The sequence below is a fragment of the Xenopus laevis genome, chromosome 3L (assembly GCF_017654675.1).
Source record: "Xenopus laevis strain J_2021 chromosome 3L, Xenopus_laevis_v10.1, whole genome shotgun sequence".
Classification (NCBI taxonomy): Eukaryota; Metazoa; Chordata; class Amphibia; order Anura; family Pipidae; genus Xenopus; species Xenopus laevis.
The window spans coordinates 157,006,567-157,078,655 of NC_054375.1; the positions used below are offsets into that span (position 1 = coordinate 157,006,567).

Genomic DNA, 72,089 nt, shown 5'->3' on the forward strand with positions numbered 1-72,089 from the left:
GGAGTGGATGTGATTTACTTAGACTTTGCTAAAGAATTTGATACAGTGCCACACAAAAGGTTACTGGTTAAATTAAGGAATGCTGGCCTGGAACATAGTATTTGTATCTGGATAGAGAACTGGCTAAAAGATAGACTACAAAGAGTGGTGGTAAATGGAACATGTTCTAATTGGACCAGTGTTGTTAGTGGAGTACCGCAGGGCTCTGTACTAGGTCCCTTGCTTTTCAACTTGTTTATTAATGACCTGGAGGTGGGCATTGAAAGTACTGTTTCTATTTTTGCAGATGATACTAAATTGTGCAGAACTATAGGTTCCATGCAGGATGCTGCCACTTTGCACAGTGATTTGTCTAAACTGGGAAACTGGGCAGCAAACTGGAAAATGAGGTTCAATGTTGATAAATGCAGGTTATGCACTTTGGCAAAAATAATATAAATGCAAGTTATACACTAAATGGCAGTGTATTGGGAGTTTCCTTAAATGAGAAGGATCTAGGGGTCTTTGTAGATAACACGTTGTCTAATTCTGGGCAGTGTCATTCTGTGGCTACTAAAGCAAATAAAGTTCTGTCTTGCATAAAAAAGGGCATTAACTCAAGAGATGAAAACATAATTATGCCTCTTCATAGGTCCCTGGTAAGGCCTCATCTGGAGTATGGGGGCAGTTTTGAACTCCAGTCCTTAAGAGGGATATAAATGAGCTGGAGAGAGTGCAGAGACTAAGTGCAACTAAACTGGTTAGAGGGAGGGAAGAGTTAAATTATGAGGGGAGACTGACAAGGTTGGGGTTGTTTTCTCTGGAAAAAAGGCGCTTGCGAGGGGACATGATTACACTTTACAAGTACATTAGAGGACATTATAGACAAATAGCAGGGGACCCTTTTACCTGTAAAGTGGATCACCGTACCAGAGGCCACCTCTTTAGACTAGAAGAAAAGAACTTTCATTTGAAGCAACGTAGGGGGTTCTTCACAGTCAGGACAGTGAGGTTGGGGAATGCACTGCCGGGTGATGTGATGCTGATTCAGTTAATGCCTTTAAGAATGGCTTGGATGATTTTTTGGACAGACATAATATCAAAGGCTGTTGTGATACTAAGCTCTATAGTTAGTATAGGTTTGGGTATATAGAATTTAATTAAAAGTAGGGAGGGGTGTGTGTATGGATGCTGGGTTTTCATTTGGAGGGGTTGAACTTGATGGACTTTGTCTTTTTTCAACCCAATTTAACTATGTAACTAAATGGCAGTGTGTTGGGAGTTTCCTTAAATGAGAAGGATCTTGGGGTCTTTGTAGATAACACGTTGTCTAATTCTGGGCAGTGTCATTCTGTGGCTACTAAAGCAAATAAAGTTCTTGTATAAAAAAGGGCATTAACTCAAGGGATGAAACATAATTATGTCTCTTTATAGGTCCCTGGTGAGGCCTCATCCGGAGTATGGGGGCAGTTTTGGACTCCAGTCCTTAAGAGGGATATAAATGAGCTGGAGAGAGTGCAGAGACTAAGTGCAACTAAACTTGTTAGAGGGAAGGAAGACTTAAATTATGAGGGGAGACTGTCAAGGTTGGTTTTGTTTTCTCTGGGAAAAAAGGCACTTGCGAGGGGACATGATTAGACTTTACAAGTACATTAGAGGACATTATAGACAAATAGCAGGGGACCTTTTTACCAATAAAGAGAATCACCATACCAGAGCCCCCCCCCTTCAGACTAGAAGAAAATAACTTTCATTTGAAGCAACTTAGGTGGTTCTTTACAGTCAGGACAGTGAGGTTGGGGAATGCACTGCCGGGTGATGTTGTGATGCTGATTCAGTTAATGACTATAAGAGGGACTTGGATGATTTCTTGGACAGACATAATATCAAAGGCTATTGTGATACTAAACTCTATAGTTAGTATAGATATGGGTATATAGTATTTATGTGACAGTAGGGAGGGGTGTGTGTATGGGGCTGGGTTTTCGTTTGGAGGGGTTGAACTTGATGGACTATGTAACTATATAATAAACCACTGTTAATTGTATATATATAATGACTGGTAATTACCTTTACCATTAATTTTATATTAGCTGCCATTAACAACTTGATATTATACTGTTTAGCATAAACCATATGTATATAAACACATTCACACATCTTAATTATGTTTATTATACATCGTAAGATGCACACAGCAATTATCTAACCTTTAATATGATCTGGTACAGTATACGGCCCATGTGTAGCTCATCCTGCAGGATAAGTTGGCTTATAGATTGACAGATGCAAAAGACACAAGGTATAAATGAGTATCCTCCCCTTGCGATAACACAATTTATGAATTGCCGGTTTAAATTTTGATAGACAGTTCTGTGGTTATTTATAGCCAGTCACCTTCAGCATCTCTGTGCCTTTGCCAAAGCCTGCATGCAAGCGGGAGAAACACGCGTCAGACACACTTTTTTCAATAATGGTTAGGCAGGGTATCTGAAAAATACTAATAAGGGGCAAACGATTACCACCTTACAGGGAGGGATGGTTTGTGGGTGAAGGGGTTGACTTCGGTGGTTAAAGAAGGGGTATCTGATGTTGATTTTTACCTAGACATCGGAATGTGTTTCAGACACTAGGGAAGCACTACAGACTGTGAGGAAACCTTACCTGGTGTCCCAAGATGGCTTCTCCCAAGATGGCGGTGGCTTACATGTGGTAACTCGTGGTCGTGTGACATCACGCCGGCGTCAATCGAGGCGCCGGCGTTGGATTGGTCGCTGTCGCCGAAGCGTCAGAATAGACGCCAGCGTCAAAAACGCATGCGTGAGGACGCCAGCATCATGACGCCACTGCGTCTAATTTTGGCACCAAATGAGGCCTATAAAAGACGCTGAGACACTGCTCACATTGCCCTACAATAGGTTCTTCATTCTGAGTTCCTGGGTGCGCTTCTACTGTTATTGTCTTGACCTTTGTGTATTGATCCTTGCCTGTTCCTGATTACCGAACTCTTGCTGCCTGAACCGACCATATTGCCTGGACTTGACCATTCTCTTTCTTAATTCTTGCCTGTACTGTGATCTGTTTGACTGGTGCTTCCCCCTTGGTCTGCTATTCCTGTCTGAACCCTCGGGCCCCTTACACAGACAGACAGGCAATCCTACCGCTCTCACTGCTGCTCACTTACGGGTTCAATTTGTTACCTCTGGGAGCAGATGCTCTATGGGTGAAGGGGTTGAAGACCTACAAAACAGGGAGATGTATTCTCCACTTAATTATCTATAGCTACCAACTAGCTGCCGGAAGGCACTTCAAGGTGCAGGGTAACACTTTGGCTAGATAGACAATTTACCCACTGTTAACATTACCCGTTGTGTCACTTATGTGTTACCTCCGGGAGGGGACCTCATATGGGTGAATGGTTTGGTAATGGGACCTATTATGGAGATTGAAGGAATGTTCCACAGTTGTAATTGCTGCATTACAACGTAGGCGTGGTTCAATATATGGACTAGGCAGTTGTGCTACTCTTTTACATAAGATCGCATATGTGCAAACAACCCCCTGTCACCAGTTATTCTGATCCCCTGCTCTTTACCTTTGTTTCAATAAATCTTGCATGTATGGTTTTAGCAACAGATTAAGAGTTAGGTTTTAATGTTACACTTGAGTTTTTGGGATTAACAGATGCGAAGGTGCAGTTTCTAGGGTCTACTTTTTCCTTTTCCTCTATTTGTGATATATACTTTGGACCATGCACACCATTTTTTGTTTCTCAACTATGGTGCTCCCTAATCTATTTTCTTTATGAAGACTTTAATAGCCTTTCTTGATGTTCAGGTTTTTTTTCCAGAGGGTTCCTCTCAAAGACTCAAGTAATTTGAGTTTTTTCCAGCCAAAAATGGGATCTATTTGAGTTTTCAGGTTGTTAACCTGGCCCTTTACTGATTCGTTTTGGGAAAAACAATACTTTGAATTGTTGACATACTGGAATATTTGTTAATTTTTATTCTCTTCATCCTGCACTTCAGACATTTTCTGAACCAAACAAATATTGAAAATGTCTGCAGCATCTGACCCCAATGCTTTACTGCTAGTACGTGCATCAATGTTTTTTTGGCCCTTGAAAATTTTCTCCAAAGTGGCATACATTTAATTCACTGAAATAGTACCTGCCATCTCCTGGGCACATTCAATAGAATAGCATAAATTAGTTTACAGTTTATAAAGTAATGTAATGAAATATCAAAAATTGTAAAGAGAAAATCTATTCTCTAAATACTTACATTTCCCAAAGTGTCCCAACGATTTGCGAAGTGGTTGGTTATAAGGAAACTCGTTACTTACATGTGCAATAAATAGGGGTGAAGGCGGGAAATCATGTATCTTGGCAACAGCTGCTCAGACTAAGCATGTACTAATGGCATATCTTTTGCAAATTACACTTGTGACAAGGGCAAACAGGCAACAACAACAACACTGTTTTGTGATCATGACTACTTTAATAATTTAACAAACAATTTAATAATCACTAGTGAAGAATATTACATTGGGAACATCCCAAAACATTCAAAAAATCATTTTTAACACAACACTTGCAAATTTTATTACATTTCCCCCTATGCACCTAATAGGAGACCCCTTTCTTTCCTCAAAAAAGTTCTTGGCAAAATCTCCTTACTGAATACTAAAAACATTATACTTGGTGGACAATTCAATATGATTTGGTCACAAGACAAGGACATACATTATCATTTAGTTTAGTATGTCATAGAATGGTCAGTTCTAATCTTCCTTATTTATTTTTTATAGGTTTTTTAATTTTTTACATTTTTCTTCTGATTCTTTCCAGATTTCAAATAGGGGTCACTGACCCCATCTAAAAAGAAATTCTCTGTAAGGCTACAAATGTATTGTTATTGTTACTTTATGTAGGGGCACCTTTGGGTTAATCTGCCCTGCAGCTTTAAGGCCCCCACCTTTTTCTTAGAGTAAACTGCCAGGAGAGAATGACACTCCCCTGCTACACTGCTATATAGTGTGTGTAGGGAGTGGCCACTTCCTCTCTGGCCTGTGGATGGTGATCCAGCTGGATGTGCTCAGGGAAGCCTGGGTACAGCTAGGCCCAGAAAGGCCCATGTGCTTTGGAGAAGAAGTCGGGGACCAGGAAACCCCGTGAATGAGGAATAGATATACTAGGGCAGACTTGTCATAGTCTCTCTAGGAGAGAAAGGCAGAGAGGTGAGAGAGAAAGAGCAGCTGAAGCTCCAACAAGGATTTGCAGTAAGGGAGTAGCTTCCCAGAGGCTCTGTGTATGTCAGGGACCTCAGTGAAGAGGGACTGTAGGGTAGAAGCTGCTTTCCTGACAACTTCCAGGAGGGAATGTGTGTGAATTCCGCAAATGCCTAATGGAGACCTTTCCTCTGTGAGAAATGCCTAATGCCTGCAGCTCTGTGTGAGAAATGTGCTATTGCCTCAAGCTCCTGCGTGAGTACTAAACCTGTGGTCACTTGCCTCGTGCATAGTTAATAAACCATTTCTGTTTTACTGCAAGAACCTCCTGGCGCCCATCTTTTGTATGTTTTGTGTGCACAGTAGCCTGAGAGAATGTAGTTGCACTACACCATAGAGGGAACACTTCTACATGTCGAAGGCCCTGACCCTGTTGTGTAAGTCGCATGTAGCCAATGCTCTACCCTGCTAGTGGGTATATGGTCGCATATCGCCAAATAGGTGAAACATTTGGCGCCCAACGTGGGGCGTGATCTCTTAAATGCAGAGCTACTGTTGCTTTAAGTTTTGTGACAAGCTACCTGACCTGCACGCATTTTTCACCAATTTTTCTGATCGAAGTATTTGGCCGTGGGTCCGGGCTTGGAGGCTCACCCCAAAATTTCACGAAGGCCTGCAGATGTCAGTTGGATGGGAGGAGGATGGATGTCGAGGCTGGGACCACTCCCTGTTCATTTGTGACCCCCTAATGTGAGAGAAGAACCTGGATGATGGATTCTTCTGATTTCTAAAGTTAGGGGTTATTTATCAAAGTCTGAATATATCTCAATATTTTCTGCTACAAACTCCTATCAAATTTGCTCAGGTTTTTTACGCTTATTTATTATTACATTTTCCCCAAAATTTGCTTTGTGGGAAAAAGAAATCTGATTTTCACGATTTTTGCATCCGATTTTCACGAATGTCAAAATTTTTTTCTGAATTTTCACCCGAAAACTCTGAAAATTTTGGGGTATTGCACAAAAACCCAGCGCACATCAAAAAAAACAAAAACATTGGGACTTCTTCCATTGACTTATATGCAACCCTGACAGGTCTGAGATGCAGGATTTTCAGATTCAGACTTGTCCATCCTCAGGGTTTAATAAATTCAGAAAAATTTGTGATTTTTTAAAAGTCAGATTTTATTTTAAAAAAATTACATGATTTTTACATGTAGGGGCAAATTTACTTATGGTCGAATACCGAGGGTTAATTAACCCTCGATATTTGACTGTCGATTTGAATGTGCCCAGGAGATGGCAGGTACTATTTCAGTGAATTAAATGTATGCCACTTTCGAAGGATTTACCGCAATTCGTTCGATCGAACGATTAAATCCTTTGAATAGTTCGATTCGAAGGATTTTAATCCATCGATTGAACGATTTTTCTTCTACCAAAAAACGATAGCAAAGCCTATGGGGACCTTCCCCATAGGCTAACATTGACTTCGGTAGGTTTTAGGTGGCAAACTAGGGGGTCGAATTTTTTTTTTTAAAGAGACAGTACTTTGACTATCGAATGGTCGAATCTATTCCTTCTTAAAAGTTATTGATTTCTCCTTTTTTTGTTGTCTTTAGTCATCTGTGCTACATCCCCTTGTTTTAAATATACCTTAGTTCACTAATTTATGTCTCCCACATAGTTTAATTTTATGTTTCCTACCCAGATACTTTATGTTTCTCATTTAGACTAATATATACCAGCAGCCTATTCCCCATGTCCATCAGCATTTGCTTCCCCATGCTGTGAATTATTCCTCTTTCCCTTGTTTTCCCCTCCCCCCACATACTTCCCATTAATTAGTCACACTATATACAAAGACACTGGTAAGTTTTTCACTCTATCTTAATTTCATTGATTTCTTTTGTTGGTTTAGTCATCTGTGCTACATCCCCTGGCTTTAAATATACCTTAGGTCACGTCCTTTATTATGTTACTATTTTATGTCTCCTATTATGTCTCCCACCAAGATACTTGGTTTCCAATTTAGATAATATATACTAGCAGCCTATCCCCCATGTCCATCAGCACTTGTTTCCCCATGCTGTGAACTATTTCTCCTCCCCTTGTTTCCCCTTCCCCCCATATACTTGGCCCAAGGGCATCACTTAGTATCCACACTTTTCTCACTTGAAAATTACCACTTTCGTTGGTGTCTGCTTGGAGGAGGTGAGTTCATTACTACCTCCTCTGAATTACTCATTGGGTTTTTAAGTGCTTTTAGCTATTTTTATCCTTTTGGCGCCTCTGTTTTGTCTTACTACTATATCGAGTCCACCCCGAGTGGAGGGGTATCATCCCTTTTTTCTTCTTCTACAGAGAGCGACGTTTTATTCCTGAGTGGAGTCAGGATAATCTCCCCACCTGCCTATACAGTGGTTGCCTATCGGTAACCCTGGTTTGTGAGTATTAACTTGTTTACTCTACCATTACTCCCTGTAAAAACATATTACACTATTGGGGCTCTTGGTGTTCCTTTTTGTCTCCAGTTGAATGATTTTTAGTTCGAATCAAACGATTCGAAGTCGAAGGTCGAAGTAGCCCATTCAATGGTCGAAGTAGCCAAAAAAAACATTCAAAATTGAAGTTTTTTTTATTCTATTCCTTCACTCGAGCTAAGTAAATGGGCCCTGTAGAGTTTAGTAAATAACCCCCTTAATGTAAAGGTGAACAACCCCGTTAATGAGAACCCATCTCTTCTTAGATGTCTGGAGAATGGAGTATCCCACCACACAGCAATTTACTTTTTTCTCACATCATCATCAGAGCCATTCAAGAATAGGTTATTTTTCTTTTCTCTCCCAAGATGTATCAAAAACCGCATTTATCAGTGATTCACAACATAGCGTGTACTTATCATGCCCCAATAGAACTTAACTTGCAATTAGATGAGTGGATTTTTACTAAGATCACCTGGCATCTTAATAAACTTCTTCAATATACTAGAACTACAACAAGAATTACAAACCCTACTAAATACATTTTCAGATCAATGAAGGAACATTCAACAATTCAATAGAAACCCTTTGGGAAGCACATAAAGTGATCATTAGGGGTCACTTTATCTCTATAGCTGCAAGGCTCAAGAAAAAAAGAGCTTACCAGATTCAATTGACCAAACAACAGCTAATAAAAGCAGAAAAGAACTGCACATAAGACAGAGACCCCAAATTATGGTCAAAGCTGGACCATTAAGACTTAGGAATATGTTTGCTGATTACATAATATTAATGTAACATGTCCCCAAACTTCTCTACCCAACCTTTGCAAATTTACATTCAACTATAGAGTTTATTCTGATAACAAAATAAATAATAAATAAGAGGCTCTACCATTAATTGTTTCTCATTAACTGAAGCTTCTTAAAATCAACTTACCCTTCAAGTGGAGAGACCAGGCAATAAAATATTAAGGGGTACAATTAACCTCTACCTATCAAACATTATTCAAAAACATGCATCCTCCTCTCATCATTTTATTAAAAAAGGAACTCCAGACCTGGCAGACCTGGGGAAAATAGTAGCAGTAAAAATGAATCATTTCACCAAGCTGCTACATGTATTTGATGCCTATTGAGATTCCTAAGAGTATTATACAATCCTATCAGAGATAAATGCTTAACTTTATTTAGAATGGAAAGAGACATAGTGCCCCAAGCCATACAATGTATAGTCAAAGAACCCAAGGATGAATGGGAGAGCCTACATTTCTAAAATACTATATGGCAGCACAACTAAAACCAGCATTAGATTGGACTACTTATAAACAGAACTCTAAGTGAGCCCAAATAGAAAAAAGACAGCCCAGGACAAGTACACACATCAAGTTTGATTTGGAGCCCTAAACAGCAGTTTCAGAGATAACATCTTCTGAATCCAAAAAAGGTTTCTCCAGGTTTTTATATTTGCAAATAAGGTATTATAAAGATTCTTTCAAACAGCCTGAAGGGCCTGTCATTTATAATCCTTAAAGGAAATTTGTAGAAAGGAACATACCCAAAATAAATTGACATCTACTTTGTATAATTTGTTGTTGGACAGAAACCGGATACTCGTCCTTACCCATAAATGCTCAAGTGGGAGAGAGATCTGGGAACAAAAATATCCCTATATAACAGCTTGCCAAGGTATTTGGGACAACGCACCTAAATCTTCCATTTCTATATATATTATATATATAATTATAATTATAATTACTGGTGACATTTTGCTTTACTGGCTATATACTGAATAATAGAATTATTCAAAAACCTGATTTACATTTGGTAAAATATTGTTTATTGTATAATATCTTTAAGGGCATTTTTCATATCTTTACTTCTCAAGCTGTAAATCATTGGGTTAATAAAAGGAGTCACTACTGTGTATAAAAGAGAAAGAAGTTTGCTAATGGTCTGTGACTGTTTTTTTGTGGGAACCACATAAACACCAATGAGAGTCCCATAAAATATGGAGACCACGGCCAAGTGGGAGCTGCAGGTGGAGAAGGCTTTTTGTCTCCCAATATTGGACGTTATCTTTAGGATTTCATGGGCAATACAGATATAGGATCCAGTAATGACCACTAAGGGGATAAGTAACAAAGCGATGGATACTGTGATTGTCAATATCCGTGCTAATGAGGTGTCTGAGCAGGAAAGTTCTAGAAGGGGAAAGTAATCACAGAAGAAATGGTTGATGGTATTTTGGTTGCAGAACTCTTGTGTAGCTGCAGTAATCACAGTTACTGGTATAAAGCTAAGGGCAAGTAGCCATGACATGACAATTAATTTAACACAAAATGGGAGGTTCATTATGGAAGAATAATGCAGAGGATTGCAGATGGCCAGATATCTGTCATAGGACATCACAGTTAGAAGAAGACACTGTAAAGCTTCAGTGACAGCAAATAAATAAAGTTGTGCAATACAGCCAATAAGGGGTATTTTATATCCTTCATTTATTACAGTTCTGAGCATGATGGGAACAATAACCACAGACTGCAGGAGATCAGATAAGGAGAGTTGTTGGAGAAATAAGAACATGGGAGACTGAAGTTCTTGACTGATTGTTACCAATACTATGACAAGGACATTTTCAAAGATGGTCAATATGTGAATCAAAAGAATCACTGAAAAAACAAGGATTTTGAAATTGTTGAGATGCTGAAATCCCAAAAGGAAAATCTCTGTGACCATTGAGTCATTGTTTATTTGCATTGCCTAGGAGGGAAGAAGTATAAGGATTTCAATTCAGCAGTTGGAATTAACAGACTGGCTGGGGAAGAGGGAACAATATGCAGCAGAAATACAGAACATGTTAAGAGCTATTTCATGCAACAATTTCAGTAAAAATTTCAGTAACAATTATTCCTACTACCACTAACCCAACCAGACTATTTGTAAGTAGAGAATTTCTGGAATCAGCCAATTAAAACAGGGGAAATTGGTCAGTGACTCACAGCATGAGGGTGTTGCATCTGGAGAAATAATATTGTTAGGTTAAGAAACTCACAAATAAAATATATAAGCGACTGTTAGAGAAAATAATAAAGTAAAAAATTAACAAATTTATTTAACACCCAGTGCAGTTTGGTGATTTTATATAAAAGTATGGCTTCCACATTTTATTGCTATGTATGTTCTGAAAATGGAAGGAAAGTGCAGATTAGAACCAGAAATATGTTGGAATCACAAAAAAGAAGAAGCATCAGACCAACCTGCTCTACTGCATGTCCAGCCCTAGACATTTCTTCCTATGAAACATTTCCCAGAAACAGAGGATTTAGCAATAATGTACTGACCTGGCTACTGACTGGGAGGTGTTAAACTTGTCTCCTTTTATTTACTAGATGCGCCAACTTACACAGTCACTAAGTCTATGGAGAAATATGCTGAGGCCTATTGAGGCTGGAATAATAAGGTCCATAGAGTAAAACCAATGTCAAAGTCAAAATAAATGAAAAATAAACTTCCTATAACTTATTATAAATAAAATGCTTAAAATCATCTGAGCCTGATATAACATTAAATACTGAGTGGGTAACTCTCTAAAACTATTGTCTTTGTTGGAATTTTCAGATATTTTATACTTTTAATTTTATATTTACGAAATACGCATTTTTTTATTCAGCATCTCATTTTTGTATTTTTTGTGTAAATGCACGTTTAAGAAATTAATCTTTTTCACTTATGTAAATTCTGTACTCCACTCTGTTGTCTTTTTAAACTCTGAAAATTAGATGCATTTGTTGATGTATTTCTAAACAGTAGGGGTTGAAGGTGCTTCTGCGAAAAGGAACAACTTATGTATCAACTGTAACAGTTACTCAGGGACAGACATTAGTAACACTCAGGGAGCATACTCAGAAGGGTCTGCTGGGAAATGGAGCAGCTAATGTACCAATTGTAACAGTTGTTCTTGGACAGAAGTCAGTAAAAGTTAATCACTGGAGGTACCACAAGTAATTATGGTGCAGCCCCCCAGTTCTCTCTCTTGTTGGCTCTTATTCAGAGAAACACAATATGATTGATCTCCAATGAGAATATAAAATCCTTTATGGCAGAATATTTGCATAAAGTGTTCATTTTAAACCATTACCTTAATAGAATGAACAGTATCATCATGTGGTAGAAACATAGATCACAAGATATTGACTTTACTCAGAAAAGAAAACCTCTTCTTGCTCTCTTTTGTTACAGTGTTTCTCATTGTCTCAGTGTTGTCACAAAGAACAAAAATGGTAATAAAAGAGTAAAAGCCTAAAATCCGACAGAACTGACAGATTGGTAATAAAAAGTAAAAGCCCAAAATCCGACGGAACTGACAGATCAATGGACATTGAATGGTTTTATTTTCAAAGTCTATGGATAATTGATGTTATTTACTTGCTGAACCACACTGAGTAAAGTGCAATTTCAACATATTTTCCATGCACTTGCATTTACTTTGGGACAGGAGGCTGGAAGGACTGAGCGGGGTGGGTACATGTTAAGCAACATCAGGGGCAGTTCTCTGAGCCAAAACAGAAGGGCTGATAAAGTGGGAAAGCTTTACTTACAGTATAGAATAAGAATCTAAAAACTTGGGCAGAGGGACAAAAGCTAAAGAAATAGACATCACCAGATTAACTCAAAATTATTCTTACAATGTCATTATTGTTATGGCATGGCTGTGTTTCAGAGCCCTTTATTATGATCCAGACTTTTTATGCTATGTATACAGAGGTCAGTGTTACCATGGTTGAGGGAGATAACACTATGTGTCTGTAGGAGACAGACTTACTTTAAGTTTTTGTAGACACACTTACCAACGTGTGGTCCTACATCCAAAATGATTATATGCTATCCTTGTGGTGAGATTGTATCAAAAAGGTAAATTCAATGACTTTCCCTTCTCAGATGATCAGGTGTTCGATTGCCACCACTGTTATTACAGGAGGTCTTTTCAAGTGACAGTGTGACTGTAGATCCTGTAAATGCCACATATTTAGAAGCAGAAATTAGCACTTGCTGGTAAAACATCTTTTAATTTAGGACCATGGAGTAAAAGGGATCTGTGTTAATGATTCTATTCATACATGTGGTATAAGTGGACATTAATTTTCCATTCCTAGTGGCCAAAAATCCTTCAGTGCAGTGATTGGTTGTGAAATGTGCTTGGATGCGCTCACAACAGCAGGACCTTTAACATAAAACTCCAACACCTGCATAAAGAGAGACAGCTTGCTGAGAGGGGGATACTGAAGAGTAACTTGATTATTTCAGAAATGGTACAGGCAAGAAAGTTCCATCAGACAAGGAACACGGATGATCATCTCCCAATAAATCTGCATAGGCCTACATAATGATCTGATCATTGGTCTATGCACAGACACAGACACAGATGGGATGCACCCATGTACGGCCTGTTTTACTGCACCCCAACAAGTCTGTAAAGGACTGCAGTATTATCAGTACTGAGCATATGGACAGGCTAGAACAGTGATCCCCAACCAGTAGCTCGTGAACATGTTGCTCTATAACCCCTTGGATGTTGCTCCCAGTGGCTTCAAAGCAGGAGCTTATTTTTGAATTCCCGGCTTGGAGAAAACTTTTGTTGCATTAAAACCAGTTGTACTGCCAAACATAACCTCCTGTAGGCTGCCAGTCCACATAGGGAATACCAAATGGCCAATCACAGCCCTTCATTGGCATCCTCAAGAACTATTTTCATGCAGATGTTGCTCCCCAACCCTTCTTACATTTGAATGTTGCTCATGGGTGAAAAAGGTTGGGAATCACTGGGCTAGAAGATATACTATCCAGGAAACTCTTTGGAGTCATTATATCAGTCAGTGCCAGGGAATGTTACTGAAGGAGACACTTTGCTTATGTTACAATGCAGCAGAGTGAGATTGGAAGATTTTTCTTCAACAGTTTGGTTTTATAATCATATATTGCTTCATAAAAGTTTTATGATTCTAGTAGATTTTCATGTTGTATTGCTTCTGCTTTCTTACTGATTGGTGGGACAGTTATAGAACTTGGCACAGTTATATAAAAGGAGTGGGATGGGGCAGACAGAATCACTTGTTTTGTTATTGAAGAACTCAATTGAACTTCAACCTTGACTTACACTGACCCAAATTGTGATTCTCTACTGAAGTGACTGTGGGTCGTTCTCCTGATAGGTCAAGAAACCCATCAACAGAGGGCTCTGAGAGGCAAGTAAAGATCAGGTAAGACACTGCAACCTTTCAGGTAACACATTGGGTCTATTTACAAATGCTATTTCTTGATGTTACACTTTCTGGGAGTCACATTACAGCATTGGGGAGAAACTCTCTTTCTGTACAAGCAAAGCAAAAATTTCAGATAAAACAGGTATCAATCCACCAAGCCTTTTGATTCTCTAAAACAGCTACTGACCAAGAAAGGGGAGCTTGCTTTAATTTCTTATATTATCTTTCCTAACAAATCTGCAGTAGACAGCTAGAACGTTTTCAACCATTGTGTAAACCAAAGCTGATCATTGCTTATGTTATTGATGGGCTCCATCAATCCATTTATTCTGTTTTCGATGGCAGAGGTAGGACCAAGGTTTTTGTAAGATACTTCAAAAACCACTACACTCCACTACAGCCAGTTTTACATGATAGCAAGCTGCCAACACTGATCAGGAAACCTAAGTGAAAAGTATTTAATCTGAGAATCTGCTGTGTATTGTCTTGAATTTTAGGTCATAAAGCTGACATCTCTTCTTGGCAGAAATGTTCAACAGTAAGTGATACACTTATGCCTATCTTGTATTTGTCATTTTAAATAGACCCACTTCAGTCCTAAATTTTTGAACCATGGGTTGACAGACATGAGAGTGGAATAAGTAAAAAATGGGTGTGAGATTTTGTACAAAGAAACCATTGTCGAAACTTACTATACCAAAATATACCATCCTATCTTGAATTACTGGTGGACTGTATGTTTGTTAGTTTCATAGGAACCCAACTGTGATAAAAAATGCCAATCCTTCTACCCATGTCTAGTGCATTTCTTCTATATAAAATGCACTGGGAGACTTCTCTGGTGAGTGCTCTGCCACATCTTTCTTAGTTTTTCAGGTATTTCTTGTGTGGGCTTGAGCATGGAGCAATTGTAGCAAGTATAGCTATTTTAGTGAGTCATAAAGGGTAATTACATTTATCAGGTAAGAAGTGAAAGTGCCTTAAAGGGCATGAATGCATTCCTATTAGTGCTCATTTAGAGAGGCTTGAGGTGAAGAGATTAGCCAAAATGAAGTGACCTTTGGCAATTCTGTCACCTGCAGGGAAGGTAGTGCAGTGCAAAAAACTTGGCTTACTTTGCCCATTTTACACCTTACCCTGCAGATAGTCAATGATCCATCCCAAGCTTGTACAAGGAGCATCTGGGAAATGAGAAAGATGGTTGGGCTGTGCTTCTCAGTCAAGTCTCTTGAGCTGGTGCATTTTTTAATAGAAGTTCCCTAAGGGCAGAAGGTTAGCATTTTGCCTAACTTCTTAACACTTTGCCACTATTTCCATTTCCAGATAAATATATTTTACTGTGTGAAAAAATATGTTGGGTATTAAATGTTATATTCTTATAGGTGAACATGACCCTGCTATACCCATCCAGATGCAGCCTCAGTTTCTAAGTATATCAAGTACCCTTGATCAAAGCCATCATGCTAGACCACACCCTGTTGTGGCTGCAGGGCTCCAATCTCTTTTAGAGGTCAGTGGCAAACTTTTTTATAGTTTTTGTTAGTGTTGTCTACCCTTCCAACAGTGCTCAGTATGTCAGTATGTCACCTACCTATATTTCCATAGTTCTACTGATCCTGGTTTCAAACTCACCTTCTTATGTGACACTGCTTATGATACCATCCCAGGACCAACTCTGCTCCCCATCAGATGCTTCACATGTATCATTCAACCCTGCTCACTGCTTCATGTACACTCCCATGCAACATTACTTGCTGCTTCACCTTCTACATTTCTGCTTCCCACCCAACATATCTCTTTGTTTCCCTACTCCACCCATCCAACCCTACTCTTTGCTTACAATACTTGCATCACTACTTTCTTTTTGACCTATTCCTCTCTATTCACCTTACTTTTACCTGCACCTCCTTTTCCAGCAATGACCCTTATTTACCCTTTTGAGCATGGAGAAGTTGGAGTGTTAAAACCCCCACTACATCTGCATCTGTGAATACTAAGTATGATACATTTTTGAGGAACATTGCGGCTATTGATTAACAAGAGGGGTTCTTGTTAATCAATAGTTGCAATGTTCCTCAAAAAATGTATCATACTTAGTATTCACAGATGCAGATGTAGTGGGGATTTTAACACTCCATTATCAAGGGCAGAGAGCTAAGGCTACCCCCATTAATACAACACTGCCTGGGTTCAGCATCTCTGCATTCATAAGGACAGGTGGGGATATTCACATAGGCCTTTCCCATTCCTGCCCCCTTCCTTGTGTGCCATTCAGGCTGCAAACGGAACTGCACCTCACTGTACTATGCACATTGAACAAAGAACTTAACTTACACCTGTATCACTTAACTCTAAGGAATGAAAGGTTGAACACCTAGAAAGGCAATGTATGCGTTCTAAATTGAACTAGTCAGCCAGTTGGACTATTAGGCATTCAATGTAATTGTACAGACAAATCTGGAGAATATAATCACGTCTTTCTGTTTTAGGTGGATGAAGTAACATTTCAGGGAAAAGGTAGGAATCAAAATAAAAAATTGCAGTGGTTGATTGACATTTTACGTCCCCTTTGAAGGTCCAACCTATGGCCAAGGTTCCCCTTGAAGGTTCAGCCTTTGTTTAAGGCCCAGATAGCTCATGAATGGGTACAGATAAAACATAATATCAGTGTATCAATGTTTCAGCCACAGTTCTTATAATTTTTAGGAAAGCAAATATATATTCACCCCAATTCCCTTCCTAACAGACCATGAAGATGGGATTTCACATGTATTTAGAAGAGTAAATTGCCATTCTCTTCATTTCCTTATTTCTCACTCAAACTGCCCTATACGTATATGGTCCCAGCAATATTCCTACCCCCACCAGGGGACCTGACCCCACAGTTTAGGAACCATTGACTTACAGTATAGTTGGAGACATGGAAATAAGAGAACTCAAGGTTTGGCATGGGGCTTTGCATATGCCAATATAATCAGTCTGTTTGGATAGTTGACCCAAAGATATAAAAACCTGTTTTTAATAATTAGTACCTAACAAACATTCTTTCCAGTTTTCCAGACCCCTGGGGGAAAGATTCTGTATTATATACAAAAGGACTCAGAGTGCTGTGGAACCCCTCTGATACTCAGATTTATGGACTCTTATAAACAGGAACTGGTGCGTGCACATATATTGTATGATAGTGGGTGTTGCAACTCCTATAGAGAGGTGAGACTGTTCACAAACTGACCTAAACCTATTCTTGGTCCCACTGCTCCTTATTCTAACAGGGCCCCTTCCATTTACTTGGGTAAAAATTAGGCACATGGCTAAAATATAGTCCTACTTACTTCCCTCTACATCAAAATGTTACTGGGTCACTAAAGGCTTAGCCTAAAAAGCTCAGTTGATCAAATGTTTAGGGTGATGGCCCAAGTGCTCCTGTAATTAACAGCAGCAACAAAACTCATTACTGTGTGCAGGAAACAATGGGCTAGGTGGGGTTCTTAGCCCCACCTGAAAAGTTTGGACTTGTTAGTTAAACAAGTTCTGATAAAGCTGCAGAACAAAGTGATCACTAGAAAGTAGTGCTGGGGCAGCAAAGAGACCACTAATGAAGGAGCAACATATATATATTAACTGTATATCATTTTCCAGCTCCAGATCGAAGCTCCACCAATGCATCCCATTGGTTTCATTACAGACTGTTGTTCTGATGGTGGCCTGAAATTCTCCATCAAGGATAACAAGAGGGTACCCATATTTACATCCCAGATCAGCATTAATTCCTTTTTGAAGAAACCCATAGAGGTACAAAAATCTCTTAAAATGCTTATTTGCTATCTATCTATCTATCTATCTATCTATCTATCATCTATCCATCTATTGTTTCTTTCTTTCTTCCTCTACGTCCCTGTCTTTCTCTCTCTATCATCTATCATTCATAGATGGAAAAGCACCATGGCGACAAACCTCCTGACTTCTTGCAAAGGGATTATAACTCAATAGGAGGTCTAAGTGAGAATGTAAGGAAGGCTGTTCCCAGCTCACCTGAAAGGCAATGGCAGCAAGACTACAACCTCAACTTGAGTCTGCAATAGGGATGGGCGAATTTATTCGCCAGGAGCGAATTTGCGTGATTCACCGCCAGCGAATAAATTCGCCGGCGTCAAGAAATTTTTTCGGCGCGTGGAAAAAACGGACCCCGGCGTCAAAAATGGCCGCCGGCGTAAAAAAAAACGGGTGCCAGCGTCAAAAACGAGACACCGGCGTCGTTTCCCGAATTTTTTGCCGAATCGAAACGGCGCAAATTCGCCCATCACTAGTCTGCAACCATTTCTGAGAAGGATTAAGCTAGGCAAGAGGAAAACAATTATAACTGAATGTTTTGCTGTTTGTTAGACAATTACAAAATCAATTATGAAGGTATAGTGATCCTATAGTGACATTATAGTAATTTGGCCTGTGATACAAATATAAAGACGAATTATGTCAAGAGACTTACTAAAATATTAATTTTAATTGTGGATTTTCCTTATATATTAGATATGCAGTCTATATGGACCCCAACCAGTCAGCAGGATCACAAAGGGCTTTGCAATTCTTATACAGTTTCCCAAGGACCTGGAGGCTAAAATGAAAGCTGTGATCCTAGGGACCTACCTATACATGGTGAGTTTTCCTCCCCTACTGTATAATCTATTCTATAAATCAGTATATTGCTCCATACAAAAATTACCTGAAAATCCTTTACAAAATTACTTTTGTGACTCAATACAAATATTACTCCTCTTAGTTGCTATACACCTCCTTTTGCTCCTTAAATCCATACTCTTTTACTCCTCATATTGTTCTTTATAACCCCCCTATAACTCCTCCTACTGCTTCATATAACCCTCCCTATAACTCCTCCTTATTCTCCATGTGGCCCTCAATATGACAGCTATCGCTCCATAGAAATCTCTCTATGGGGCAAATTCACTAATCTCTGAAAATTCGCCAGCGACGGCTTTGCTCACATCGCAACACTTCGCCAGGCATAGATTCGCCAGGACAACGCTAATTCACTTAATCTGAAGTTGTGTCCAGGGCGCCGAATGCTGGCGAAGTTGAGCTAGTGTTACTGCGCCAAGAAAAGCGAAGTTGCGCTAGTGTTGGCTAATTTGCATATGGCAGGAAGTTAAAATACAATAGACGTATATGTGGCAGCAAATACATTACACTACACAAGCCCAGGGAAACCTTAATAAAATAAAATAAAGTTGTTATATTGCCCTACACATGAGCCCAGTGTATAGTTTATGTGCCATATGTTAGGAAATGTAGGGGGGAAGCCGGTTACCCCCAAAAAAAATTACGCTATTTTTCAGCCTATCACCCTGAAAAAAAAATCGCCAGCGTTTTTTGAGAAACTCCCATCTACTCTATTGCACTTTACCTGGTCTGAGGCGAAGGCAAGTCTGGCGCAAGAGGTAACGTTCAGTAAAATCCGCATCTTAGTGAATTTGCGTAGTTGCTTCCATTTACCAGACCGCAAATTCGGCAGACGTTAGGGAGCGAAGTATCACTAGAGTCTATCTACTTCACTAGTGAAGTTACGCCAGCGACCATTAGTGAATCGGCGAAGTACCAAAATGACATCATGACGAATTTTCACCCGCTTTAGTCACTTTGCCCATTGCTAAATTTGCCCCAATAACTTGTGTGAGAGTGTGTTCCTTCTGGGGGGCAGGGTGGTCTGAAGAACAGGAGATGGTGGAGCTGTGCTGAGTAATGTTTCTAGCTCAGTCCCAGGCCTCAAGTAGTTGTAAGGCCCTAACCCAAAGCCCTCTTTGAGTAATACCTTTAAACAGGTTCAGACTGGAGGGCCCGGGGCCCACCGGGGCTGCTGTTGCAGCAGCAGGGCCCCCTCTGCACAGTGTTAGGCCCCCTCTGTCAAAGCAGGAAAAAGAATCTCAGGGTGCAGATCTGGTTCGGTGAGGCCCACAAGAGCCTGGGTTTTTCCCTGTGTCCCAGTCCGACATTGCCTTTAAAGAAGGTTTGATAAGGAAAAGGCTTTTTTTTTTTAAAGTAAAGTGATTTCTGGTTTAATTGATAGTGATGGCATTCTCAGGACCAAGCATGAAGAAAATAAAAATATAATCATTTAATATTATAAAAAACTGTTTAATGGAAAGGAAATAGACCAGGAGAAGATAGAGCAGTATTTGCAGGTTGTATCTAAAGGCCCCAATACAGGGGCTGATAAAGCTGCCGACAGACAAAATTAGCAGTTTATTGGCCCTTGTGTGGGGCCATCTGACGGGCATCCCTGATCGATATCTGATCGAAAGTTTGCCAGATCTTGATCGAGCAGGTTAAGAAATCCAGTCGGAACGTGGCTGCATCTGTGCGTTTATGCGGTCCTGCGATCTGACCACCCGTATCGAATGCATTATGTTCCGATATCGCCCAACTTCAATTTGGGCATATCAGGGAGAGATCCGCTAAACGGATCTAACATCTATGGCCAGCTTAACCCTGTGCTAGATCAGGAGTGTGCACAAGAAATTTCCTGTAACGGAAGATGGAGGGTAAGAATAAAATCTATCGACAATAAAACTGACTGTCTAGTGAATGACTTCGATAGGGTTTTCTCTGAACTTGTGTTACCTGACCTTGTGGCCCTGTATAATGAAGAAGTAAAAAGCTGTTAAACTTATAGATTAATTGTGTAAGTGCCAGTTCTTCTGGCCAGGGAAGGGAATCTGAACGAGTTAAAGAATTGGATTCAGTGGGCCAATAAACTTGTTATTCCAAAGCTACAGGGCCGCTCCACCAATGAGGTGAGTTGAGCCACTCGCCTCAGGCTGCAGCGCCCCCTTGGATGCCAGGGGCGGCAAAAATGCTGCTCCTGGTAACTAAGAGCCTAATTTCTGGTTTTCAACCCCATGGACCGCCTCTGCCCTCATCGGCTTTGATCCGCTACCCAACCCGGACCTGCAACTGTCTTATCCGCAAACCGACCCGCAACCCACAAACCACCATCAAACACGAAGTGATGTTGCTTCAAACTGGAAGTGACATCATCAAAAGTTGATGGGGACAGAAACAAGTTTTGTAAAAGGAGTTAAATATAGACAATATCACATAAGACAAAAAATTTAGATGAGATCCGCAACCTGACCCGCAGACCCGTGACCCGCATCTATAACCACACCTGAAAATCCTACATTCTTTCAAAATGTTATTTTTTTTATATTGTAGTGGGTTTGCTCTGAGAACCTACTATCTGTTGGATGAACCAAGCCCCACCTGACCTATTTGATTCTGAGTTTAATCAAACCTTAGATGATGATGATACCCATTCATGAACTGCCGCCATGTATTTCAATTAAAAATATTATGCTTTGTCAAAATGCTACCTAGTTTTTAAAATACAGAATAACAACATCCATGGAGGCATTTTCATTCCTAGGTATTGGTGGGCCTTTGACAGAATGATTCAAAAATGAATTCTTTTTTCCTGTTTGCAGAAATTCCGGGTTAATGAGATTAACAATCAGCAATACTCTTCCAGTGCAGACAGGGGAGACTTTGGAAGTGCAGACTGGAGCTTTGGAAGTGGAGACTGGAGCTGTGGAGGTGGAGCTGATATTGATTTTGATACTGATTTTGGGGAAAGTGACTGGGGAGGATGTGATTGAGATTTAATTATATGGAGGGCAAGAAAATTCTGTTTTACTAAAGTAGGTTTAATTTCATTGTTTGATTAATAATTATGACTAATAACAAAGTGAATGAAGGCTCAGTTATGGACACATTTTTAATTAAAAGGCTTTTATCTTTAAATATATTGATGTTGAGTTGTTTTCACTTGTGCAGAAGCAGAACATGGAGGGGTCTCACAATTGCCAGTTTAATTATGAAATAGATGTGCAATAGATGTGGGTGCGCTATTCTCCCAAGGAAGGGGCTGATGGAGCTACTGAAATGTTTAGCAAGGGAGGGGCATGGTAGTATGATAGAAAGAGAATACCATCAATGAAGGATCTCCATATTGGTGATCCACGTGACTGACCAGGGCCACCGGAGTAGCCTACATGAAATAATAAAACCACTTGTGATTGCATTTCTGGCATCATAATGAAACATGGGAGGTGGGAGAAGTAAAGTAGCTTGGGAAGACAGAATACCACATGGGATGATTTAGGGTGAGGGGTAAAATAGAGAGGGGTAGATAAAGGCACATGGTGAGAAGAAATAGATGATAGACATGTATATTACTGTAGGTTTATAGAATGTAACAGAGCCCAAAACATCATGGATTGGCATGCGTCAGTTCTCAATGACCGGCAGTAAGAAGTCCCACTAGAAGCCTACTCATGAGCCACCTACAGCGTTTTTCCTTCTTTAATGAGTGGTATAGTGTGCTAATGGGGCAAATTCACTAAGCGCTGAAATGCCTAACGCTAGCGCCAATTCTCTAGCGTTGGTCATTTTCGTTACTTCGCAAATTCACTAACAAACGCTGGCGTAAATTCGCTAGTGTTACTTCGCACCATTACGCGAATTTGCGCAACGAACGTAACTACGCAAATTCACTAACACGCGCATTGTACTTATCGCTACCTTTTACGCCAGACTTCCTTCGCCACCACAGACCTGGCGAAGCGCAATAGAGTAGATAGGGATTGCTTCAAAAAAAGTTAAATTTTTTTGTAAGTCCCCAAAAACGCTGGAGTTTTTTCTACATTATGGGTGATAGACTGAAAAAGATCGAAAAATTTTTTGGGGCTCCCCTCCTTCCCCCCTACATTTCCTAACTCATGGCAACTTAACTATACAGTGGGCACATGTGTAGGGCAAAATAAAAATTTTATTTGATGTTTTGAAGGTTTCCCAGGCTTGTGTAGTGCAGATACGTATTCCTCCATTGAAATTTGAATTTGGCGCCGTATGCAAATTAACCATTGCTAGTGTAACTTCGCTTCGCTTAGCGAATCAACGCTAGCGCAACTTCGCAACCTTACGCTACCCCTGAGCACAATTTAGGATTTTAGTGAATTTGCGGAGCGCTAGCGAAACTACGCCTGGTGAAGTGTGGCGAAGTGCGGCGAAGTTACGCCTGGCGCAACTACGAATCTTAGTGAATTTGCCCCATAGTGTCTAATGGTCAAGATAAATAAAGTTAGCTGCATCTTCCCCATAGAGACAAAATAATTATATTAGCAGATTATATAGAGGTTAGTAACATAACAAAAATGCTCCCCTACAGATTATATATAGTAAAAGCCTTATTAAAACACAAGGTACTCACAATTGCTGCTTTAAGCACAATCCTCATTTTATAGTGTGGAAGCAAGTTATGTAGTGTATAACACCAAGTTACAGACAGTGCTGAGCTTGTTTAATCCTGTCACCACACATTCTCTAGGTGTAGTGTACAATATAGCCCCTACTTTTTATCCCAGTGAGGAATTCAAGGTATGAATCAGGGTATTTTTTGTGTGAGACAATATAATACTAACTTATCTTGACCATTAAAGAATGTAAAGTGCGAGGTGGGACAGTGAGAGTCTGAGATACAATAGAACTCCAGCTGGTGACCCACTCCACCATGATGCTCCACATCATCTATATAGTGTGAGCAAGTTACTAGGCATTCTACAATAACATTATATCAAGAGGGATATGCAATAAATTAACAAACAATTTGGAGAATAATAGTATTAGAATGTTTTGCTTACAGTCTAAGTTGAAAAACAACTGCCACATTAGACTGAATTGTAACAAATGGTATGTTGACCCTTATAATTCAGTGCGTATCAGAGATCAGATGTAAAAGGAGGGAATAGGAGATTCTGGAGAGAAGTTTAGGGAGATTTCAGTAACTCCATTAGTGATATATTTTCCCATGACGAATGATGGAGCTATCTGCACTAACAATGATCCCGCCCCCCGACTTGCTCCCATACCTAAAAAGTAAACCTGGGACGAGACGAGGGGGGCAGCATCAGCTAGGCCACCTCAGGTACAGTAGATTTGTTCCTAGTTTCCACTTGGAGGGCCTGATGCTTAGGGTTAGACATTTTCAAGTAGACTATCCACAGACTGATTACTGGCCTCTGATGGGCAAACACCCCTAGAAGTTCTATTTATGTGTATATGCTTGACAACTGCACTTTTTTATCTATGCATGTCCTTCAATGTCAATTCTACATTGCTGCAAATAAAGTTATATTTTTGTTTTAAGAACCACTGTCGCCCAATTGATTTAATCAACCTTAGAGTTACAGTTCTGCAACACCCTTGTGTTGAAGAGACCATTTCCAGAGATTTAGAGTTGCAGGTTTATTGACAAAAAAGGTTATTCATTATATGACTGTAAAAATCCCTATGATATTTCCTTCTCAAGGCACCTGTTATGGATGAGTTGGGTTCTAACTAACCCCCATCTCAATGAATTGCTTTGAGAGGCTGGTGCTAAAACACATTGAGGACTCTATTCCAGACAGTTTGGACCCCCTGCAGTTTGCATATTGCCACAATATACCCACTGAGGACACTATCTCACACAGAATTCACACACCCCATGCTTAGCTGGACAATAGAGACTGCTATACCAGACTGTTTTATATATTACTGCTCTACATCAACGCAGTCATTCCCACAAAGCTGATCCAGATGATATTGGGACTGGGACTCAGTTCTAATCTGTGCAATTGGATCCTGGACCTTCTCACAAACAGACCAAAGCATGTATTGATTGGAAAAATCACTTCCATCACCTTGATCCTCAACACTGGCACTCCAAAGGGAAGTGTCCTAAGCCTGCTGCTATACATCTTGTTCACACTTGACTGTGTGTCCCGACACAGCTCTAATACCATCATTAAATTTGCAGATGACACCACCATTGTAGCTCTAATCACAAACATTGATGAGAGGCCTACAGGGAGGTGGTGAGACTCCTGGCAGAGTGATGTCAGGAGAATAGTCTCTATCTCAATGTTAGCAAAACTAAAGATCTGGTTACAGATTTCAGGAAACATGATGCTTCCATCTACATTGGAGGCGATGCTGTGGAGAGGGTCAGCAGCTTCATGTTCCACAGTGCTAACCTCAAGCGGACAGAGCACACATCAGCTGTCATCTACAGTACAAGGCTCACCAACACCTTCACTTTCTCCAGTCTCTGAGAAAATCTCGATGTCCACCACAGTCCTCACCAGTTTCTACTGGTGCGCTGTGGAGTCCATCCTCACAGGCTGTATTACATCCTTTTATGGCATCTACTCTGCACAAGAAAAGAAAGAGCAAAGAGTGGTGAAAATGGCCTCGGCATACCACTTCTGGCAATTAAGGACATTACACCATGCAACGTCTCCGAAAAACGGAGCATATCTTTAAAGACTCTAGTCATCCTGCAACTGCCACTCTTCGCTTTCCTGCCCTCTGGGAAAAGATTCAGGTCAAACTGCACACACTGCTAGATATGGGACAGTTTTTACCCCAGTGCTGTCAGACTGTATAACACACACCAATGTAACAAAGAATATGTAGAGACTGTTTATAATGTGCAATATTAAATGCTCATGCAAGAAGTTGCTCGGATGAGTAGTGAAGCGTATTCAATGAAAGTCCAGTTGTTTTAGAATTATTTATACTAGATATTAATCATTCGGTTAAATAACTGCCATTTCAGCCCACACTTGGCCAACTAAATTTGTAAACCTGTCCATTAGATATCTGTATTTTTTAGAGGAGATATCCATCAGATAGACCACCTGAGAGGGCCCATACACAGCCAGATAAGCTGATTCTGTCTGAAGGGGCCTAATCAGCAGCTAAAATCTGTCCTTGTATGGTCACCTTAAGACTGTAAATGATGGGGTTCAGTGTTTCTAGAGAAAGTTTAGAGAAAGATGTTTTATTCATATTTAATTGCAAATCTTTGGATGGAACCAACATTCAACAGACTATAGATAATACAATTATTATGTTGTACTGTATTGACCATTCAAACTGCACCTCAGCTACTACAATATCACTGCCTAATTTAACTGATATTATCTTTTCATATAGATAATTTTAGCAACAGTTTCCCTGATCTCCTTGTTCCTAAAACTGTAAATGATGGGGTTAATTAATGGTGTAACCACTGTGTATAAGAGGGAAATTGCTTTATTCATGTTTAATGACCGGCCTTTGGATGGAATTGTATATTTAGCAATTAGTATCCCATAGTATGTACAGACAACAGTTAAGTGGGAACTACATGTGGAGAAGGCTTTCTTCCTCCCGCTGTTGGAGGAGATTCTGAGGATGGTTATGAAGATGCTGACATATGTTACAATGACAAATAAAAAAGGGGAGATGACTGCTGGTAAAGACATGACTATGGTTGTTATTTGTATAATTGTAGAGTCTTTACATGAAATATGAAGAAGAGGAGCAACATCACAATAAATGTAGTCAATGATATTGCAGCTACAAAACTCCAAGCCACTCATCTCAGCAATGATAATGAGACAATATAGTAGACTCAAACACCAAGACCATGTCACTAACTGGAAACAAAACCTGGTGTTCATGATGTTGATATAATGCAGAGGGTTACAGATGGCAAGGTACCGGTCGTAGGACATTGCCGTGAGTAGATTACATTCAGCTCCTGTAAATGACCCAGATGCAAATACTTGTACAATACAACCAACAATAGTCATTCTTTCTCCTGGTTTCAGCAAAGCGGACAGTAACTTGGGGACAACACTTGCAGACAATAAGATGTCACATAAGGAGAGGTGACTTAGGAAGAAGTACATGGGTGATCCGAGTTGTTGGCTGTGCAGAAACGACCCAGTTATCAGCAGGTTCCCACATAAGGTCATAATGTACAATGTAAGAAACATGATGAAAAAGAAAATTTTCAGGGTCCTAGGGCCATTGATTCCACGCAGAATAAAGTGTGTGACTGTGGTTTTGTTACTGCCAATCAGGCTGATCATATCGGTGTCACACATATTAAAGTACATTACATGTCCAGTGGTAATGTCATAATGAACTGGTATCTACTCAATTACCACTCTCTTCTAAGGTTTGACAGCCCATTGTTCATCTATCCAGTGTCTAAGCATTGCAGTACTCTGTCTTCCAGTTTATACTACTGCTCAATTTTAAAAATATACAGGCAAAGTCCCACAGAGGCCAATTATAGTAAATGGCTGAACAAAAAAATACAGTATTGATCAATCAAGTTAAAGAAAGTGAATGTGCAAATATAAGGTCTTTGTTTGCTTCCACTGGGACAGACCCCATGACAAATTGTCTCTGTTGTATTCCCATGGTGGCTTCTGGGTAAAAATTATTCATTGCTTTGAGTAGAAATTATGGGTTTGTCAACCTATACCTATATGCCCATTGTCACGGCCGGCACCCAATACCAGAACAAATGCCAAGGACCCTGGTCTCGGCACGGCTTCACCAGTAGTGTGACCACCTTTGGGCTTCGGGAGGAGCCCTCAGCTTAATTGGGTGCCACCTGGACTTAACGAGGGGTACAAGGCGAGAAGTTCTGGCTGGCAAAGGGGCACGACCGGATAGCAAGAGTCTTTGGGCAGAAGGTCAAGGACAAGGCGTCTGGTGGAAACGGAACAGACCGGATCAGGACAGGCAGATCACAGAATCGTCAGGCAGGCAAGGGGTCAAAACCAGATAATCAGACAGACTGGATAAGGCAGACGGATGGTCAGATAGGCTGGGTCGAGGCAGGTGGATATCAGAATCGTCAAACAGGCAAAGGGTCAAACCGGGTGATCAAGCAAGGGGTTAAGCAGGAAGAGTTGTCGTAGGCAGGCAAGGATCAGGATACAGAATGCAGAGTAGTCAGGAACAGGCTGGGTCAAACACGGATAATCAGTCAGGGTAGCAAATTCAGAAACAGGTAGCAAAAGCTCAGGAAACCACAGCCTATAACGGGCACTGGCTACAGGTCTTATTGGGCCTTAAATATGGATCCAATTGGCGCCAAAACATGTGCAATTTCGCACCATTGCGCGCTGGTGCAATCACGCCAGCGTGCCTGCGCCTTTAAGAGACGCGCTGGCGCGCGCCCTAGTGATCAAAGATGGCGCCGGCAAGGACAGGAGCGGCGCAGCGGGCGTCCACACCAAGGACGCGGCGTGGACCCCGCTGCCCACTAGACCACCAGGGTAAGTTTCTTACACCCATATGACAGACATCAGATATATGAGAATTAGAGGGCACGAAAAGTACATAGTCAAGTCTTTCCTGCTGATGAAATGGGCATAAAATGCTAAAACCCACAGAATTATTTGATCACACTCCATTTAGGTAAATGGCCCAGGGAGTTTCTTCTCACACATTAGGATGTCAGAGATTAATATTTGTTTCTGGCCCAAAATGAGAGATGTCTGAAAAGGACGAATCCCAAGTTTTCAACATCAAGAATTGAAAGGCCTCCATGTTAGGTAATGTCCTATTGGAAATGTTTTCATCCTTTATGGACTGGCAGGTAAACTATACTGATGAATGCAGAACAGACTAATTAATGGGGTTTCACATCAAAAAGAGCAAGGCAGATTTACCAGAACATTATCGGGTATGCTAGGGAACCTTCCAGTAGAAGACTAGTGGAAATGGAGTAACAATGTGGAGGCTATGGGGGAAATAAATATGTTATGCCTGCTCTCTGATTCAGTGAAGTGATGACCACCATAGCAGAATAGGTATACACAAATGATATTTATGTTATAAAACGTTATCTACTACAACACCATTGTACAACTTGACTTACATCACCATCTTCCACCCTTATCTTCTCATATACTCTAGGTGTTTTCTTCATAAAACTGCCATGATTTCTTTGTTCCATGGTGTAACTACTGTGAATAAAGGGAGATTACTTTATTTATATTCAATGACTGGCCTTTGGATGGAATTGTATATTTTACACTTAGTATACCATAATATGTAAAGACAACAATTAGGTGGGAATTACAGGTGGAAAAGGCTTTCTTTCTCCCAATATTGAAGGATATTCTAAGAATGGCAATGGAGATGCTGACATAAGTAAGAAAGACAAACAAAAAAGAAAAGAGGATTACTGGTATAGGTACTATGGCTGTGATTTGCAGAACTGTGCAAGTTGTAAAGCGCCATAAAATTGTTTGTGTCTGGCATTGGCACATTCGGGAGTCATGGGACTATACAAATCAGTTGCAGTTTAGCTCATGGGATACAACACGTTTCCAACATATAACACAACATTATTAAAATTTGACTTTTTAAGATTTGTTGTCTTGTCCGGCAGAAGGCACAAAAGAAGGGCAGCTTCGGCTGGCAGGCAAACTGGTCTTGCTAAGTGTAACCATTTCTCTAGCCAGAACCTTCATTACAGGGGCGCTGTTTGCTGGTTGCTGCGGTGTCATCGTCTTTCCAAACAATTCAGATAGGGGGCCCCCGTGAGAGGGTAGCATGCAAGTTTCTGTAGTGTAGCGGTTATCACGTTCACCTCACATGCAAAAGGTCCCCGGTTGGAAACTGGGTAGAAACAAAGCTCTGCTTATTCCCCAAGCTGATTGTTTATCAGTAATCAACACAAAGTATACATAGGAAAGGTGCTGCACACATTACTTTGGAATCTGCATTTTGTACAAATATTTCATTATAGAAAGCTAAATGTTTGGGAAAAAGAGAAAAATATTCACCCATCTGAAGAATACTAATTGCATCCAGGCATTTTTATATACAAAATAAGATACGGGCTTATGTGAGTCAGTGTTGCTTTTTTACAAAGAGAGTTGGACAATGGCACAAACTTATTCAAGAGAGGCTTGCCGTTGGGCCGTCTGGATAGCTCAGTCAGTAAAGCACCAGACTTTTTATCTCAGGGCTTGGGTGCCCCTTTGGGTGCCTGTTTGGGAGCTGCCCATTTTAGAGAGGCATTTGTAGAAATGCACAAGTCATCCCCCGCAACCCGATGCGGGTAAAGTGTATTTCAAGAGCAGAAAATGGATCATAGTTTAATAGCCATTGAATGAGAGTATGTAATGTATTTTGACTGAAAAATATATTTGGGTTATCACTTTATGTTTTGTCCACTGCAAAAAGTATTCATATCTAGGGCCCATATAAATGCGACTGCTTCCAAGGGTAATTGCACACAGAGCAAAGTGTCATTGGCTGCATGGTGATATACCCCGGCAAGCACCAGCTGTTTCACATGCCTCTTTGTAACTCCAGAAATTTGTTAATAACCTTTCAGATAGAAAATGAATGTCAACTACAATTGTTACAAAAGTATTTTATTTATGGCAACAAACGTTACCCCAAATATTCACATGCCTGGCCCCTTTCTCTCCTTTCCTATAACTGGTTGCTAATCAATTCTTTAATGTCCTTGCCTGGGAGAAAACAATTTTAGACGGAGAAAGTAATTTCTGAGCCAAGAACAGATCTGCTAAAATTATCTGTCTAATATATGTTCAGCACACATGTGCTCAGGGTCCATTTTATCTGTCCCATTACCTGAGCAGGCAGGAAGGGTGAAGTGGAAACTAAACAGGTTCAGGTCTACATAGTGATAGGCTACTCACTTTCATAGGTCACTTCAGGAGTGATAGATATTCAGGGATATGTATCCGAGCAGCACAGATTCCACTGCGTAGTGTTGAGTGGGACTAGAATCCTGGGTACTAATTACTCAGAAGTAGGGACTAAGGGGGAAATCTAATACAATTTGCAAAGAGCAAAAATTTGCATGAAAGTGCTGAGCCAGAGAGATCTAAGGACTGAAACTTTTACAACTGGGTGGAATCAATTCTTAACAAATAGTAAAGTAGAAGTTTTCTACTGCTTTTTAAACTAAGGTCTGTTGGGCTTAATGAAGTCATTTGCACATGGATAGGAAACTGGCTACAGGATCGGGTACAGAGGGTGGTTGTTAATGGGACATTCGCTACTTGGAGTAAGGTTCTTAGTGGGGTCCCTCAGGGCTCGGTATTGAGTCCACTTTTATTTAACTTGTTCATTAATGACTTAGGGGAGGGTGTTGTAAGTAATGTATCAGTGTTTAAAGATGGCACAAAACTATCCAGCCCAATTAATTCCATCCAGGATGTGGCACTTGCAACAGGATCTTGACTAACTGGCAATCTGGGCAGCTAAGTGGCAAATGAGAATCAATATTGATAAACGTAAAGTCACGCATTTGGGATGTAAAAATATCCACTTACCTTAATAGGACTGCACTAGGCAAAATGATCATGAAAAAGGACCTAGGAGTCTTTGTAGATGATAAACTTGGCTGTAGCAAGCAATGCCAACCAGCAGCATCAAGGGCAAATATGGTCTTGAGCTGTATTAAAAGATATTATAGATTATACATTGATAGATTCACGGCAGGAGGGGTCATTGTTCCACTGTATAGAGCACTGGTAAGGCCCCATCTAGAATATGCCGTACAGTTTTGGTCTCCATCACTCAAACAGGACATTATTGTATTAGAGAGGGTACAGAGATGGGCAACTAAGCTGGTTTAAGGTATGGAAAATCTTAGCTATGAGGAAAGACTGGCCAAATTGCGGGTGTTCAGCTGGAGAAGAGGCACTTACGGGTTGATATGATATCTATGTATAAAAATATAAGGGGATCATATAATAATCTCTCTAATGCTTTATTTATCAGTAGGTCTTTCCAGATGACACAAGGTCACCCATTCCGAAAGGAGGTTCCGCCTAAATATTGGGAAGAGTCTTGTTACAGTGAGACCTGTGAAGATGTAGAATTCTCTTCCTGAATCAGTGGTACAGGCTGATACATTAGATAGCTTTAAGAAGGGGATGGATGGCTTTTAGCAAGTTAGGGAACACAGGGATATGGGAGATAACTCATAGTACAAGTTGATCCAGTGACTGGTCCCATTGCCATTTTGGAGCCAGGAAGGATTTTTTCCCCCTGTGAGGCAAATTGGAGAGGCTTCAGATGGTTTTTGCCTTCTTCATCAACTAGCTGTTAGGCAGGTTAAAATAGTTGAAATGTTAAACTTGAGGGAATTGTGTCTTTTTTCAACCTAACTTACTATGTTACTAGTTATAGTTATAGTTGTATTCATCATTATGTTCAGTAGACTATAGCTTATACAATGTTGTGCTGTATTGGCCATTGAAACGATACCTCAACTACTACCACTGCCCAATTTGACACTCATCTTAGCTGATTTTATCTTTTCATATAGATATTTTTAGAAACCATGTCCCTGGGATGGAGTTCAGTGTTTCAACATTAGAGAAAGATGTTTTATTCATATTTAATTGAAAACCTTGGATGTAACCAACATTCAACAGACTATAGATAATACAATTATTATATCATACTGTATTGGCCATTCAAACTGCACCTTAGCTACTACAATACCACTGCCTAATTTTACTGATATTATCTTTTCATATAGCTAATTTTAGCAACAGTTTCCCTGATCTCCTTGTTCCTAAAACTGTAAATGATGGGGTTGATTAATGGTGTAACCACTGTGTATAGGAGGGACATAGCTTTATTCATGTTTAGTGACCGGCCTTTGGATGGAATTGTATATTTAGCAATTAGTATCCCATAGTATGTACAGACAACAGTTAGGTGGGAACTACAGGTAGAGAAGGATTTCTTCCTTTCAATATTGGAGGATATTCTGAGGATGGTTATGAAGATGATAACATATGTTACAATGATGAAAAAAAAAGGAGAGACGACTGCTGGTATAGATGTCACTGTGGTTGTTATTTGCAGAATTGTAGAGTCTTTGCATGAAATCTCAAAAAGAGGAGCAACTTCACAATATATGTAATCAATGATATTGCATCTACAAAACTCCAAGAAACTCATCTCAGCTATGAAAATGAGAGTGTACAGCAGGCTCATAAACCAAAAACATGTAACTAATTGGAAACAAAATCTGTAGTTCATGATGTTGATGTAGTGGAGAGGGTTGCAGACGGCCAGGCACCGGTCATAGGACATTAATGTGAGTATATTACATTCAGCTGCAGTGAAAAACCCAGACGCAGAAGCCTGTGCCATACAAGCAACAAGAGACATTTTTTCTCCATCATTTAGTAGAGCGCACAGTAATATGGGGACAACACTTCTAGACAATAAGATGTCACATAAAGAGAGATTGCTCAGGAAGAAATACATGGGAGATCTCAGACGTTGACTTTGCAGAAACAATCCAATTATTAATAAGTTTCCACATAAAGTCATAATGTACAGCATGAGAAAAATAGTGAACAAGAACATCTGAAGGTTGGGGGGCCACTGATTCCTTGAAGAATTATGTGTGTAATTGCGGTTACATTGTTGTCACTAGGGCTGATCATGCTGGGGTTACACATTATACACTGAATTACAAGAGGGAAGGTTCAGTGACAATGTCAGAAATGTCTTTACGTACTAGCACCTTATTCGATAATTTGTTCATTGATTTTATATATATAAATTAGAGGTTCTGATAGCAGCATGATTATTTAAGCAACATTGCTGTTACCAGAAACCAATATAAGTATCTGTAGAATTCTATGCCAGTCTACAACACCAAGCCTTATATTTTAGGAAGACTGTACTTATAATACAGACAGTGATACAAAACTAACAGAATCTGCAGATGCAATAAATGGGCAACAGAGGAGCGACTGGAGGGCAGATAAATGCTAACAAATATCTTTGTCCTTTAGTGTTTGTAATGTGATCAGTTGGAGCTCTGATTGTTTAGAACTTCTCAGTGATAGGAATAAAGGCCCCCACACTGGCAGATATAAACTGCCAACAGGTTAAGTCGGGCCCTCCAACGGGCTTTCCCGGATCGATAGGTTGGTCAGTGCCTCCACCTAGTGGGTGCAGAGGAACTACACCTCGAGGGAAATCCATTAGGAAAGTTAAACCACATAAGTTGCAGCAACAAATATAAATTTATATAAATTGAAGAAATGAAGAATGCAATTACAACAATTCATCCCTGCCTTGAGGACCCGTGTGGTCAATCCCAACCTTGCATAGTGTTTACCAGGACACAGTCCCATACTCCACTCTGGGTGGACAAAGACAGTCCCACAGTTCAATCCCTTTCCCCAAGAGCTCTTAACGTCCCCAGGTAACGTTACCTGCCCCCAGTTGCTCCCATGTGGCAGGCACACAGACAAGACCTGTGTAGCTGACCCTCCAATGCTTATCAGAAGAATGAGCACACCGCTGCCCCTCTCAAATTCTGTTAGCAATACCAGGCAACCCTCTTACTGTCTCTGCTGCCTCTGGGCTCCAGAACTCTCCTCTAGATCAAGCTCCACATGATGTTTGGGGTCCCTGTATCCCGAGTTCGCCAAAAGCCTCACCACCCTTGGGGCCTTTCCTTTACTGGGCCAAAGTCCCGGCTCTCAGCAGCATCCACTCTCTCCTGAAGTTGAAGGCAAAAGAGGGAGAGCACATCATGCCTATCCTTTATAAAGTCTTACATAAAAGTGATACCTCCTGGCCCAATCTGGAACTGCCAGAGGAACACTTCAACTTGGAAATGGAAACACTCGCCCGCCCATCTCTAAATTAGGTCCAAATCTTAGTTGACAAAACCAGGGGATTACCATCATGAAGGGATTTCCAGAACATAGGGAAAGTTAACGCTATGCACCCCTACACCAGTTTGATAAGACAAATAATCTCAAATAATTTTAGACCTTATTTCGCAACGTTAATAAGTGCCCTGTTATTGTCAGATATTCCTGTCTTAAACTTGTCTAAAAGCTTGTTCCTGACCATTCCTGATTGCTGCCTGCATCCACCTACAGCTACATTATGTCTTACAACTCTGCTTAACACATCTCATACCACACATCAGTACCTATATTTTCCTAGTGTAGGGTCTTGACAGCCATAGGACCTATAGGATTTTGTCAGTTTCAGTGAGAATCATACATCCCTAGTGAATTATTAACTATATAAAATCAAGTCATTATCAATATAGGTCCTATTACCATACATGGTGCCAACATTTTGGTGTCATGGTATTACCTCAATCTATAAAGCATACAAAAAGGTACTGTCTAAAAGGAAATAATTATTTTAAAATAGTGAAATATATTTTTGACGCCGGCAAATTTTCTCTGCAGTTTGCCGTTAAGAAGTTGAACTGTGGAAGTGTCAGAGCCTTACGTCTAAGATCTAGAAGTTAGGACGAAGGAGAAAGTACAGAGGTTTAATTCCAATACACGACACAAAAGGGGATGCAGAATAGTCAAGGCAGGCAGTGGTCCACATGGTCAAGTAACACAGCAGGGGTCAAAATCCAGATAGACAATAATTATAAAACACCCAGGAAGTCACAGAAGAAAACCTATCATCAGGCAGTGAACCCGTGACCTTAGCATCTTTTATTTTTAAATTTTCATGGCGTTTGCGCATTGATGAAGTCACATGCATGTCGTGGTGTGATGATGTCACCATGCAGTGCTGGGTCCAGCATCTTTGAAGTGAAGTGGAGCACTCCGCAATGGAGAGCTCCTGACTGTCAGAACACAAACTATCATATAAGCAATGCCAGGGGTTAAAGGCAAAATGAAAAAACAAAATACTGTATGTAACTATAAGGAAGCATTCTTTTATTCTAAAAAAAAAACCCCTACATTTTATGGTATGTCTATTTGGCTTTATATGAGTACAGAAGTTAATCAATAAACACAAAATCTGCAAAACATAAGTTTTACTTTCCACATTTTACAAAACTTTTCCCCATTTTTTTAAATCAAATAACATACATTTCAGGTTTATTGAGTTTTGTGATCATTTCTTAAGTTGCAGGTAAAACTTAGCCCCTTAGCCCTGGATCTCTTACCTACATGCACATAAGAGTCTGTAATGTATCACTTATTTGCAAGATATTTGCCTCCAAGCTCCCCATCCCCCTCTTTTCTTCCCATCCTTTCCTTATCATCCTTATTACTGCAATATCTACTTTAACTTTTGTGTGCTTATTTTGAGAAAAGTGAGCTTGCAATTTCTGTAGTTTACAAACCTATGTAATAGTTTGATACGACACTTAAATGCATATCTATTGTAAACCTGTGTATTCTTTATGAATAAAGTTTTCTTGAAATACAAAAAAAAACTTAGCCCCTTTGTAAAATGTATAAAGAAGCAATAGAATTCTTAATGAATCAGATAAAATTGAGCATAGGACTGGCCAGATATGGGATGACTTTGATGTAGTTGTTCAGCTTAAATATATTGCAATATATGGACAAACAATCCCTGTTTTGTTTAAAGGGTAAGGCATTTTTTAGTAGCAGTAGCACAAAATGTCTCTGTCTTAAATATATTGATAATGGGTTGAGTGCAGAGGACTCTTGTATTTGACTATATGTATTTTGTGGTCACAGCCTCATTGCACCCCCGCCTAATGGTTTTAAAAATTAGTGGTGAGCACAACTTTCCCTTGTTTGTTATTGTTATTTCTTATGTTCCTGGATAAAACAATTCTTCATCCTTCAATCTAATACATAGGATAGCACTTTTTGACACAGGGCTTACAATTTAAAGTTGGTTCCTGTGGCATAGGGAGATATTTTAGTGACTGCAGGTATATTATCAGCAACATAAAACCATGAGGATAAAGACCCTGCTTTTGCATCTTGAGCTTCTCCCTGGGCCATATTGTAATAATGTTGTTCTTCCTAGGCTTAAACCATACAATTTTGTACATGGGATGAAGAACCTCAAATAGATGATTTCACCAGAGTTATCCAAATGCTTTACTGAGAAAAATCCAGACAAGGGCCAAGTGTCAAGTAAGTCATCATCTTCCTAAATTTTTTTTAATGATAACTGCATCCCCAGTGGGATAATTGCCAGCAATTAGATGTTTCTGTGGCTGGAAATTTTTAATATATATGAGCTAAACAAAATCTTCAAATGGGAACCATGACAATATAATTAGAAATTGTATGGCAAATTAAGAGTGCTGTATGCTAAATATTAACTTTTTTAATATTTTGCAAAGAATTCATTTTTTCCTACATAAAATAATTTATAAAGTCACTCCCAATTTTTTATACTGCAATCATCAACTGTGACCTACTGTATACATTTTTCTCACATTGGTATTTACAGATCATAAACATTTTATCCCATTGTAACATAATGTACTTGTCTGTGGTCTTTTTAGACTCTTTTGTTAAGTTTGTCAACGTTGTTGTGAACATTTGGGGGCCGATTCACTAACTTCGAGTGAAGGATTCGAAGGTAAAAAACTTTGAATTTTGAATTTTTTTTGGGCTACTTTGACCATCGAATGGGCTTCTTCGACCTTCGACTACGACTTCGAATCGAAGGATTCGTAGTAAAAATCGTTCGACTATTCGACCATTCGATAGTCGAAGTACTGTCTCTTTAAAAAAAACTTCAACCCCCTAGTTCGCCATCTAAAAGCTACCGAAGTCAATGTTAGCCTATGGGGAAGGTCCCCATAGGCTTGCCTAACTTTTTTTGATCGAAGGATATTCCTTCGATCGTTGGATTAAAATCCTTCCAATCGTTCGATTCGAAGGATTTTATCGTTCGATCGAAGGAATTATCCTTCGATCGTTCGATCGAACTATCTGCGCTAAATCCTTCGACTTCGATATTCGAAGTTAAAGGATTTTAATTCCTAGTCGAATATCGAGGGTTAATTAACCCTTGATATTCGACCCTTAGTGAATCAGCCCCTTGGAGTAATTTAGTTTTCATTTCCTTTGTTTATTCAGTTGCCCTAACTAATGCTTACTTTGTGTTTGCTTGAAGGGTAGCCTTCTAATAATTACTCAACCTCAATAATTAGGTTCTATTTTACAATCCCTAGTTGCTGTCTACACAAATGGGACAATCAGGGCACATGGCTGCATATATATGTTAATTAAGCTAAGAGTATAAGCCTGTTCGACTCTTCATCTCCTCTGTTAGTCACTGATATCAGGTATGTGCTCAGAAAGGCCAAGGGAACAAAGAACAGAGGCAAAAATAAGCAGGCTGGGAGCAAAAGTACCTATGATCTGTATGCCCTTGGCCTAAAGGGTGTAGCAAGTTAGCAAGTTAACAGCTATCAAGAAACAAAAGCACATTTAGAGACAAACAAGTGATGAAAGAAGAGTAGTCACCGACTGGAAGATGAAAAAGTATGAAGGACAGGAAAAATAGACATTAGGCAACTGAGGGGAACAAACATGACAAGGTAGCATAAGGAAGGATTGCAAAAATCTTAAAGCAGTGCAACACAACAAAAAAATAAAGTTATATTTTACTAACCTTTCTATTAAAGAAAAGTGGTCACATTTGCTAGTTATTTTCAAAGTCCGAAGTCCAGTTTTAGGATGCAAATCAGATTTGACATTGTGTCAAAACAAATGCTATTATGCATCTGTGTTTTCCAAAAAAGGGTGCAATTTGAAGCAAACATTTCAGAGTGGCATTGTATCTTCTTCTACCCCAATTTGTGTAACATCTACAACGCCAATAAGAACCAATTCTTTGTCTGTTGCAGCTAATGGCATAATACGCTATGGGAACCCTGGAAGTTCTGCAACATTCAGGATGGAGGTCATTTCTAAGCATCAATAGGAGCAATTTTGCACTATTCACGCTCAGTTTTAATTAATAAAAACCTTTATAGTACCTGCCCTCATCAATATATAGATTACACATACATTATATATACATTCATTATATTTTTTATACTGTAAATATGTAGGTACTGTGTCTCAACTCCTACCTATAAATACTCCATTTGTTATAACAGAGGTTACAAGCAGTGCTAAAAAATGCAGAAAACTCAACACTTTTGGCATTAATATGCTGTACTGGTCTTGTGGTAAATCACATTCAAATGCCACTATTAATGCTACACCAATTGGCATGCCAGGTTGAAATCAACTCCACTTTGTAAAGCTTGACCCTAATGGATTTATGGAAACAAACAAGATAAAAAATTTACTAAAACCAAAAGTTTTAAGAAAATTACAGCAACCATGTTATTCCTAGCATTACAAAATTATCAGAGTTTGACAGATAGTTGCCTGGTGTCCGTAGTTGAGTGTTAAAGGCAAAGTAATGATAATAACATTAACTAAGAGGGCCAAGTTCTGATTGAAGCATCCACCTAGGATGGTATATGCCCAGTACAAAATGTTAATCCCCAGAGATGGTCTTGGCACAACCTAAAAACAAATGAAACTATACAATTAATAGATACTACATTTTTTCATGCAGAATAAAGTTTTTACTTTGGATATGTAGCTTTCAGGAAAATTTTTACTGTGGCTTTCTAATTTCCTTATTCTGGAGACTATATATAATGGGATTAAACAATGGAGTAACCACAGTGTTGAACAGTGATAAGATTTTGTTCAAATTAAGTGAGTATCCCTTTGATGGAGCCAAATAAATACTGATGAGTGTTCCATAATATGTAGATACCACAGCCAGGTGAGAACTGCAAGTGGAGAAGGTCTTCTGTCTTCCCGTGGTACTGGAGAGTCGGAGAATAGCAATGGAAATGGCTATGTATGTTGCAACAACAAATAACATCTGTGAAATACCTATTACATAAGCCAGTACAGATACATAAATTTCAAGAGTTGATGTGTCAGAGCAAGAAATGTTAAGCAGAGGAGCCAGATCACAGAAGAAGTGGTCAATGATAGAACCACAGAACTCTACCTCAGACACAAGCACATTTGTTACTATAGCCAGCAGAAATCCAACAAGCCATGGCCAAAGAGCGAGATAACGAGGAAGATTGTGGTTCATAATAGACGTGTAGTACAATGGGTTACAAATAGCCAGGTATCGGTCGTAGGACATTACGGTGAGAAGGCAGCACTCTATAATAGCTGAGGCACCAAAAAAATACCATTGTGTGAAGCAGCAGTTGACAGATATTGGACTGCTCCTGTTAAGTATAACTTGTAGAGTGTTTGGTGTGATAGTTGTACTAATTAAAATGTCACAGAGAGAAAGATGACTTAAGAAGAAATACATTGGAGATTGAAATTGGCGACAGGTTGTTACTAAGGTGATGATCAGATTATTCCCAGCTATTGTGGCAACATAAACAAAAAAAACCAACACAAAGACTGGAATTCGAAAGTTGTTCAGATCTTTCAATCCTTCAAACACAAATTCTTGAATCATACTGTTGTTCCGCCCTGGAATTTCCTGAAGTTATAAAAAGTAATTAGATGTCTACAAAAATCATGGTATATATTCATACAAAACTGTCATTCATTTTTCATAGTTCTCTTAAAGTGACTACAGATATGATATTACACATTTACAAATAAATGGGGGAATGTAATAAAAGTCGGTAACAGAAAAAATATTCGCAATGCGAAAAGTTATGCCACAAATTTAATATAGTGTTTGCGAACCTGGAAACTGTTTAGCGACTACTTCCGCTGGAAGAAGGTTTGCGAATTTTATAGTTAGCGCCAGTGTGCAGTAAATGTAATAAAACTTATTACTGAAAAAGTTGTTATGTTTGCTCCAAAAGATAATGACACCTTCAAGCACTTCTTAAAAGTGGGGAATGCGCAATTAAAATTCGCAATGCGCAATTAAAATTCGCAATTTAATAACAGTTAAGGAAGAGTATTACATTGCAAATTATTTGTGCTAATTGTTTGGCTCTTCGCGACTTTTCTTACATTCACCCAAAAATGTATCGCTTTGTAATTTAGAGCAATATTTCCCCAATTAATTTACTATTGCTTCTATTACAAAATTCCAAACAGTTTATTTTATGCAAGTAAGTTTTATAAATTAAAAATGAAGGAGCTAGTGAAACTAGCATACTATAAACTGCATTGATATGTATTTCAGACTAATATTGCCCGAAATATTTTTCTTAATAATCTTTAACAATACTACTACTACTGCTAGTACTACTACTACTACTACTACTACTACTACTACTACTACTACTACTACTAATAATAATAATAATAGCACTTTGTATTATTATTATTATTATTATTATTATTATTATTATGAATAATAATAAAACATTTTAACAATTAATTATGGAGGGGTTAGTAAAATCAGAAAACTGTGTTGCATTGCTATATATTGAAGACTAATATTGTCCCAAATATTTTACTGTTTCTGTTACAAGATTCTAAAAGTTTTTTTTACTTTATTGAATTAAAGGAGTAGCACCAAAAAATTAAATTGTTTCAGAGTAATTAAAAAACTATGTATTGTTGCTCTACAACTGGTGTGTTTGCTTCAGAAACACAACTTTAGTTTATATGAATAAGCTGCTGCGTGGTCATGGGGGCAGCCATTCAGTCTAAAAAAATAGAGAAAAGGCACAGGCTACATATAACATACATTTTATTATGATGTATTTTCAAATAATATTGCCCCAAATATTTTTCTTCTGTTTCCCATTAAAATATTCTAATATTTTATTCTATTTAATTAATTTATGAAGGGACTAGTGAACCGAGCATACTATAAATTGCATTGATAAGTATTTTAGATTAATATTGCCCAAAATTTTTTCTTTTTTTTTGTATTCTAATATTCTAAAATGTTTATTTTTTATTTTATTAAATTACATTTTATCAATTAATTATGGAGGAGCTAGTGAAACCAGAATATTATAAATTTCATTGCTATGTATTTTAGATTAACATTGCCCCAAATATTTTTTAATTGTTTCTATTACAAGATTCTACAATGTAAGTTGTTTATTTTATTACATTAAGGTTTATCAAAATATTATGGAGGGGCTAGTGAAACTCGAATGATATACATTTTATTGCTATATATATTTTAAAATAATATTGGCCCAAATATTTATCTTTCTTTCTATTGCAACACTTTAAAAAAAATGTTTCTATTTTATTAACTTTAGGATTACCAATTAATTATGTAGATGAAAGTAACATTTTACAATTAAAATTGTTTGTATTTGTATATTTTTGTCTCATTGAACTATGACTTGACTAAAATACTGCAAATGTCAGGATAAAAAGTATAACCAGTTTTTTAAAACTATCAATCATTCAGAATAATAAATGAACATACTAATATACAGCTTATTTCATAAAAAATATTTAGAAATTAATATTGCACTTTCCAGTTTGTCATTTTTACAAGTAATATGTATACATATAGTGCTTGGTTTGATTCTGTATATGCTTAAAAACATTACAATATAATGAATCAGATACTGAAGATACCTGATGCTTATAATCAACACAGTTAAATAAATATAAATCTGTAAAGCAATCATTTTTGTATTTACCATTTGATGAATTCAGCTTAAATCAAGTATCAGGAATGTTTACCACAATGCACTGGGGAAAAGAAAAGATTATGATTTCATAGGATCTATCAAGTTGTTTCTCTCCTGATTCCATTTATAAAATGCAATTGTTCAATGTCAATTTAACTTTATTTTATACATTGGGAAGTTATCAGCAGGGAATTTCAGGTTTCTTTGGTAATGGTAATGACGAGTTCCACCCTGCACACTGCAAAAATTGGCAATTAAAAAAAAAATTAAAGTCTCTAAAGAATATATTTCTACCAAGAGAGCTTGCAATGCCTTTTGAGGATTTTAGTTCTTACATGCACTGTGTCTTTGTGTAATCAACAAAATGGCATAGGTTACTCACAACTAGTGATGGGCGAATTTGCGCCATTTCGCTTTGCCGCGAAATTCGCGAAACGGCGAAAAATTCGCGAAACGGCGCCGGCGTCTCGTTTTTGACGCCGGCGCCCGTTTTTGACGCCGGCGCCTGTTTTTTCGACGCCGGTGCCCGTTTTTGGTGCCGGCGCCCGTTTTTGCAGCCGGCGTCCGTTTTTCGGAAAAAATTTTTTGACGCCGGCGAATTTTTGCCGCCAATTTTCGCCGGCGTTTCGCGAATTTATTCGCTCGGCACGAATCGCGCAAATTCGCCGCGAATTCGCGCCTGGCGAATAAATTCGCCCATCACTACTCACAACTAACGTTTGGTCTCATTTACCCATTGTAATGCACCATTAAACAAGATAATGTGCCCACCCAAAGTCTAAAGCTATAATTTTCAATCAATTATCAAAAAAACATCTAAAAATGTAACTTACAGTTGTCAATTTCGATACCTGCGGCAATTTTTATACGTGCTCCTATTTTGTCCAAATGCATTAAAGTTAATGGGTGTCTGAATAATTTTGCCGTACAACAATTTTCAAGTATTTTTTCGCTGGCGGTGAAACCTAGACATTTCAGTTTATTATTTGGACAAATCTTTTGAAAATGATTCAGGATTTGACTGAATTCTAAAATAGTGGATTCAGTGCATCCCTTGAAAAAAGTGCTGAACAATACAAAAATGTGAATACCTCTAAAAAAAAGCCTGAATTGATTAAAAAAGATCAGATAGGATCAGATAAACTCCCAATGACTTCTATAGAACCTTGACAACATTTACAATTTTTTTATTAGAGTTTTTCATAGGTTTTACACTTAGGGGCAAATTCAATATCGAGTCGAATATCGAGGGTTAATTAAGTCGAAGGATTTTAGCCAAATAGTTTGATCAAATGATCGAAGGAATAATCCTTTGATCGAACGATTAAATCCTTCGAATCGAACGATTCGAAGGATTTTAATCCAACGATCAAAGGATTATCCTTCGACCAAAAAAACTTAGGAAAGCCTATGGGGACCTTCCCTATAGGCTAACATTGGGTTCGGTAGGTTTTAGATGGGAACTAGGGGGTCGAAGTTTTTTCTTAAAGAGACAGTTCTTCGACTATCGAATAGTCGAATAGTCGAACGATTTTTAGTTTGAATCATTCGATTCGAAGTCGTAGTCGAAGTAGCCCATTCGATGGTCAAAGTAGCCCAAAAAACACTTTGAAATTCGAAGTTTTTTTACTTCGAATCCTTCACTCGAGCTTGGTGAATTGGCCCCTTAATGAATCTCGAATTTAGAGTTTTAGAGGACTATAAAAAAATCCACAAATATTTAGAGATTCATGAAAAAAAAATCCAAATGTTACTAAATAGGTCCCCAAATAGTAAAGTAAACCTCTCAATCTTCTATAAAGAAGAATAAGTGCTGGGAACCTATTTTCCACCAGAAAGAGCCAAACAAGTACTTTAAACAAACCCCTCTGCTCAGCCCTTGGTTAGACACGATCTTTTGTCAAGTTTTCAAAACGTATTTTGTCATTCTGGTCAAATGTCTTACTCGGTTCCTTAACAGTTTGCCTTTTAATTACTCAATTAATTTCTATGCAATTACAGTACCTTGTTACTATATCACAATCCCTGGCTGTTATCTAGATAAATGAGACAATCAGGTAACACTACTGTCAGTCAGGACATCTTCTGCTAAACTGATTCCATGATACATTTTTCTCATTAAGGTGATTAAATACATCCTAATTATATATTATATACTATGGATCTAGACTATAGATCTGCCACATGTTTGTGAAATTCCTTTACTTTCTACCTGTTCCGTTTTATTACCTTTGATAATATGGAGCTCTCATGTTACCCGTTTTAGTGACCCTCTTATGATTTATTGAAAGTGTGTTTTAGCCGCAGATATAACGCGCCTTCTATTCCTTTCCCTCTCATTAGCTTTAAACTTCATTAAGCCATTTACCCTCCATTTTCACATAATTTTCACACATGAGCATCATATTTTACAATAATACACACGGAAGACAGCAAATCAACACCTAGTGTATCATGCTTCTTGCACACTGATTTGAACTTTTTTACCATTGAACTTTTAATAAGTCAGACCTTGTGAGCATGGTAAATAATTTCCAGGGTTTGTACAGAAACGCTTCCTTATAGCACTGTGACATGACAAGGATTTTATTTAAAAAGATGTACATAACAAGCTTTTGTGATCTGTAACATTTATTATGACATTCTTTTTATTATTTAGCTCTATAATACTGTAATCTTCAGGCTCTACAGGTAACCACAGGGTGGTTATGGACAAAATAGACAACCCTATGACAAGTGTTTCAGGGTACATAGATAAAAACATACATTGTTTCCAGGGCTAGGAGAGAGAAGTGTAGCTTATTGTAGCCCTACTATGTGTTATATAAGACCATGTATAGAAGAGAGTGATTAGTACCTTATGGCAAGTAAGATCAAGTAAGCCCTCACTTGGGTTTCTAAAAGCTATAGTGGGATTTAATTTAGCCTCTTATTCCTTATAAGGGGTAACTAGTAAAAAATGGTTAGTGAAATGAGATGCCCACATTTCCTACAATAACTCACAATAAGATCTGTGCAACTGTGATTAGGACCCACTCAGGAGCAACATTGAGTTGATCCATTTCTCAGCAGTATCTCTGGAGTATCAGTAACTATTGTATCAATTCTAACAGCTGCCTGTAATGAAACCCAGGGATTCTGCTCAGCAGGGGCACAGATAAGAAATGGATCAACCACATGCTACAACTTAGAACAGTTTAGAGGGTCGGCGACCCCCCCTCCCAGAGCAGCTTTTAAAAGGTGAAAAATAAGTCTAACACTTCAATATTGGAAAATCTGTCACACATAGAAAATAGAAAGTAATTGGAAAAAGTCTTTATTTCCGGTGAACAATCTGAAAACAACTGAACTGGAAAAAAGTGTTGGCAGTTGAACAACCCATTTAAGTATAGAATAGATTCCATCTATATTTTGAATAGTGCCAAAGAGAGACAATCCAATCTTTAAGTATTTGTAAGTACAATTGTGTAGTTTTTTTTAAATAAAGCTATTATGGACTGTAATGTACAGAAAATTTTTATTTTCAGGTTCAAAGTATAAAACTGAATTCTGATTATAGCAAAACACTGAAATATCTATTTTATTCTTCATTAAAGGCAGTTGTTTAAGGTCCTTGTTTTTTCCAACTTGAAAAGTAAACACTAAATTCAGAAACATTTCTAAAAAAAAAGTCTTTTATAAGTTTTCAGAACTGTTTTTATTTTCTAACCCAGTTTACTGTTGCCTTTCTCAAAATAAAATCTATAGGCTCCTTTAAGGTTTCCAACCTTGTGGTACACAAGAAAGAGGTGGTAATGTATGTGCTAATGTATAATGGTAATGTATGTACTCTGCTGCAAATCTTTGTATTACCATTGCCAATTATTCAATTGTGGGGTATGTCTAATTCCTGCTAATTGAACTTACTGCTCCTAGCTTTCTGCATCTCACCATCCAACTCTGCTGCAAATCTTTGTATTACCATTGCCAATTATTCAATTGTGGGGTAGGTGTTAAAATACATCAGTTTACATTTATCTAGCAATTTGTTGCTTGCTTTAGTGAATAGTTTGGTATGTCCATTTTATTGCTATTGATGTCTGTTAGATGACCAGACTCAGAGATTCTTCTGTCTTTAACTTGACTTAATTAATCAATTGCTGGCCCTCACCCATGTGACCCTCTTGCTGTATATCAGGACATTCATTCTAGGGGAAGCATAGCAGGGGTGAGCATGGCAGGAGAGCCATGGCAGATTTAACAACTTAAGTCCATCAAGTTAAAGTACAGAAGTTTAAGTACAACATATAGAGTTAGACAGAGTTAAAGTACAGAAGTTTAAGTACAACATATAGAGTTAGACAGAGTTAAAGTACAGAACGTTTAAGTACAACATATAGAGTTAGACAGAGTTAAAGTACAGAACGTTTAAGTACAACATATAGAGTTAGACAGAGTTAAAGTACAGAAAGTTTAAGTACAACATATAGTTAGACAGAGTTGGACAGCAGTTGGATCAGAGTTGAATTGGAATCTCCAAGCAAACATTGGACATCACTGCTCATCAATTCTCCTATGAACAAGATAAACCGGATTATACTGTCTAACTATGTTTAATTTGATTGCCTTCTTTTTCTCTCTCTCCTCTATACTTCTGCATATATCCTCTGCACTCCAACATCCATCAAACTATCCTGAAATTGAAATCTCCACTTCTCTCCATAAAATGAGACACCTGCTCTCATTTTAGGGGACTTCAACATCCCCATTGACAACTCTGCTTCTGCTGCCACCTCTAAACTTCTCTCTCTAACAGCTTCATTTGGTCTCTCTCAGTGGACCGACTCACCTACCCACATCGAGCGTCATGCTCTTGACCTTATATTCTGCCACTCATGCTGCCCATCCAACTTAATTAACTCTCCCTACCCTCTGTCTGACCATCATCTACTCTCCTTTCAGATACTGCTTTCACCTGCACCTTCACAACCATCTCTCTCTACCCACACGTACAGAAACCTTAATGCCTTTGAACCACAACAATTATCAACAGTATCAGCACAATCCATATCTCATATTAATACTCTCTCCTGTCCCAATATGGCAGCTTCTCTCTACAACGATGCCCTTTCAACAGCACTTGACTCCCTTGCACCTTCTACCACCCGTCACAGCCGGCCAGCTAAACCCCAACCCTGGCACACTAGTGTAACACGGTACCTCAGAAGATGTAGTAGATCAGCTGAGCGACGGTGGAGAAAGTCACGAACTGATCCTGACTTCATCCACTTCAAATTCATGCTCTCCTGCTATAACCGAGCTCTATCATTAGCCAAAGAACAATACTTCTCTTATCTAATATCTACTGTGTCCTCCAAACCACAGCAGCTGTTTGCCACATTTGACTCACTCCTATGCCCCCCTCCACCTCCTCCACCTATTAATGTTACTGCCCAAGACCTTGCTCATTTCTTTAATGAAAAAATCGATCTCATTAGGCTGAGCATACCGTCCGACAACAATCTCAGACCAACGTGCAGTCCACTCACATCTACTTTGCACTCCTTCACCCCTGCAACTCTAGATGAAGTTAGCAAACTTCTAGCCAGCTCAAAATCCACCACCTGCTCCCTTGACCCCATACCCTCTCGCCTTCTCCACCAAATCTCTGATACACTCTCTCCTGCACTTACCCACCTATTCAATCTTTCACTCTCTACTGGTACCTTTCCATCATTATACAAACAAGCACTAATCACTCCTATCCTCAAAAAACCTTCCCTTGATCCCAGCTCTCCCACTAACTATCGACCGGTCTCCCTTCTTCCATTCACCTCCAAATTACTAGAAAGGCTTGTTTACAAACGCCTGATCCAGCATCTCACTCACAACTCCCTCCTCGACCCCTTGCAATCTGGCTTCCGCCCATCACACTCGACTGAAACTGCACTCACAAAAGTAACCAATGATCTTCTATTGGCAAAGTCTAAAGGTCATTATTCCATTCTAATCCTTCTAGATCTCTCTGCAGCCTTTGACACAGTTGACCACACACTCCTACTTGACATTCTACACTCATCTGGCATTCGGGACACTGCTCTTTCATGGTTTACATCTTATCTGTCTGACCGTTCCTTTAAAGTTTCCTTCTCTAACTCTACTTCTACTACTTTCCCACTCTCTGTTGGAGTTCCTCAAGGCTCTGTTCTTGGCCCCCTGCTGTTCTCGCTCTATACAACTTCACTAGGAAAACGTATTCAGTCATTTGGACTTCAGTATCACCTTTATGCTGATGACACCCAACTCTACTTGTCTACTCCTGATCTTTCTAATTCTGTCCTTTCCCAAGTCACAGACTGTCTCTCTGCTGTCTCCTCCTGGATGTCACAGCGCCACCTGAAACTGAACCTTTCTAAAACAGAACTCATTATATTTCCTCCAAGATCTTCCCCTGTCCCTCAGATATCACTCACCGTAAACAACACCACCTTTCATTCCACCACACAGGCACGCTGCCTAGGAGTTATCTTAGACTCACATCTGTCTTTTTCACCACACATTCAAACACTTGCAAAATCTTGCCGTATTCAACTGCGCAACATTGCTCGAATACGACCCTATCTCAGTTCAGAATCAACTAAAACACTGATTCAGTCTCTCATCATCTCCCGCCTTGATTACTGCAACTTACTCCTCACAGGTATTCCAACAAGTCACCTTTCACAACTCCAATCTGTTCTAAACGTGGCCGCTAGACTCATTCATCTAGCTCGCCGCTCAACATCAGCTGCTCCCATATGTATGTCCCTTCACTGGCTCCCAATCTCTTCTAGAATCAAATTTAAATTACTTACACTCACATTCAAGGCCCTTAATAATGAAACCCCTCCCTATATTTCATCTCTAATCTCCAAATACACTCCTTCACGAAACCTACGCTCTGCTTCTGATCTTCGCCTCACTTCTCCTCTGATCACTTCTGCCCATTCTCGTCTACAAGACTTCTCTTGGGCTTCTGCTTTTCTCTGGAACTCTCTGCCACAAGCTGTCAGACTTTCTCCTTCCTTTCAAACTTTCAAGCGCTCCTTAAAGACCCATCTTTTTAAAGAGGCCTATTCGATGTACCTTAATTAATCATTGCTGTATCAAAAATGACAAAGTGTTTATATAATCCTAATGTCTCAATTGTACCCTAACCTTTTAGTTGGTAAACCCTATTGTACTTTGTAATCCTTGTCTGTTTTCCACCATTTATTCCCTGTTTGCTATAACTGCAGTAAAGCACTGCGTATCTTGACAGCGCTATATAAATAAATGATGATGATGATGATGGTGTGTAGCCATATTTCAGTTCATTAGATTATGACGAAAAAGTACTTTAATTTTAGTAAACAATTAATTTTTCAAGACAAGCATTTGGGGGTTACCACTCTATTTTAGGTCAGGCAGTATATTATATAGTCTATCCTGTGAATGTCCAAAACCTTCATGTTCTGTACTAAGGGGACTGACACTGATTTGAAATTCCAGCTGCTGGCTGGATGCAATATATTACTAGATCTTTAGGAAGCAATAACCAATTTTATACATTTTCCCAATTGGAATGTGAAATAAATCACACTTCTGGACACTTCTGGAAATAAATCTAAGGGGCAGATTTATCAAGGGTCAAAGTGAATTCGAGGGAATTTTTGAAGTAAAAAAATTCGAAATCCTAAGTAATTTTTTGGATACGTCGACCCTCGAATAGGATACTACGACTTTGAATTTACTTCGACTTTGATTTGAAGTAAAAATACTTTGAATATTCGACCATTCGATAATCGAAGTACTATCTCTTTAAAAAAACTTTGACTTCAATACTTGAATTAAACCTACAGTTGTGTCAATAAAGTATTTAAACTGAATACATATGTGTGTGTGTGTGTGTAGAAAATAATAAATGAACATACAAATAAATCACAAGATGTTTATACTGTATTTTTCATGCAGAATAAAAATGTACTTTACTTTGAATATATAACCTTCATTAGCAACTTTACTGAGGCTGTTTTAATCTCCTTGTTCTTGAGACAATATATAATAGGATTAAACAATGGAGTAGCCACTGTGTTGAGCAGTGATAAGATTGTGTTCATATTCAGTGAGTATCCCTTTGATGGAAACAAATAAAGAGTGATAAGTGTTCCATAATATGTAGATACCACAGCCAGGTGGGAGCTGCAGGTGGAGAAGGTCTTCTGTCTTCCTGTGGTGATGGAAATTTTGAGAATGGAAATGGAGATGCATATATATGTTGTAATGACAAACGAAAACTGTGAAATACCTAAACTAAATGCCACTATCGTTACATAAATGTCAACAGCTGATGTATCAGAGCAAGCAAGTTCAAGCAGAGGAGCAAGATCACAGAAGAAATGATTTATGATATTGGGGCCACAGAACTGTAACCTATGTACAAACACATTTGTTACTATAGCCAGCAGAAATCCAGCCGACCATAGCCAAACAGCAAGATAACAAGTAAGGTTGTGGTTCATAATAGATGAGTAGAGCAATGGGATACAAATAGCCAAGTATCTTTCATAAGACATTATTGTGAGAAGGCAGCACTCTATAATAGCTGAGGCAGCAAAAAAGTACAATTGTTTGAGGCAGCAGTTGACAGCTATTGGACTGCTCCTGTTTAGAATAACTGTAAGAGTGTTTGGGGTGACATTTGTACTTATTAAAATGTCACAGAGAGAAAGATGACTTAGGAAGAAATACATTGGTGATTGAAATTGAGGATAGGTTGTAATCAATGCCATGATCAGATAATTCCCAAGTATTGTGGCAACATAAACAATAATAACCAACGCTAAGGGGCCCATTTACTTAGTTCAAGTGAAGGAATAGAGGAAAGATAGTTTGAATTTCGAATGGTCAAATATGGCTACTTCGACCTTCGACTACGACCTTCGACTTCGAATCGAATAGTCGAAGTACTGTCTCTTTAAAAAATTATTCGACCCCCCCTAGTTCGCCACCTAAAACCTACCGAGACCAATGTTAGCCTATGGGGAAGGTCCCCATAGGCTTCCTAACAATTTTCTGATCAAAGGAATATCCTTCGATCGATGGATTAAAATCCTTTGAATCGAAGGATTTAATCGTTTGATCGAACGATTATTCCTTCGAACGTTCGATCGTAGGAATAGCGGTAAATGCTTCAACTTCAATATTCGAAGTCGAAGGATTTTACTTCGACGGTCGAATATCGAGGGTTAATTAACCATCGATATTCAACCCTAGGTAAATGTGCCCCAAAGACTGGGATTTGAAAACTGCCAAGATTTTTCAATCCTTCAAGTACAAATTCTTGAATAATACTGTTCATCTCTGGAATTTCCTGAAGGTGCTGTAAAATCAGAAGTCATTTGACTACAATTTTATTTACATGTAAATCGATGATTTGGTTTGAGAGATAATACATTGCCTATTTGTGGAGCAAATAATTCAACTTTTGATTTTATTTCACTTTACGGATATTATATTTTGTACTATGAATAACATTGCTATAGAATCACATTTCCCAAATATATTCTCTATTACAATTTCCAAAACCTTTTTATTTATTTTTAATTGTATTAATCAAATTAATAAATTAATTATGGAGGGACTAATGAAAGTATCATGTTTTGCAATTACCCTGTGTCATAGTTTTCAACTAGTTTTCCACCTTACATGATTATATTACCAATGGGTAGTGAGGAGCGAATCAGTCCTGAAAAATTTGCAAAATGCATTGTGGTCAATGGGCGTCAACATTTTTTTACTAATGTGACAATTTGTCTCGCTCCAAATGCATTAAGTCAATGGGTGTTTTTTCTTGTGGTAACTTTTTTTTGTCTCTGAGACTTTTTGTCCAAATGCATCAAATTCAATGGGCATTTTTTCTTATGTCAAATTTTTGCCTCAGTTTCACAAAAACAATCATAGATGGCGAAATGCTGAATTTTGCTGTGAATAAAATAATTCATCACTGCCAATGGGGTGTGTGTGCATGAATAATCAAAATTTTAAAACAAAAAAAAAGAAAGAAAAGAAGAGACTAATTCCCCAAGTAGTAACGCATTTTCCAAATCATGATACAAAATGCAATATTTATTATGAATTAATAAGCCAAATTGCTAAAATACCCTAACTCATAAAAACAAAGCAATCTTAATCATTCTTAAATAATTTGATACAAAGATAAACCAGAGAGCATAAACTACTTCATAAATTAATGTAGAAATCAATTAAAGTTTATGTTTCAAATATTTCAATAAAAATTTCCATAAGTCACAGTAGTGTAAAGAAAAATCGCTGGTCAATACGAAATTTTTCGTATTTCGGGGAATTTTGGGTATTCGGGGCTTAGTAAATAAGCTATGCAAGAGCATGTCCCTTCATGTTTATTTAACAACACTTGTCCCTCTGAGTTTAGAAATGTGCAGGAGAGATGCCCAGCCCTGTCCTTTCCACCTACCATCAAGTCTGCATTCCAAAAACTGTTCAAATAAAAATTTTCTTACTCTAGTGGTTGAATTCTGACAAATCCTGACAAATTGCTTCCCTGAGGAAGGACTTGACATTCTAAAAAACACTCCACATAGACCTGGGAAATAAGGAAATAAGGCAGAATCTCAGAATACGTGGGATACCAAACTCTGTGACAAATCAGGGACTGAGATCCTACTGTAGGGGCCATTGCTCAGCAATAAATCTCCTGCCAGAGGCCTGAAGAATGGTCAACTCTCATAGAGCTCTTGAGAATCTCTCAGACAATTTGAATCTCTACAATGATGTAGTGGTAGGGTTACACTACTTTGAAAGCCAGAAGTCTATAATGCCAACTGCACTATTCAAATCAAGAGTGTAAAATATACGTATTTAATGATTTACACTTGCTAAAAAAGAGAGCTATGAGGCCTGTTATGTAGAAATTGAGGCACAATCTGATTCCATACTCCTAGGCACCCAAAGATGGCACACAATTTCCATACAAGATCCTGCTAGGAAACTGTGAACCTGTATTTTCACAATATGATTATTTAGTATACAAGATGCCACCAAAATTCTGAATTACTGTCCTATATCATCCATTGACTACTGTAACATTTTATTAATTAGCCCTCCCCTACAGAGTTTGTCACTACTCTAACCCATAATAACTACTGCTGTCAAGATTATACATTTTAGCAACTAATCTTCCTTTGTCATACCACTTTACCAGTCACTACACTGGCTTCCGAAACCTTTCAGAATAATTATCCTAGTTACCATGAGATAGCTCATGCTCATTCCTAGAATGGAGAAGGAATTTGACTGAGCAGAATGTTATGGGCAAATTATTCAGTAGACAATATACTCAACATTTGGCTCAGTGGCTATGGAGTATTTGTGACTGGGAGTGATTTTCCATATTAGTGACTTTTAATAAAGGAAGATGTTTATCTCTGTTTCACATTAGTTAATAGTCTGCTTTACCTTAAATCTCCTGTTCTAAAAGAGGTCCATTTAGCTATAGCTGCCCTAATCTCCTTGTTTCTGAAACTGTAAATCATTGGGTTGAGTACTGGTGTAACTGATGTGTACAAGAGAGAGATGGCTTTATTCATATTCAATGACTGCCCCTTTGATGGCACTGTGTATTTAGCAATAAGTATCCCAAAATATGTGCAGACAATTGTGAGGTGAGAACTACAGGTGGAAAAGGCTTTCTGCTTCCCAGTGCTGGATGAGATCCTGAGGACGGTGAGGGAGATTTTTATATAAGTTGAAAGGATAAATAGAAGGGGAAGCAGAGCTCCTGGTAGAGATAAAATCATGGTTGTCATTTCTATGTCTGAAGTATTTTTGCAGGAAATCTCAAGAAGAGGAGCGACATCGCAATAAACATAGTCAAGAATATTGTATCCACAGAAATCTAACTGTATAATCTCAGTAATGTCAATGATACAGTAAAGCAAGGTAAGCAACCAAGACAGTGTAACTAACTGGATACAGAGCCTGGAGTTCATAATTCTGATGTATTGCAGAGGGTTACAGATGGCCAGATATCGGTCATAAGACATAACAGTAAGTAGGTTACATTCCACTGCAGTGGCTAAGCCGCTAGCAAAAAACTGAGCAATACAACCACCAAATGTCATAGTTTTACCTTTTTCCAGTAAAGCACTCAGTAAGTTGGGAGCAACACTTGTAGACAACATGATGTCACAGAAGGAGAGATGGCTCAGGAAGAAGTACATAGGTGATGTGAGATGTCGCCCTTGCAGGAACAATCCAATTATTAAAAGGTTCCCACACAAAGTCATAATGTACAGTATGAGAAATATGAAATAAAGTAGCACCTTCAGGGCCTGAGGGCCAACAATTCCCAGGAGAATAAAGTTTCTGACCTGTGTTTGGTTTCTCTCACTCTGGCTGCTAATATTGAGGCTACACATTCTGAGCTTGAGGCTGATCAACGATAATGTTAATCAAGTAGTATTAAGGTATTGTAATAAAAAGTGAAATGTTTGCTCAGGCCTAGTAACCCATAGCAACCAACATTGATTTTACTTTTCTTATATTTATAGCTGAGCTTATTGCCTAAAGTAACATTTTAGATAAGCAAAACCCTTTGCATAAATTGTGTAAAAGAAACAAATACATTTCCTCTTAGCATTAAATGCCCCTATATTGGTGGTCTTGTGCCTTTAATAATAAGCGTTGGTCTTGGTGATATCTTTCTTCATATAAGAGCAGATCAGAATGTAGAATCAATGCACCAATGCAAGAAAGAACAACCAGCCAGGACCTTCATGCTATGAAATATGGACAAAGATGATAGAGTCCATCATAGAGAGAGATATTGCTATGGATTTGTATTTGTGTGATAACACATCTACTTATTTAAATATAATTTTATATCTCATAAAACCTTTTACAGATATTTGTATATTTTACACAATAATATATTCTGAATTCATTTTTTTACCCTTAGAAAATAAATTTGAACCCTCTCTTTATGGATAAATTGTGATGATCTATAAAAAAGAACAAATAAAGTTTTATTTATTTGTTGACACGGGGAGATGGGTTGAATTTTAGAGATTTATCAGTAAAAGAAAACCTTTATAATTTCAATGTAAACAATTTACGGCTAAAACCTGGCAAGTTTTACAGTTACTCAGTCTGAGTAACTGTAAAACCTGGCAACTTAATGGGTTACTCAGTCTGAGCAGGGAAAGAGCAATTAGATAAAAGCTAAGTCAGGTTAGATTGGGACAGTTACTAAGGTCAATTACAATCACTTATTGGAGTCAGGGAAAGTGAGGTTGTACACAAGAAATCACAGGGATCACTGAATATGTTTTAGGAAAGCCGGTCGAATGGAGAAAATACAAAAAAGAGATTAAAATCACAGATTCTCAAACTGAGGGGGACAGGGTACATAAAAGTGAGAGGGTAGAGTAAAAACAGGAATTGACCTCTACCAATGCTGGAAGGAATTTAAACTATGGAAAGTTTGTTTTAAAAAGTCAAGTAATTGTAAAATTTGATGATTTCTAACAAGTTAAGTTAAAAAAATCAATGGAATAATGTGTTTTTTCCAAGGTATTCAAGATTTTTGTTCATGAATAAATGTGATCAAATTTCCCAGAGTTTAGTTTTTTCTTAGACCTGGTAAAAAACACAAGGGTGGCCCCTAAATGCAAAGACTGGGACAGATAATGTTCTAGTACTCCAAATGGTAGTTTCTGATTTCTATTTAAAAGAGGTTGATAGAGTGTGTGTTCCCTATGGATGAATTCAGGGACCGAATTCCAGAGGAGCAGCGAGAAAGCTTTCAGACAAGAGATGGCAGTAGTGCAAAAAGACGGTGGCCGAGATGGCAAGGAACATAAATGAGTCAAAGGAAGAAATTAAGTGAGAAGCAGAGGGGAGAGGGGCTTTGAATTTTAGAAGAATGAGTCTGTATGCTATCCTTTGAGTAAAAAGAAGAAATGATAAAGATTTAACCAGAAGAACAGGTTCCCTCTTAGAAGACAGAAAAACAATTCTGCCGAAGGGTTCTGCATATTTTCCAACTGACACATTGCAGTGTATCCTTTCTCTCCATTTGAAATTCCAGTGAGATCAGATCACCAAGAACATGACATGCCGAATTTTTATGCATATGGTAGATGTTCAAACAACGATAGAGGGACTTCTGGTGCACATAACATATATGAATATAATTCTGAAATCACAGGAGAGTCACCAACATCCCTGCATTAACAATGTGGAAAGGTGAAATGCACAGAACTGGATTAAATCTATCTGGTCTAAGGGTTTTATACTGGTGCTGGTGTGTCCCTCAGGACATGCAAATAGAGACACACTGAATACAAGAGAAATTATATAATTTGTCTGGAATTAATTGAATTAATTGAAGTAAAAAATGGTAATGAAGACTGAAAGTGCAAGTTAATTTAAAGGACCTACAGTATTATATTCTTCAGTAGAATGCAATGCAATGGGCAAACTTTAAAGTTAATTGTTTATCTGTAAAATCTCACCTCCTATGCAAATAGAGGAGTACTAGGCTGAAAACCCAATGCATTGGTCAAGGGATCAGAAAATATCACATAACTGTGAGTTTGTCAGTCTATGAAATATGAACAGAAGTAAATACAAGAAATCTGTATTAAAATAAATTGGTACAATTAAATATTACTGTCTTTAATACACCCTTTAAAACATTTAATAGCTTTAGGGGGAACTGTGTCTACAATAAGCTTCTCACTGGGCTGGCGGGATACCGGGAAAAAGCCCGGTGGGCTCCAGCTCTCTAACTCAGATCCGTTCCCCAGGACTGCCTGAGATATTATACTACATTTATTTTATTAAAATCAATATTTAATTGCAAAAGTTATATACCTTGATTATTATGGTTGAGTCCAGCCTGTTTAGAGTAGTTCTGGTCATTATTATAGCAATCAGGTATAAGTAATTCTGTGTGGCAATTCTATGGCACATTTGACTTTAGGTTAATGGTAGGTAGTGCTTTAATTGTTCTTCAGTTAGTTGAGAGCTACAGGAGGATAAAGCTTTGCACCTTTCATTGGACTGACAACGTTTCCGCTCTGCTTTTTCACCCTGTAGCCTCATATTATTTGAGGTCTTCCTTTCCCACCCTACAATGAACGGGTGCTCTTGAGCCCATTTTTAATTAGAACTCGAGCTCTGGCTTCCCTTAACCTATTCCATGTGCTATGGGGTAATCTTAAACATGGGCATCCTCACTCTGCAGGTGAAAAGACCACTTACCTAGGGACAGAACTGTTTAGATGTCCCCCTCCACCTCACTTGGGTTAGAGACCAAAATAGACCATTAACTTTTACCCAGTGACACTTGGTAGAGGTCAAATTTATGAACATCTTTCATATTTAATATGAATACTTATGAACCCTACCTGTATACATCCAAGGTGGCAAGTGGAATTAAAACCCAAATGGCCAAAGCCCCCAGCTCTTTTATTAGTAGGTGTACCCAACACCTCCCCAATTGGTTTTGCTTGTAATACTGTAAAAGTAATAAAGTAAGGGTTGGAAAAGCAACAATTGGGGGCAAATTCATCAAAGGTCGAATATCGAGGGTTAATGAACCCTCGATGTTCGACTGGGAATTAAAATCCTTCGACTTCGAATATCGGAGTCGAAGGATTTTTGCGCAAATAGTTCGATCAAAGGAATAATCGTTCGATCGAACGATTAAATCCTTCGAATCGAACGATTCGAAGGATTTTAATCCAACGATCGAAGGATTATCCTTCGACCAAAAAAACTTAGCCAAGCCTATGGGGACCTTCCCCATAGGCTAACATTGGGATCGGTAGCTTTTAGGTGGCGAACTAGGGGGTCGAAGTTTTTCTTAAAGAGACAGTACTTCGACTATCGAATAGTGGAATAGTCAAACGATTTTTAGTTCGAATCCTTCAATTCGAAGTCGTAGTCAAAGGTCGAAGTAGCCCATTCGATAGTCAAAGTAGCCAAAAAAACACTTCAACATTCGAAGTTTTTTTTACTTCGAATCCTTCACTCAGCTTGGTGAATGGGCCCCTTGGTATTGGTAGTCTAGGAGTTTCCTTTTTATAAAGACAGCTTATCATACTGAATTCCCTGAAAAGTCTGTGACATGAATCTCTGGCAGATAGTGGCTGACAATGATAATACATGAATCAAATGAACACCTTTTGTACATCAGCCATAGCTCCAATATTACAGGTAAAATGTCATGGTTTCTCAGTCTTATGGTAATGTATGCATGGGAATGTTTTTGATACATATACATTCTTTTTAAATATTCAGTGGATGTTTAATAAATGTGTTATATTAATTTATTCATTCACTCATATTAACTTTCTCCTTTATGAATCAGTTCCCTAAGCCTAATATATTTTCTTGCTGATAAAAACTCATTTATGCTGTAATTTCCAGGCTGATAGTGGGGGACATTTAGTGCGAGGAGAGATGTTTGGCAAGTACCAGGAAGAGGAAAATTAACAGCCTAAAATATCCAGAAAAGGGTGAAACAATGTCCATGTAAATGACTTATGGAATTGGATCAAATTGGATCAGCTAGTGGTCCAGATCTCTGCAGAAGAATTGGCCCAGAGATGCATGTAAGTAAGATAACTTAGATACACAGGCTTCTGCATAGCAACTATGGGAATGGCACTTGTTGGATATTTCAATCCATAGGAACTGTTAACTCTCTGGGTCCCTACAATTCCTAATACTGTAATACTTACAGGACATCACAATGCTTTTATGTTATTAAAAAGTAATTTTCCCAAAAAGAGTAGCATCTAGGACTACCTACAGTCAGTCAAGTCACCTATTTTAGAGACAATAAACATTCTGCTTCAGTGTTCGAATAACACTTCTCACATGATTATAATGTTTGAAAAACCTCCCATTGCCAAGCATTGATGAGGCCTGGAACATTGTCTGTTTTTGGCCCAAATAAATCACTTTGGCACATTTTTTATTTTCAGTTCTCAGATTTATTCTTTGGATGCCATCAAGGCATTGGGCACCATTACTTTATCTGTTGAAGAAAAACCCTCTAATTCAAAGACAAAAGACTAACAAGACCTTAATATATCTAAAGACTTTTGGATAACATATGGGGGAACAAATGACCAGAACAGAAAGTAATGTTCAAATTATAGAAGAGTCAGTCAAACTGCTTCCAAGTATTCTTTAAATCATGTGAGGTGCATATCTGTATTTCAGTTAAGCATTGGTTAGTATTCTTCTTCTCATAAACATTCCTGTCCTTATAGAGATCCATTTAGTCACAGCTGATCTAATCTCCTTATTTCTAAAACTGTAAATCATTGGGTTGAGCACTGGTGTAACTGCTGTGTACAAGAGAGAGATGGCTTTATTCACATTTAATGATTGACTGTTAGATGGCACAGTGTATTTAGCAATTAGTATCCCAAAATATGTGCAGGCAACTGTTAGGTGGGAGCTACAGGTGGAGAAGGCTTTCTGTTTCCCAGTGCTGGATGAGATCCTGAAGATGGTGATGGAGATTTTGATATATGTTGAAAGGATAAACAAAAAAGGAAACAGAGCTGCAGGCACAGATATGATCATGGTTGTATTTTGTAGGTTAGAGGTGTTTTTGCAAGAAAGTTCAAGTAAAGGTTCAATATCACAATAAATATAATCAAGAACATTGCATCCACAGAAGTCCAGGTCATATATTTCTGTAATGTCAATGATACAGTATAGCAAGCTAAGCAACCAAGACAACATAACTAACTGTGCACAGAGCCTGTTGTTCATAATGCTGATGTAGCGTAGAGGGTTACATATGGCCAAGTATCGGTCATAAGACATTGCAGTGAGTAGGTAACATTCAGCTGCTGTGGTTGCGCCAGTGGCCAGAAATTGAGTGATACAACCACTGAACATCATGGCTTCACCTTCTGTCAATAAAGTACTCAGTAAGTTGGGGACAACGCTTGTAGACAACATGATGTCACATAAGGAGAGATGGCTCAGGAAGAAGTACATGGGAGAATTGAGGAGTCGTCCTTGCAGGAACAATCCAATTATCAGCAGGTTCACACTCATAGTCATAAAGTACAGCATGAGAAAAATGAAGCAGAATGGCACTTTCAGGGATTGAGGACCACCAATACCCACCAGAATAAAGTGTGTGATTTCTGTTTGGTTTCTATCATTAAGGCTGCCATTAACAAGGCTACACATTTCTGAGCCAATTTTAAAAATGGCTTCAGTTTCCTGCTTAATAATGGTCTTGTATCAATAAGCATTGGTCTTTGAGATCTCTCCACTTCTATAAACTGATAGAGAGGGGAAGAATCAGTCAAAAGGAGCAATGCATCCATCAGAAGACACTTATACCAAGAAACTACAACCAGGTCTGGAGTACAAAAGTTAGGCCCCAATATATAGACTTAAACTGGCATGGGTGCAGTGACTTAACAATTTTGTCATCATTTGTTAATTAAAACTTATTTTTTAAATAATATATATATATATATATATATATATATATATATATATATATATATATATATATATATATATATATACACTATAACAAACAAGGGAAAGTTGTGCTCACCACTATTTTTTAAAACCATTAGGCGGGGGTGCAATGAGGGTGTGACCACAAAATACATATAGACAAATACAAGAGTCCTCTGCACTCAACCCATTATCAATATATTTAAGACAGAGACATTTTGTGCTACTGCTACTAAAAAATGCCTTACCCTTTAAACAAAACAGGGATTGTTTGTCCATATATTGCAATATATTTAAGCTGAACAACTACGTCAAAGTCATCCCATATCTGGCCAGTCCTACGCTCAATTTTCATTTGATTCATTAAGAATTCAATTGCTTCATTATACATTTTACAAAGGGACTTGGTTTTACCTGCAACTTAACTTGCTGCTTTCAAAGTAAACCTCCCAAACTTGGCTGCCCTTTTATTAGACACCAGTGGGATCACCTGACTATAGCTGGGAAGGGTGGGAGCTACAACATGGAGCTGGTCACTGCTCCTGTATAAACTATAACAAACAAGGGCAGCCAAGTATGGAGGTTTACTTTGAAAGCAGCAAGTTAAGTTGCAGGTAAAACCAAGTCCCTTTGTAAAATGTATAATGAAGCAACAGAATTCTTAATGAATCAGATAAAATTGAGCATAGGACTGGCCAGATATGGGATGACTTTGACGTAGTTGTTCAGCTTAAATATATTGCAATATATGGACAAACAATCCCTGTTTTGTTTAAAGGGTAAGGCATTTTTTAGTAGCAGTATGCACAAAATGTCGCTGTCTTAAATATATTGATAATGGGTTGAGTGCAGAGGACTCTTGTATTTGACTATATATATATATAGCTCGTGAGGATGTTGGGGGACAATAAGCAATACAACAGATGACTATTTAACCATTTCTTCTTCCATGGGGCTGATCCAGAGGCATCCAATCATCATTCTTGTTTTAGCATAACTGTGTCACTATTTCCATCTTAGGGACAGACTCACAGTCTCAGTACAAAAGCCAAATAAGGTGCAACTACTGTGTCCAGAATGGTATCTATGCTGTAGTTTCTGAAACTATATGTCTTGCTTGGCCTTGCACTATCAATACTTGTGACATGAGACAACAGATGGATTCCTTGTTCTGTGCAAACATTCTACATTCTAATAACAGAATGGCCTTTAACCTTGAGCTTCTTCTACAACACAGCAATTCTGAAACTAGTGTCATGCTTCATCCTGAAAATATGGCAGCACCTATGACAAGCTGGAAAAAAGGTCATCCATCAGTTTCTGGGAAACACCTGGTGAAACACAATCTCCAAAAAATGTAGTTGATTTAAATGAGAACTAAAGCTTAACTAAAGAAGTGTCAGGGGGCCTATTGGTTCCCAGCGGGAGTAGTCAGGACCAAGGAGGAAGCTTTAGGGGTTAAAGTCTAAGTTTGCGGTACAAATAGGATCAGACGAAATCATAATCAAAGTCCAGCAAAAATCCAAAAGGCAGGCAGAATAATATTAAAGTCAAAGGTTCAGGCGGGTCAAAAGTCCAAGAATCAATATAACAGGATTTATCAATCACCCAGGAATGTTCAAAACAAAACCTACAATCTGGCATCGAACCTCTGTCATTGGCGTCCTTTTATTTTGAATTTCAGCTTGAATTGTAAATGTTGAGATGTTACTGTAATATCTTATTGTGCATTTATACAGTACAGGCACTATTGGTGTAGCACTGAGCATTTAATTCTGGCACTTTTGGCACTTTTAAACCCTTACATTTACAGAAACCTTCTTCAAATACACTGCTTAAGTTGTTGATGATACTTTATAGATAGTCTGCTGTTGCATTATAGGTAATTAAATGACTGGGGTTCAAACTTTTAGCAATGTTGATGTGTAGTTTTCTCCTATGTTTTCAATTATTGGCTTTAACAAAGCATGCACCTACAGTACCACATCCACAGCCTTTTAATTGTAATCCACAAGTCTGACGTCACATACCTACTGTCAAGGATTAGGTAGGGGGCGCTGTGGAGACTGAGTCCTTGAGGCAGGTGCTGTATGTGCCTAGGGAACACGTAAAGGGAAGGCAGAAACAGGTTGATGAGGGCAATGAGTCAGACTGGATCAGGTGCAGAGCAAAACAGGATGGAGAGGGCAAGGATCAGGATTGGACTAGGCAGGATGAAGAGGGTGACTACTCAGGACAGGAACAGACTGGATGGAGCAGGATGGTGCGGGCGTAGATCAGATCAAACTGGGGATAGAGTGCAGAAGGAGACTAGAGCAGAAGGAGACCAGAGCAGAATAGCAAGGAGCGGATAGCAGGAGAGGAATGGAGCGGATAGCAGGAGAGGACTGGAGCGGAGAGCAGGAGAGGACTGGAGCGGAGAGCAGGAGAGGACTGGAGCGGAGAGCAGGAGAGGACTGGAGCGGAGAGCAGGAGAGGACTAGGAGCAGATAGCAGGAGAGGACTGGAGCAGATAGCAGGAGAGGACTGGAGTGGATAGCAGCAGAGGACTGTAAAAGGCAGGGCAAGATGCAGAGCAAGATGAGGGGGTACATGGTAGGCAGGGTCAGGAAGCAAAAATCAGGAACAGGCAAGGCAAGGTCAATACAAGTTTAAAGCAGGGAAAGGTTTGGAGTGAAAGCAGATCAAGATACAGAATAGAAAGGAAAGCAGGGCAGGGCAAGGTCTAGCCTAAGTTAAAGGACTGGAGCAAAACTGGAAGGGGTTGGCAAGGCAGAAGGGGGCAAGGTAAACAAGACAAGTTCAGGACAAGGTAGGACAAGGTAGGACAAGGTAGGTCAAGACAGGGAAGGGTTCAGACAAAATAAGCAAGGCAAGACAGGGAAGGACAAGGCAGATCTAGGCACGGAATAATCACAGGTAAAAGGGCAAGAGCTGAAACAACCTAGCTAGGGGCGCTGCCACAGTACCAGGAAGGCCAATAATGCTCTGGCAAGGAGTGTTCAGAGGGCTGGCCTAAAATAGGGCAGAGTCAGCCCTGATTGGCTGACTGCAACCAATCAGTTTGCTGCTGGATTGGGGCTGCAAAGGCCAGGTCAAGATACCGAACCAGAAAACCAAAGGTCCCTGGTTCAAATCAGCAGAACCTGACACCTACCAATTCTGAAATAAATCATCATGTGTACTTGTTTAAAAATATTTTGGTTTTCTGGAGTCAACTGTATTTATTAATTTGATTTTTGAATTATTTGATTGTGTTTGATTTGAAAATTCCCAATATCTAATTTGTCTTCCTACTGACATTTACTCGGTCATGATGCTAAACACTGATAGAAAGGCTTGGAACCAGGTCTGGTATTTTACTGTGGAAAATGATAAGTACAGTAAGTAAGATTTGCTCTTTCCAGTAACGTGGGAAATCCTAGGGTTATAATTCCAGGCATAAAACATGATTTGGCTGGCATGAGTTGACTATCAAAGCTCAAGATTGCATATCTTTATTATTTACACCCCAAGCCTTTCTTTTTGTTTTAAAATTCAGTGGGATCAGGTAAAAGTATGAAATGCAGAACCAGAAAGCACAGGTGTCTCGGCATATCGAACAAGCTCAGCTCTTGTTTTTCACTGAACCATAAAGGAACTTGTCCTGACACATAACGCATCGGTTTCTCATTCCCACTTGTTCCTTTTCTTTAAATGAGATCCTATTAAAAGATTAAGAGCATTGCATGTGCTGTCAAGATTATCTCAGCATTAATGATCAGAGAACCATACAAATTAAGTCTCCAGCTGGGCTTAGAGTTGTAATCAGCTCAGAGTTGTAGTTCCAAAATCACTAGAAAGGTCCAGGCATCTGTGGATCCACCAACATTGTTCTTTTAACAGAAAAGGCAACATAATTATGAATATATATAAAATAATGGTTGTTTGTAGGTATGAAGTGTTTTTGCTTGACATCTCAAGTTAATATCCAGTGAATGTGGCATCCACAAAAACAAGTCAAGTCAATGATACAATAATACAATATAGTAAGCTAAGAAACTAAGACTGGAAGTTTCGTGCTAATAATACAGGTGTGGGATACACATGCCAGGTATCGGTCATAAAATATTGCAATAGTGACCTTCAGAGTGAAACAACCCCCAGAAATCATGTTTTTTTTTCTTCTGCCAGTAAGTTGGGGACAACAATTGTAAACAACAAGATGTTCCATAAGGAGAGATGATTAGGAAGAAGTACAAGGGAGAGTTGAGATTACAAGATTAATACAATTACCAACATATACAGCATGAGATGTCTTAAGTAGAAAAGTACCTTCAAAGAATTAGGGATGCTTGGGATTTGATTTTTGTCTATTGGGCAAATTTGTACATTTCTGACTTTGGTGATGTTCAGTGGAAATGTTAAGAGTTTCTGCAACTGGCATGATTCACCTGAAGGACCATGGGCCCATTGTGCATTAGACATTAATAAAATGTAACCAAGGTATTAGTCTGACAGGAAGGTCCACAATGTATAGTTTATATTGACCTAGGTGGGACTTAGCATTTTTGTGATCAGAAATTTGCAATCAGTTCACAAAACCATGGAATGGCAACAACTTGTAAGCACCAGTGTCTCAGCATGTGGCACAAATTCAGCTCTTGTGTTTCACAGACCCATAAAGGGACTTCTCTTGGCACATAAATTTCCAACACAAATTTTCCTTTCTTATAAGAAGTTCCTGTTATACCTATAGGCTTTGGAAGAATAATATATGTAGTGACAAGATTATTTCAGTCACTGAATGTTCATTCTGAACATATGACTGACTAATGAAATAATATAAAATAATATATGACTTAGAAAAAGCACAACAAATGTCCTTCTTCTCTTGGAAGATGCTGAGAGCTGTTTAAAAATCATAGACATCTCTGGATTATACAGTGGGAAATGCTTTTATGGAAATATAATTTCAGAATTTCCAATTGTATATTGTTGCTGATGTGTCCATTAGGGCAAGCAGAGTGCCAAAGAGACACAGTAGATACAGGAATATGAAAGTAAATGACACCAAATATGAGTGATGTAATTTGCCACAGACTCTACCTTGGAATAAGACTCCAGCAGCAATACGATAATAAAGCAGAGCAATGATTGATCCACATCTAGGAATCCATGGACCAGGTGATGCCCCTTGATTATTGGCTGGTATGGAATATTGCTTGGACAGACTTTATGACAGAATTGGCTGTGACAATAGATCAATGGTTCCCAAACTGTGGAGCAAATGCCAGTTAGGGTGAGATTTGGGTTGTATGGTCATCTAGATACAACTGAAAGCTCATCTTAGAGGTTAGTTAGGGTGAGATTTGGACTGAATATGTTTTACTGTGCTAGATATTCTTCATACAATGAATAAATGGCTGTTACACATATTTTGCTATATCTGTACTCATTTCAAGGGCATTTGGATCTTCAAGGGGCCTTGGTCTAAGGTTGGACCTTATTATAGGGCTTACATTTATTCATGTTTACATTACAGATTGGGAATGTCTTCAGCTCAGTTGTTGGGAGTGCATAAGTAATGACATGATGCAAACAGTCATGGCAAAAACCACGAAAATATGAATGTTGATAAAGTGGTCCCCACATCATAATTGTTAATGGAAAGTAAAATTATACACAAGATAAAGGTAAAACACATGCAAATGGTCATATTAGATATACATTAGTTTTGTTTTTTTTGATTTATAAGGTACAGATGCTCTACAAATTACCATTAAATAAACAAATTCATGTAAAAGTAAGCAAAATGTTTGTAATATTTTTTTTTTACCAAAAATCTGTTTTTATGAATAAAAAATAATTATGTGGAATCTATTCAACATTCAAAGAAGGAAAAACATACACAGGATTGTTAGAAAATGCCGGTTGTGCTGTTTGTAAAGAGAAAATTACTGAATAACCACTGCATATAACCAAGGTTAAGTAACAAGATGTAATAATATAGGGAAAAACACAAAACTCAGTATAGGGAACAGGCAAAAGCAAGTAGGTCTGGGCAGGCAGCAAAGAATCAATGTCCATATAAACAGACCAAAAGTCAACACAAAAAACTTTCAAGTCAAAAGGATCTGAGGGAACAAGGGCAGGGCAAGGACAGGACTTACGATATGGGTTTCTTAGGAAGAGGAAGTCAGAGCAAAAAAAAGTGCCTGGGACATGGGGCCAATAGTCAAACTCCAGGGATAAAGAGTAATTGACATAATTCACTCCTTCTGTGGCTCAAGTTGGAGGAGCATCCATTTGTATATAGCAGGTCCCTGGTTCAAGACTGGGGAGTTCCTCACAAGGATATGTTTATGACAATTTTTTATTTGACACAAGGAGGCAGACTTTGCAAAATTAAACATTTTTATTTAAAAAAAACTTTTAAAAACTCAAAAATGTTGTGATGTTATCTCTTTAATCAATGATGTGTATTTTGCTTGGGCATTGGTTAAAATCCAGCCTCAGCTTAAATTGTCTATTCTCATAGAGGTCCATCTAATTATAGATTTCCTGATCTCCTTGTTTCTGAAACTATAAATCATTGGGTTGAGTACTGGTGTAACTACTGTGTACAAGAGAGAGAGAGATTGCTTTATTCATATTTAATGATTGCCCATTGGATGGCACAGTGTATTTAACAATTAATATCCCAAAATATGTGCAGACAACTGTAAGATGAGAGCTACAGGTAGCCAATGCTTTCTGCTTCCCAATACTGGATGAGATGCTTAGGATGGTGAGGGAAATTTTGATGTATGTTGAAAGGATAACAGAAAAAGTAAACAGAATTCCTGGTGAAGCTAAAATAACGCATGCTAGTTGTAGACGTGAAGCATTTCTGCAGGAAATCTCAAGCAAAGGAGCAATATCACAGAATATAGAGTTAAGAACATTGCACCCACAGAAATCCAAGTCCAATATCTCAATAGTGGCAATGAGACAGTATAGAAAGCTAAGAAACCAAGAACATGCAACTAACAGGACACAAAGCCTGGTGCTCATAATGCTGGTGTAGCATAGAGGGTTACAGATGGCCAGGTATCGGTCATAAGAGATTAGAGTGAGTAAGTGACATTCACCCCTAGCTCCCAGACATGTAGAAGGGTATCCTATTACTGTACTGTGTTTTTACAAGTGAATTGGGCATTAGGTGCTGGAACAGACACAGCCTGTCTCCCAGTTGTTGACTTCTCCTGCAGTTTCAATTTCATGACACATGACCCTTGGCATCCCATGAGGTTTAAGGGTCAATGAGTGACATACAATATATGGAAATGTAAAAGCTGTAAAACTGCAATTCAGCCTTATTAAGAAAGAATGTTATTTAAAAAAACACACACCATACATGTGGATCCTAGTTAATCACAGGTCTGAAACTGAATCCAAGCTTTGTATCCATGAGACAACGGCCGCCATATCTGGCTCCAGCAAAAGTGACAATGGCTGAAGACAAAGACAAAGACAAAGACAAAGACAAAGATTCAGCTGCTGTGGCTAAGCTGGTGGCAAAAAACTGAGTGATAGAATCCCTGAAGGTGGTTTCATGTTCTTTCAGTAAAGTACTCAGTAAGTTGGGGACAACACTTGTAGACAACAAGATGTCACATATGGAGAGATGGCTCAGGAAGAAGTACATGGGAGAGTTGAGATGGTGACTTTGCAGGAACAATCCAATTATCAGCAGGTTCCCACACATAGTCATAATGTAAAGCGTGAGAAATATGAAGTAGAATGACATCTTTAGTGAGTGAGGTCCACCAATCCCCTGCAAAATAAAATGTGTGATTTCCGTTTGGTTTCTATTACTGCCAACAATGAGGCTGCACATTTCTGCACTTATTGCTGTTCAATAATAATGTATTGGTTAGTGGACATAAATAAGGCAACAAGTGGCATACACATACTGCTTCTTCTGGGCAGAACATCAGTAGATCCTGTAAACACTGAAGTCTCAGCCTATGGTACAAGTTCAGCTATAGAACAATATGTTTGTAGAAATACAGTTAAAGAAGAGTTTTATACTTTTTTATTTTGCTGCTGACTCCCTTATTACATGACAGGGCCACAGAGACCCATTAGACTCAAGATACTGAAAAAAATGATTTAAAACAAATTATAGAACTTCAAATGCTGCACATTAGTGGGCACAAGTACAAGAGGTTTTAAGAGGCCGCAAAAAAATGCCAAATGAACAATGGGGCAATGGGGTATTGCAAACAAGTCCTATTATGTTTTGGCTTTCTGTAGCAGCTCATGGCAACCATAGCCGTACTATGGAAGATTGGTGCCTCCAGTAGCGTTGCTCCTTTTCTGCTTTCCCAGCACATACTCTTTGCTGCTGTCAGTTGCCTGAGCTTAGGGACCAACTTTCATTATATTTTATATATATAATATAAAAGTCACAATGACAATTAATAATAAATGATTAATAATTCATTCAGATTTTTATTGCATTGCAGTTCAGAAACCAGTGCATCACCTCATAGCACATTCAAACCTCATTTGACCACACTGAGCACGTGCAGTGCCACTGACTCTCCAAACAAAATTCACAATGGTGAGCCCATGTGCACAACTTTGAAGGCCTGAATCATTACTGTTAAGTGGGTAAAACAGAGCAAATTAGATGTTTGCATTCAAACAGAGTGGTGCGTAATATGTTTTCTTCTATGTCAAAATTAAACATGGCCTATAAGACCACCTGACTTTCTCCTCACCAGTGTTATTTTTTTGTCCTACTGGACAGGTAGGTAGGATCTCCCTCCTCCAAAGTTTTTATTAATTTTTTACTTTATTTTTTACTTCTGTGTAGACACAGAGGGAAGTCTTCCAGGTAATGGAGAAGAATTTACCTGATGCCCCATGATGCACAAGTGTAAATTGTTGTTCACAGGGAAGAAATGCAGGTGTGGGCATACCCATGGTTCTAGCCTTGTGCTAAAATAGCCCCCACTATACACCCATCTATGCATGACAGTAAAATTGGTGCCTACTGTGAAGGTATACAAGTGTGAGCATTCCAACATTCTTCACCTGAGAGCTCAAATGTTTTGAAACACAGGCCATGGGTATGGATAGGGGCTAGTGATAACAGTGAGTTTGATTCCATTGTTTGTTTAAAAATAATAAGAGTAATGGGAAGTCTGCAAGTTAATTAGCTAATTATGTCCCATAGCTGAAAGCTATCAATCCTGACCAGTCACTGCTATCTGGTAAGGCGCATGTGCTGCTCTGGGCCTCTTGTGGTTTGATATCTAAAGTTTTGATTGTGAGCCTCTATGTTCAGTAGATATGTGTGCTTTTAATCACACCAGCGGGCACTGGACAAATTTGCTCCTGATTGCAAATCAGCTTTTATCAGTTTTCAGCCTGCAGCTGACTGATAAAAGCTAATTACTGATGGGTTGCTATAGGTTACTGCCCAGGTGCAATTTTGCCCAGTGTTTATAACTGTTTATAAATGCGTTTTCAGGAGTGGCTGGGAGGTATTTTTCATCCTTCTTTTCTTACAATTAGTCTGCACCTAAATGTCCAGGGTTCTCTATGGAGTTTCCATCCTGCTGGCAAGCCCATGCTATTTAGTTAAGTGCATATTTTTCTTGTATTGTGGTTCAATACCTGAATTATTTTATGTTCAGCCTCTGTGCAGACACAGTTATGTGTGCTCATTATTACACCAGGTGTTTTCAGATCGGCCTTAGCTAGTATTTGGCAGGCAATGCTGCTGAGATTTTTGACTTAACTTAACTCAAAGCTTTTGGCCTCTTCTCACCTTACCACCTGCCCGCTTGATCCAATTCCCTCCAAACTTCTCCGCAATACCAATCCTTGTCTAATAATAGCCTTAACTCACCTATTTAATCTTTCGCTCTCAACTGGACTGTTTCCTTCTCAACTAAAACATGCTCTTGTCACCCCCCTTCTGAAAAAACCCTCTCTTGATCCCTCCAATCTTGACAACCTCTGACCTATCTCTCTGCTACCTTTCATCTCTAAACTACTTGAGCGCCTAGTCTACAACAGACTAACCTCATTACACTCGACAATAACCTGCTGGACCCCCTACAATCTGGTTTTAAGCCACAACACTCCACGGAAACTGCCCTGACTCGACTAACTAATGACCTTTTAACCGCTAAAGCCAACAATCATTTCTCACTACTAATCTCTCAACCGCATTTGACACTGTAGATCACCCTCTCATCCTCCAGTCCCCCCATTCGCTTGGCCTTCGTGACACAGCCCTGTCCTGGTTCACTTCTTACATCACCAATCATTCCTTCAGTGTCTCCTACAATGGAGTAGCATCTTCTCCCCTACCTCTTTCTGTTGGGGTTCCTCAAGGCTCTGTCCTGGGACCATTACTATTCTCCCTCTATACTTCCTCCCTCGGCAAATTAATCAACTCGTATGGTTTCCACTACCACCTCTATGCTGATTATACTCAGATCTATCTCTCATCTCCAGATCTGATCTGAACTCAGAACTCATAACTCGTGTCTCCTCCTGCCTGTCTGATATCTCTACCTGGATGTTGCACTCACAACGCTACCTTAAATTAAACCTCTCTAAAACTGAAATGGTTCTCTTTCCTCCAACTAACACCAGTAACATCCCGGAAGTATCCATCATAGCTAACAATTCCACTATCACCCCCTCTCCCCAGGCCCGGTGCCTCGGGGTTATCCTAGATTCTGCCCTGTCATTCACTTCTCATATCCAGTCACTTATTAAATCATGTCACTTCCACCTGAGGAACATATCCAAAATACAATCATTTATCACCCAAGATGCTGGCAAAATTCTTATTCACTCTCTCATCATATCAAGTCTGCACTACGGTAACTCTCTTTTAATTGGCCTTCCCCTCCAGAGACTGTCACCTCTTCAGTCCATAATTAACACTGCTGCGAGGCTCATACTCCTCAGCAACCGCTCCTCCTCTGCCTCTCCATTCTGTCAATCCCTGCACTGGCTTCTGCTACCTTTCAGAATCAAATTCAAATTAATGACCCTTACATTCAAAGCACTTCATAACTCTGCCCCACCCTACATCTCTGAACTACCTGCTACTCAACTCTTCTCTCATTACCTCCTCACATGCTCACATTCAAGACTTTGCAAGGACTGCACCCCTCCTCTGGAACTCTCTCCCACGGTCTGTCCGACTTTCTCCCAACTTTTTTGCTTTCAAGAAATCTCTTAAAACACACTTCTTTCGAGAAGCCCACCCTCACTCTGCTTAACTACCAAATGCA

The 72,089-nt window shown here is 38.8% G+C and overlaps 2 protein-coding genes across 2 annotated transcripts; one reads left to right on the forward strand and one right to left on the reverse strand.

The window, feature by feature from the left end:
* Positions 1–9,528: 9,528 nt before the first annotated feature.
* Positions 9,529–10,428, reverse strand: LOC121401317 (olfactory receptor 11L1-like). The gene has a single exon (XM_041585702.1). The coding sequence runs from the start codon at positions 10,426–10,428 to the stop codon at positions 9,529–9,531; it is 900 nt and encodes a 299-aa protein (XP_041441636.1).
* A 3,181-nt stretch (positions 10,429–13,609) lies between these two features.
* Positions 13,610–21,619, forward strand: LOC108710476 (phospholipid scramblase 2). Its single transcript, XM_041585703.1, has 9 exons — positions 13,610–13,619; positions 13,877–13,949; positions 14,196–14,299; positions 15,335–15,462; positions 16,442–16,469; positions 17,005–17,162; positions 17,592–17,744; positions 18,480–18,605; positions 21,449–21,619. The coding sequence occupies exons 1-9, from the start codon at positions 13,610–13,612 to the stop codon at positions 21,617–21,619; spliced, it is 951 nt and encodes a 316-aa protein (XP_041441637.1).
* Positions 21,620–72,089: the final 50,470 nt, after the last annotated feature.

Coding starts and splice junctions, on each gene's coding strand:
- LOC121401317 (XM_041585702.1), bottom strand. CDS start 10,428: ATGGTCACAGAGATTTTCCTTTTGGGATTTCAGCATCTCAACAATTTC.
- LOC108710476 (XM_041585703.1), top strand. Junction 16,470..17,004: donor AGTAACATTTCAGGGAAAAG/GTAGGAATCAAA, acceptor CATTCTTTCCAG/TTTTCCAGACCCCTGGGGGA. Junction 17,745..18,479: donor TTTTGAAGAAACCCATAGAG/GTACAAAAATCT, acceptor CTTATATATTAG/ATATGCAGTCTATATGGACC.